The 71412-nt window shown below is 46.8% G+C and overlaps 2 protein-coding genes across 3 annotated transcripts; both read left to right on the forward strand.

Annotated features, from left to right (window-relative positions):
- The first annotated feature begins 21518 nt into the window (after positions 1 to 21518).
- On the forward strand, positions 21519 to 52337 carry CD93 (CD93 molecule). Of its 2 annotated transcripts, none has more exons than XM_066386968.1 (2): positions 21519 to 23695; positions 51511 to 52337. In XM_066386968.1, exons 1-2 carry the CDS (start codon positions 21777 to 21779, stop codon positions 51512 to 51514), a joined length of 1923 nt encoding a protein of 640 aa, XP_066243065.1. In that variant the 5' UTR covers positions 21519 to 21776; the 3' UTR covers positions 51515 to 52337. The 2 variants fall into 2 exon arrangements, with proteins under 2 accessions (XP_066243065.1, XP_066243064.1); XM_066386967.1 differs by lacking the exon at positions 51511 to 52337 and adding an exon at positions 23948 to 28390 and having other exon boundaries at positions 21520 to 23695.
- An 8063-nt stretch (positions 52338 to 60400) lies between these two features.
- On the forward strand, positions 60401 to 64338 carry THBD (thrombomodulin). The gene has a single exon (XM_066386969.1). It carries the CDS (start codon positions 60708 to 60710, stop codon positions 62451 to 62453), a length of 1746 nt encoding a protein of 581 aa, XP_066243066.1. The 5' UTR covers positions 60401 to 60707; the 3' UTR covers positions 62454 to 64338.
- The last annotated feature ends 7074 nt before the right edge of the window (positions 64339 to 71412 follow it).

The raw sequence follows: 71412 nt of genomic DNA on the forward strand, positions 1-71412 counted from the left end.
CCACCAGCTTCTCCTACCAAGTCAAAGGGACAAAAGGCCAATCATTTCCATAGAGGTCAGTGAGGTGTTGGATAAAATTCAGTGTACTTCTGATTTTTAAAATCAGGCCCTGACAATGTAGCTCAGTTGGTTAGGACATTGTCCCCTGTGCCAGGGTTGCAAGTTCAATCAATCCCCAGTTGGGGTGCATGCAGGGATCAGCCAATAAATACGTGGATGGGTGGAACAACAAATTGATGTTTCTCTCTCTCTTTCCCTCTCCTTCAAAAACAATTTTTAAAAATTAGTTAAATAGGAATAGATGTTTGCTTCCACACTATAATGGGACTATGATAAAAATGCATACTTAATAGCGAAAGGCTAGAAACATCCCAGAAAAGCCTCCGACTCGGATACCTATTGATGCAATTCGGTGCAGTTAACCAGAAGACAAATACTGAGTTCAAAGTGTAAGAGAGGAGGCAAAATTATTATGTTTTGCAGATGAGGATGCATTATATATGGAAGACAGAGAGAATTAATTAAAAAATTATTGAACATAATGAGCAGTTCATTCAGGTGCCTGGTTACAAGTTCTATTTGCGAACAACAATAACTTTATAAAAACCAAAACTAGTCAGAATGTAAAATGCAAAAAATAATCTATTTATGTCGGCAATAAAAAAGATAAAAAACAAAACAAAAAGAACCAAAGGCCCTGGCTGGTGGCTCAGTGGGTAGGAGCATCAGCATGGCATGCAGATGTCGCGGGTTTGATTCCTGGTGAGGACACACAGGAGAAGCACCCATCTGCTCCTCCTCCCCACCTTCTTTCCCTTTCCCCCTCTTGCAGCCAGCGGCTCCATCTGTTCCATCATCAGCCCAGGCACTGCAGAAAGCTTGGTTAGTCAGAGCATCAGCCTCAGGCACTGAGGATAGCTCTGTTGATTTGAGTATTGGCCTCAGATGGGGTTGCCGGGTGGAGTCTGGTTGGGGAACATGTAGAAGTCTACCTACCTCACTAACTCCCTGGGGACCTCTCACCTAAAAATATAAAAATAAAAATAAAATAAATAAATAAATAAAGTACACATTCCTGTGACAAAAACTTAAAACACCAAGGAAGAAGAAAAAATTATTTCTATGACTACATGGAATGATACTATTTTTTCTGGGATTGAAGATGTCTACAAAAACAACAAAAAACCCCAAACAGAATAATAAAGAAAAGTTCTACATTTTGAACATTTTCTCCAATCAAGCTATATGTTTATGGTTTTCTAAATAAAAATACAAAGTTTAATTTCAACTAGATAAGCTGATTTTTATCTATGGGAAGTTTCTTAAAAAGAAAGGATGAGATAAACGAATGGCCAGAAAATTTCAGATGGAGTGGATGTGGATGCACAGGATTTGGACATACTGAAACACTGTAAGCTGACGGAGGTGTGAACAGTGGGCGCTGGTCTGAGTAAACCCCGGCAGTGACGGGGACCAGGAGCAGGGTACACTGGATACCAGCACAGTGTGGTTTATGATAGAAGTGGCATTTACAATCATTAGAACATTGGATTAGGTCATTTAACAAAGGCTACTAGATAACCACTTGGAATAACATTACTAATCCAGATACAAACTGGATTTATAACTAACACCATCATTCCAGATACACTCTAGATGTAACAAAAAAAAGTAAGTAAAAAGTAAAAGTGTAAAACTACTGTAACTATGGAGACTTTTTTTTTAATGGGCATGGGATAAGAAAAGCCCTATTTGAGTAAAATACAAATTCAGAAGTCATAGAGGACATGGGTAGTAAATTTAGTTTAGATCAAAATTAAAATGTTCTAGAATTAAGAAATACCATAAATGAAATCAAAAGGCAAATGGCAATCTGAGAACAAAGAATGCAGGAGACTACACACACACACACACACACACACACACACACACACACACACACACACAGTCCTCACAAAGGGAAACCTTTACAGACACGCTTTACATTTCCTTAAGAAAAATACCAAAGTCTCAACAGGAAAATAGACACCCTCAACCCCCACACCTCCCCCAAACCACCCAGTTCACCAGGTCTGTTTATTGGGGGTGCTAGGCTAGATCACTGCATGCAGAGGGAACCAGTGCCAGAGCTGTGGGGCCAACGGGGGACACTCTCCAAGACAATCTCAGCGACAAAGTGTGGCTAAACAGGACTGCGCAGACAGAGCTGTTTACATTTGGAGAGGGAGCAGTGGAGAGATGTACTGAGCACTGCCTCCCAGGGGCGCCTCTCAGAGGAAGCCTGGAGCTCTGGATGAGGAAGGGAACTAATTGCAGTATATCCTCCTACCTAATGCTGCACTTTCAAATCACATTCTTATTATATTCATATCCGACTTTTAAAGACTTGGTCGTTTTCTGGAACGTATGGAAGAAACACATGGCCACCGCAGTGGACACAAGTTGCCCCCAGGACCCTCACTGTGAGAGGAAGTGGCACCTGAGGGAGGCCAAGGCTGGCGGGCAGCTGGGGCAAGTCTTCGGAAGCTACTGCCCCTGCCCTTGGGGAAGGGCCCTCCAGTCCCTTTGTCCTCCGAGCCACGCCAGAGTGAGTTCACAGGAAACTGAGTCATTGCTTCCTATACTCGGACCTGGGCAGGGGACACTTCTGGAAAACCTTGCGATGTGCATCAGCATCCCGGCTGGTGAGAAGGCAGTCTGCTTGGATTACAGGGTGGGTGAGCAGCTTCCAAGAAGAAGAGAGTCTGACCTGTGGTGGCGCAGTGGATAAAGTGTCAACCTGGAAACACTGAGGTTGCCGGTTCAAAACCCTGGCTTGCCTGGTCAAAGCACATATGGGAGTTGATGCTTCCTGCTCCTCCCCCTTCTCTCTCTCTCTCTATATATATATATATCTCCCCCCTCCTCTCTAAAATAAATAAATAAATTAATTTAAAAAAACTTTAAAAAAATGCTATAAAAAAAAAGAAGAAGAGAAAAGGGCAAGAATGGCCTCTCAGCACATGAAAGAGACCTGAGGAGCATGCAGGATGGCCAGTTTGCTGTGTCCAGAGCTGAAAGCCATGCACTATCAGAGTGTCATCGGCTATCAGAGCATCAGCCACCTCTCAGGACCCAAGTCCCAGAGCCCATGCTGGGGTCCGGCTTTGCCCCTTACGTGCAGCCATGCACCTGCAGCCCTCTGCTGGGGCACTGGGGCGGGTCTGCATTTCAGAGGACCATTACTGAGTCTATCCAGTTCCACCGCATGTCTGCTCCGAGGTGGGGCTCGGGTTCCCAATCTGTCAGGCTCTTCTTTGTCCTGATTGTCAGCAGTGCACTGTGTTCCTTCCTATAGGTGAGCTCTACTTCATTAGCAAGTTCGAGATAGAGTGCACGAAGGACATCACCTACTCCACCTTCCCAGAAAGTGTTCCCACCGGGTCCACCCACCTACCACTGAGGAGAAGACAGCCACACTCCTCTGAGTGGAGGCTGGCATCACTGAGAGGAAAATATAGTGCTGGTCTTGTGCTCTTGTTATTTTAGTTTGTCTTTCATCATTTATTGTTCATCTTTAAACTTTATTATATTCACTGGAGTGACATTGGTTAATAAAATTACATAGGTTTCAAGTGTACAATTCTGGTCTGTTTGTTTTGTTGTTCTTTTGTATTTTTCTGAAGTGAGAAGTGAGGAGGCAGAGAGACAGACCCCTGCATGAGCCTGACCAGGATCCACCCAGCATGCCCACTAGGGGGCGATGCTCTGTCCATCTGGGGTGTTGCTCTGTTGCAACCAGAGCCATTCAAGCACCTGAGGTGGAGACCATGGAGCCATCCTTAGCACCCGGGCCAACTTTGCTCCAGTAGAGCCCTGGCTGTGGGAGGGGGAGAGAGAGAGAGAAAGGAGAGGGGGAGGTTAGAGAAGCAGATGGGTGCCTCTCCTGTGTGCTGTGGCCAGGAATCGAACCCAGGACTTCTACATGCCGGGCCAACACTCTACCACTGAGCCGACTGGCCAGGGCCTCAAATGTACAATTCTATAATACATCATCTGTATATTGAAATGTATATTCAACACCCAAAGTCAAATCTCTTTCTGTCACCATATATCACTACCTTTTATGATCTTTAATACCTTCCCTCCAAACCCCTTCCCTCTGGTAGCCACAATACTGTTGTCTGTGTCTGTGAGTTTTGTTTGGTTGGTTGTTTATAGTTTTCAGTTGTATATGCCACATATAAGTGAAATCATATGATCCTTGACTTATTCATTCTGATGTATCTTTTTAGCATGATATTCTCAAGGTCTACCCATGTTACAGATGGCACTATCTCATGTTTTCTTATGGCTGAGTAGTATTCCATTGTATATATGTACCACATCTTCTTTATCCGATCTCCTATCCAGAAACACTTCAGTTGTTTCCATGTCTTGTCCACTGTGAATTATGCTGCAACGAACATAGAGGTACACATAACTTTACGAATAAATGTTTGTAAACATTTTAGGTAGAAACCCATAAGAGAGATTTCTGGGTCATATAGTAGCTTTAGTCTTAATCTTCTGAGGTGCCCCATACTGTTTTCCATGGTAGCTGTACCAGTTTACATTACCACCAGCAGTGAATGAGGGTTCTTTTATCTCCACAGCTTCTCCAACACTTGTTATTACCTGTCTTGTTGATAATAGCCATTCTGATGTGAAGTGGTAGCTTATTGTAGATTTAGTTTTCATTTCCCTAATAGCTAATGAAGTTGAATCGCTTTTCATATAGCTATTGGCCATTTGTATGTCTTCTTTGGAGAATTGTCTATTTAGGTTCTCTGTCCATTTTTCAATTGGATTGATTGTTTTTGTTGTTGAATTATATGAGTTCTATTATTTTGGATATTAACCCCTTATCTGAGCTGTTGTTTGTAAATATCATCTCCCATTTGGTTGGCTGCCTTTTTGTTTTGTTCTTAGTTTCTTTTGCTGAGCAGAAGCTTTTTAGGTCAACATAATCCCATTTGTTTGTTTTTGCTTTATTTCTCTTGTTTTGAAGACAAATTCAAAAAAAATCTCTTCTAAGACCAAGGTCCACAAGTTTTGTATTTATGTTTCTCCTTATGTACTTTATTGTTTCAGGTCTTATATTTAGGTCTTTGACCCATTTTGAGTTAGTTTTTGTGTGTGGTGACCAATGGAACAGAATTAAGAGCCCAGAAATAAAGCCACATGTTTATGGGCAAATAATTTTTGAACAAAGAGCCAGAAACACAAGATGGAAGAAAGAAAGCCTCTTCCATAAATTGTGCTGGGAAAACTGGAAAGCCCCATGTAAAAGAAAGAATAAAGCTAGACTGCTATTTTTGTTCTTGCTTTAAATGAGTTCCTTGGAAAAAAAAAGAAAGAAAAAAAAAAGAAAACTTCCTTCCTGGTATTTGAGTCATTTCCTGAAATCTTTGTCTGCTTGAGCTAAAGAATTTAGTACCCAAGATGGTTTGTAAGTTCTTCTCTTTGTTTCTCCAGGGGCCTTTTGTCTAGATGTAGGCCTGAGTTAGGCAGAAGTGTTTGGATAAAATCAAGTATGAAAACAATGGCTGGAGTTTGAACTAAGGAGAGACTGTGTACGATCACTGTCACCAAGGCTCCTGACATGAACAAAGAACGGTGCTGTGTGGTGATGACAGCTCACTTTCTATGGCATGAAGAATCATGTGACTCAGGAAAGCACTTTCAACCTGCCCTCCTTCTCCAGCAGCACCAAGAGAAAAGTGGAAGCTCCGAGCTCACACCGCCAGTAAAGGCCTGAGCTGGGGAGAGGTGGGTTCTTACCTCAGCGAAGTGTTTTCTTTCTTGCTCCTGAGGCTCAGCCTGGGATGGAACTGGGTGCATGTGCTCACCTCTCACTGGCATAGCAAGAGAAGGAGAGGAGCCTCCTTCGCCGCTGCCTGCTGGGAAAGAAACCACCACAGCCCCGGCTGGCTCTCTCCCAGAGGGCTGTGGGCATCCTTAGCAGTGTGGGGCATCCAACTGGGCTTTGAGTTCCCTTTCTGGGTTTTCAGGCGCTTGTGTGGCCCTTGGGTCTCCCAGGCTTCCCTCTTGTAAGAGAGGTCCACCCCTGAACTTGCTAAGAGTTATCCATGCCCACTGGTGGTGGCTGGGTGGACATGTGTGCAACTGCAAAAATATCACATAAACATAAGCAGGAGTTTGGCCCAGGGTCCCAATCCACCCCCTGCCTCGTAAATAAAGTGTTATCGGCACACAGCCAGCCCCATTTGCTTACATACTGTCGTCGCTGCTTTTGAGCTACAAAGACAGAACTAAGTAGTTGCTATAGAAAACATTTACTCTCTGGTCCTTTACAAGAATCCCTTGCAAGCCCCTATGTTGTAATAATCATTGAGTTATTTTGTCTCTGTACTGTGTTACTATTTTAACAGAAACTTCTGGAGGCAGCTCCTGTAGAGGAGTGGCTGTTGTTGTGTTGACAGTAGCACGTGAATGGTACAGGGTAGTTTTCCCGCGGGTCTTTCCAGTGGCCCTGACAGCCCCGTGTGATGGCTCCTGTGCTTCTCTGTAGCTCAGTGGCTCTGGTCCTGCCAAAGGCAGCTGGGGGCTATGGGACTAGTGCTGTTTCTAAGACCTTGGGCGGCAGCTTCACTCTACTTAGGCAATATGTGAATGCGCTTGTGCCCAAACCCCCTCCTCTCTCTTTTTTTTAATTTTGAGATTATTGTATCTCCCATGTAACCCTTTTCCACTTTCCCCAATGATAACACTTTGCAGACCTATAATGCAGGATCGCTGACGTTGATCAGTCAAGATACGGAGCATTTCCATCCCCACAAAGATATTTCCTGCTGTCCTTTTTACCCATATCCACTTGCTTCCTGTCCCTATCCCCTCCGCCCCCCTTAACTCCTGGCAACTAGTAATCTGTTTATTGTTGCTATAACTTTATCACATCAAGGTTATTATAGTCCTTGGCCAATTGGCTCAGTGGCAGAGTGTTGGCCTGGCATGTGGAAGTCCCAGGATTAATTTCCAGTCAGGGCACACAGAATAAGTGACTATCTGCTTCTGCACCCCTCCCCCTTCTTTCTTTCTTTATCTCTTCCCCTTTTGCAGTCATGGCTTGATTGGTTAGAGCAAGTTGGCCCCAGGTGCTGAGGATGGCTCCGTGGCCTCTGCCTCAGATGCTAAAATAGCTTGGTTGCTGAGCAATGGAGCACCATCCCCAGAAGGGCAGAACATCGCCCAGTAGGGGTCTTTCTGGGTGGATCCTAGTCAGGATGCATGCAGGAGTCTGTCTCTCTGTCTCACTGCCTCTTACTTAAAAAAAAAAAGACTATTATATATGTGAAAGCATGCGGCATGTAATCTTTAGGACTGACTTTTTTTTATTACTGTATTATTATTATTCACTAAGTATAATTCTCTGGAGATTGCTGGGTGTGTCATTAGTTGTCACCTTGTTGCCACTGAGTAGCACTGATGAGATTGATGGACCACAGTTTATTTTAACAATTCAGCCATTGAAGATATTTGGTTGTGACCCTTGCTGGTTGGCTCAGTGGATAGAGTGACAGCCCAGTGTATGGACATCCTGGGTTTGTTTCCTGGTCAGGGCACACTGGAGAAGCGACCCTGTGAAGTCTAAAACTCTGATGTTAACAAAAAGAGGAAACCATGACATGGAAGGACATGAATCCTTGGTGGGTCCTTGAGGATGCACACGGCCATCCTGAGAGGTGGTAAGCATGAAGACAGGAAGCTTGGTGTGGAGACAAGGGTCTGGGGAGCTGTGAGAAAAGCTCATGCTTAGCAGCCATGAATTTTCTCTCATTCACTTTCATCTGAGAAGACCTGCCAGCAGTGAACCTGCAGCCAGGGTTCCAGGGGCCAAACACCCTCCCGTGTTGATTTTAAATTAGAACACAACTCTTAAAATAGAAATACCGGCCCGGGCCAGTTGGCTCAGTGGATAGGGTGTTGGCCTGGTGTGGGGACATCCTAGATTTGATCCCTGGTCAGGGCACAGACGAGAAGCTACCATCTCTTCCTTTCTCCCTCTCGCTTCCCCTCTCTGGCCTCAGGCACTGAGGACAGTTTGGTTAATTCAAGCATTCATCTGCCCAGGACAGGGGTTGCCAGGTAAATAAATCCTGGCTGGGGCACATGCAGGAGTCTGTCTCTATCTCCTTCTTCTCACTTTAAAAAACAAACAAAAGGAAAAAGAAGTGAAAATACCTCAAACCAATCAGCAATACACTTTGTAAATGCCTATGGAGTTGGATTTCCCAGTTGACGGGCCTTCCTCCCTGCTTGCCTCTTTCTCTCCTACCTTATTTTGGGGATTTGTTACACTTACCCTGGGTTTGTGTTTGTTCATATAGTTACTGATTACCTCCTCCCTGTAACAGGCATTAGTGAGCCAACAAGGGTAAGAGAGAGATGTTTTCAGCTCTTCTGGGGTTTACAGTCACTGGAGAGAGACTCTGTATCAAATACAGATACGTGAAATTGCACATACGCTGAGCTCCAGGAAGAAGGAGGTGCAAGGTGGAGAGGCTTCCGGTGAGAGTGAGTGACGGGAGCTTGGATCTACCATGGGAAGATGGGCAAACCTTCACCAAGACCTGAGGAATTAAAAGAGCAGACCAGTTAACTAGTCTGTGTGTGTGTTCGTATGCACCTGTGTATGGGGGCGTGTGCATGTGTGCATGTATGTGTATTGGTATGTGCACACGTGTGTGCGCATGTGTATGTAGGCTAGTGTACTTAGCATTGCAAAGACCCTGTGGAGAAGATCAGGTAGCCTACAGAACCGGCATTGGAGAATGTGGAAGTGAAAATAGAAAGGAGAAAAGTACTAACTAGCCTATGTTAGAATTTTGTGTTTTACCTCAAGAGCAGTGGAAAGCCCCAGCAGTGTTTCATGTGCTGTGTGTTTGTGGGGAGAGAAAGGACCAGGCTCATAGTTTGTGGGGAGAGCACTCCCAGGCTCACCTGACTGTGCAGAGGTCCAGGGAGAGGGGGGTGGAGGGGAGGAGCAGCGAGCTGGCCAGGAAGGTAGCAAGAGAACTCCTTAGGGCTCCATGATAAATTTTCTGTAAGAGGTTTGGGGAGATGGGAAGTTAGGAAGCTCCTTGTGCTCCCTGTATAACTGGGTTTTACAGGCGGATAGTGGGGTGGGGCAGAAAACGAGTACGGTTTTGGTCTTGGTGACTTTGCGACGTCAAGGTGAGGAGGAGGCAGCTGGTCATTTGGCTTTGGAGCTGGGATCCCAGGCCCAATGAGGCGCTGTGTGACAAAGTGGTGGGAAGAGCAGCTCCGGGGCGATTTGCTGCGAATGAAGTTGTTCAGGATACACAGGACATGAGGGAGACAGGGGCCCAGGAGCGAGCTCTGAGGTGGTTCAGCCACCAGAGAAGAGAGGTGGGAGGGATCCTTGGGGATGCAGATTACAGCTTTCCCTGAGAGAGGATTCCAGAAGGAACGTCTGAGGGTCCAGTCACTGAGGACTGACATGGGTCATGTTGTCGCTCACGGTCAGAGGGGACTTCTGTGAAAGCAGTTTCAGGACATCAGTGAGGCAGAAAAGAGATAAGCGGGAAGGAGGAAACAGGCGGCAGTGCGCAAGTGCAGGGAGAGAAAGAAGCTGGCTCTGCTGGGGCATCAGCTACCGCCCATCTGAGGTGGTGCCAGCACAGGCCTCACCTGCCACCTGGCTGACTCAGCCTTCCCAGGCCCGAGGAGGGTACTGTGTCCAGCTAAATGTTTTCTATCTCTCTGTGTCTTTAAGAACCGGGTTGCTGCGTTACAGAGAGAAGAAACCAAACACTGTGAACCTCAGTTAGAGCAGGCTACCACATCCTTTCCGTGCTGTGTGCTCCACTGCCAGACTGAGCTACAGTGTTTCCCAGCAAAGGGAACCAGTGTGCTTCTGCCGACCGCACTGCCCATAACTTGGAGCTTTGGGTTGAATGGACATATATGTGTTTTATTGAATTCTGTGGAAACTGCTGGTTTTGCATGTGGTAACCTTTTAAAAAATGGTCATCTTTTTAAATCTTAAATTTTTTTCTTTAGATTCAAGGTGAGTTTTCAGCACATCAAAGTCACTTCTGCCTTTAAAACACAAGCGCTAAAAGAAGCAATGCCCACTGCTAGATCACTCAGCTGGACTGCTGGCTGCCCTGGGCCACCTGGCTTCGCCCTAAGGGGCCTCGGGAAACTGCTGCTCTACACGATGTGACACTGGCAGCTCTGATCCCGAGCAGCGAAGGGGCAGCTGCCCCGTGTAGGTCAAGAATAGTTCCCGTGTGTTGGAGCCTGGCATAGCATGTGTCTCATCCTTTCTGCTGCTGCTTTATTCCCGAGCAGAAGAGGAAGAGGATGGCAAGTGCGTGGGTGGGATGCAGGTCTCTGGCCAGCTCAGTCCTGCCTGCGCACTGGCCTCCACATGCCCCCCACTGCTGCTGCTTTCCCTGCGCCCCGCGGTGCGCGGCGGGCTGCTGGAGTACAGGCGAGCAGAGAGAAGCCAGTCTTCCGAGTGTTTCATTGTCCACCCTTCCAAGCCACCATCTGGAATATCTGCACATATAAGAGCCACCTCTCTCCTCCATGAGGGCTTTGAGGACCCAGGCTCCTTGCCTGTTATGTCCCACCTGTCTGAGCACACCAGCTTGTCTTGACTCTGTGACCAGCACTCAGATCGTTCTGAGAGTGCGATGACCGCTCTCGCCTCTCTCTCTGTTGCAGGGCAAGGAGAAATTTTCCAGGAGCACCTGGCACTTCCCCTCACACCGCACTGGCAGTCTGTGGCACACATGTCTGCCCTGGTCCAGGTGCTGGCTCACCTAAGTCCAACCCCTGGACAGAGGAGTCTGCTGGCATCCCCTAAAGCTGGTTGCCAACACAGTTGCACTTTTTTCAGGGAGAGTAAGAGAAGACATGTGTTGGAGAGTCATCAAGGATTCATAAGACGTTATAATTAGGACATTCTAAACATCCCACTTCATATAGAGGAAAATGCACACAGAAGCCCAAGTAGACCCCAGATAAATTCCAGCTGAACAACTCTCATGGCTTTAGATGGAAGGCTGGTGGGTGGGCTGCTGGGTTGATATGTAGTGAAGTCGAGGCCCCCAGGGCTATAGGAGTTAGCAAGGCGGCACCCAGGACGTTGCTGGCGTGGCCACTGACCCCCAATTCAGAAAGGGGCCAGCATTGCCACTTTGATTTTTTAAGAGAAATCAGAAATCCAGATCTTTATGTAAAATATTACACTTTTTAAATAGTGATAATAATTCAAAATTTTAAGAATACAGTGTGAGTCTAAGAGCTAGACTCAACCTAGAGCCAACAGTTCTCATTCACACAGAGAGGCCAATGTGTGGATCTTGTTAAAGGTTTTACTGTGACGTGTGCTCACTGATTAGAGGTGGCACCCAGGAGTGGCATCTCCAGCTGAGAGATACCAACTCTTAGAACCGAGGCCCAGTTATATTCTCCTAGAACTGAGGTCAGGTCAATTTCCAACTTTTATCTTCTAGAAAGAACTGGCAGAGGGTGGTGAGATGACTAGGGCCCTCAGAGGTGGACAGGGGTGTTTCCTGCAGCGGGGAGAGGCTCCCTCACGGTGCTGGAGAAAGGCAGGGGTGGACAGTGTGACTCGGAGTTTCATAGGGAAATCTGACATTGCCCAGAGCATTCAGGAAACAGAACTCTGTTCCCTTGATAATGAAAGTTAGCTACCAGTACAATAATATTAGACTAGTGAGCCCACGCGTAGGCAGGCATCCTCGTGTGATGGGTGGACAGGTTAGCAGATTCCTTTGGAGGTAGAGGTGGAGGGGTCTCTGCACAGCACGGGCCTCAGTATTTTAATCCTCATCAATTTTAACAGGATCAGCGCTAGTGCTGGGTGTAGACTGTGCCCTAGAGAACCTAGTCATGGTGGATGCCTAGTTAAAAAGGACTTTGTTGTGCCCTGGGGACAGACTGTCCTGTGCCCACCCTACCCCCACATTGTCACTGCAGTGGCAGCTGCCAACACCTGCTGTGTTGCCTGGGGCTCTCTCTGGTTGGGGGGTCTCCACCCATCCCGTTTGCCCTGCCTTCTTTTCTTGAACCCTTCCCACCAAGAAGCAGAGACACAGAAACAGAGAAACAAAGCGGCTGGTGAAAAGGTGAATTTTTGGTATTTCCAGAAATGGGACATAAAAATGCAACCTGTTTTACTTTCAAAATAACTGCATTGAACTGTGCTCAGTCTGCTATTCTTTATGGGAAGTGCAAACAAGAGCTCTCTTCACCTGTTTGCCCATGTAGCTCCCCGACCAGGCACGGGTGCAGTCTGGTAGCTGGGCTGTCTTGCTTTGACCCTTTGTGGTCTGGCTGTGTGAAGAGGGTCAGGGTGTCACACTGGCCTTTCACAGGTGGGAAATCAAGGGCACAGGAGAGGCGAGTCACTCCCTGAAGTCAGAGGTGGACCGGGCACGAAAGCAGCGTGTACAGGGCACCAACCTCTGGAACCAGGGGCTCCGACCTCTACCCGTGCACTTCAGGAAAGCGGGGAGGGCCCCACGTTCTACAGAATACCGGAGGGGAATCAGATTCTAGGGCCCCTAGGGCAGTGGTTTTCAACCCTTTTACACTTGAAGACCGATGGGAATAGGAGAATTATTTCGGAGACAGTTAAGGCAGAAATCGCCTTGAGTAAATTCCACTGAGATCATTGCGTCTATGAGGTTCATACAACATCAGGGTGGTTAACTCTTTCAGGGACTGGCACAAAATTTCTGGCTGAGCAGTTGCGGACCAGTGGCTGGAAAACACTGCCCTAGGGTGCTCAGGGAGACGCCTAACACCGATCGAGTGGACAGCACAGTGCCTGCCAGGTGCAGTTGCAGCTGCACAGCCCACAGACAAGCCCTGGGTCTGCTCCGGAGGAGACAGGCTTAGCGCTGACCCAGGGCCTCCACGTGCATGTCCATCTCCAAGGCCAGGGCTGCGTGAGTATCCCGATGGCACCCTCGGGTGGCGATGGAGTGCGGTGCTACCCCCTCTATCCTATCCTTGCCCTGGCCAGCAGGACCCGGGCCTCTGAAGGTGTCAGTGCCCTTGCAGAGCAGCTGCTGCTGGGCACCCGTACAGAGCTGGCCAGGCCCCAATGCCCACAGCACCTTGGAACAGGGTGATGGTTTGGCATAAAGATGCACCACCAATAGAGTATAGGGTGTCAAAACTTTGAGCTAGGCATGGGCCCTGCTGTGCCAGGGCAGGTGGGGAAGCTCACTGGGCACACGTGAGATCCTGGGTCACCGTGCTGACACCGAGAACATGCACATGCTACCCCACACTCTGCACACATCTGCTTGGTTCCTGGGAAAAAGACATACACTGCCATGCTGCCACTGTCTCTGCTCTGCCCAGCTCCTCTCTGGGCATCCCCAGGGCACCGCCATAGGCAGTCAGGCCTCTTCCAGTACCAGTGTGGTGCTGACAGGCACGATTCTATCTTGGCATTTTAGAGAAGGCACTGTGGCGCTGACACCTCATCTCTCTGGTGTTCTTGGCAGCTTCCCTGAGAACAAATGAGGGCAGAAAGTAGAACCACAGCCGTGAGAGCTGGGAGGTAGTAAGTGAGAGAGTACTCACACAGCAGGGGTAGCAAAGGGGTTGAAACATTGACTGTGCCACACACTTCGCTAGGTCATCTCGTCTCAGTCGTGTGCCCCTGTGCACAGGACACCACTTACGCATTAGAAAGACCCAGAGAGGAAAGGTACTGGCCCAAAGTCACAAGGCTAATAATTATCATATTTTGACCAATGACCACACCTATAGAAGGTAAAAAGTATCATTTTTCTTTGCTCTAAGTCAGAGAATTTTCAGTGAGTGTGCTACAAGAATTTTTGAAACGTGCAATACCTGACTACTTAACCAGGGGCACCGACCTCTTTTCTCTTAGGTTGTCAAATAAAATGAATGACAATAGCTAACACAACAATAGCCATCCTGTGTGAATGAATCAAAATTATACTTTTTTTTTGTTGGATCTGCAAAAAATATTGAAAGACAGAAACGCAGGGCCAAACCAAAATCACGAGGCTAGTATGTTCTAAAAAGAAAGTTTATTTTAAAAGCTCCTGGATGCATGCAGGCCAAGACCAGCAAAGGGTGTTAGCACCGAGCTGTGGGAGGAAGCGTTAAATATAGGAGTTACTGCTGGCACATGCTGGCATGGGGTTACCTGTACCTGGATATGCCCAGATTAGCATATTGGGTTTTGTGGCCTTGGTCACAGACTATCTCCCTTTCTCAACCCTCAGGTCCCTCATGATGGCCTTGTCCCAAGGACATTTCTCAGAACCCTGCCAGGGTGGGGGGAGTTGTTTAAGGGGAGGGGACGGTTGGGTGAGGGTGATGCTTATTGATGTAGTTGCCCTAGTGGGAAGTTGGGTGAGGGGAATTTGAGTTTTAAAGGGGCTCTGGATTTAAAGGAACCCTGAATCTAAACCTAACAAATATAATATATTTTTTGATGTGCTGTAGAATTTAAGTAATTAGTTCATGTGTGCCAGGAGATGAAAAAGGTTGAAAATTGCTGCTCTAAGTCACATGAGTTTGAGGGTGCCAGTTGAAGCCAGGCCAGGAGAAGGCTGCAGTTCTGACCTGGGAAGTTGGGTCTAGCTTTTCTGAGTGATCCTGGGATGGGGGTGGGGGGGAGGACCATGGCTACCGCCCAGCTTCCCCAGCCCGAAGGCTCCTGGGTGTGGACCAGGGCACAGCTGGCACCTGGTGGGTTCTCAGCAGACACGTGGGCTGTCTTTTTCTCTGGCTCTAGTTTATAATCCTCAGGACTTTTCTATGAGTCCCCAATTAACTTCAAAAAAAGTGACGTCTTCTCTAGTCAACCTACATGGCCTTTTCTCAAATGACTGTTGTGGTATTATTGTTCTTATCTTACGGAGAGTTGAATCTTGGTATGTGAGGTCAAAAAGATCATTTTTACTTCTATAAAAATATACTATCTAAAGAGGGCTAAATTGCTATGAAAACTTATTGTAACTTCTGAGACTGTTGTAAATGCCAAAGGGGTCCTGACCATCATGTGGTTAGCCATGTATCAGGATTTATAACCTTGGGTACCCGCCCCACCCCCCACCCCCCCAGCTGCGGCTGGAGGCTGGAGATGAAATGTGTGAAGATATCCTGCCCAAAGTGCTGTTCCTCTGGGTGATTAATCTCTTTCCAGTTGCTCACTGCAGCCTTCTCTCATCAAAGCCAGTTGCCAGGAGGTACACAATTTAATGTTAAAAACAACATCCAGCCAGGCAGTTTTCCTACAAATAATACACATGATCAATTATGTTAGATGACCACTTATGAGATGTGGAAAAATCAGTCATGTTCTAGAAGAGAGTTTACCCAGCCACGGGGCCTAACAAAGAAGGCAGAGGAATCTGAAAAAGGACAGCTCCAGGTCTCCCGCACATGTCACAGGGGTTTTCTCTGTTTCCTTATACTGGCAGGGACAGGACTCTTGTCTCCGCACCAGCCCCCACAGGAAGCGCTTACAACTACCGTCTCCTTGAATGTAATCCTCACAGCTGCATCATGGCATCATGACCCTCATTCTTCCCATTTGACAAACTCTCTGGAGGTGAAAGGTTGGGTCTAATCCCAAAGCCAGTGGGTTAGCCAAGCCGAGGCTTTCATTCCAATGGCTGGGGCAGAGTGTCAGGGTTTCTCGGCTTCTCAGCCTTCCGGTGTGATGGTCACTCACACCTCCTGCCAGGGAAGTTCTGAGAGCTTCCCAGGTACTGAATTAGTTAATTCTCGCAAAGCATCAGGAGATGCAAAATTGCATTGTTTCCCCTTGTTACAATCGAGGAAACAGTCCCAGAGTGTTGTGCCACACAACATGAACAGAGTGGTTAGTGGCTTGTCTAAGGTCACACAGCTAGTATTTGAACCCAGGGTAGATGTGTTCTATCTCTTTAATGTAGAACAGTTAGAAAATTGACAAGCTGCCCTCTGGGACAAGTATGTCTTAGTGTGGTTTTGCACACCTGGAATACATGTACCCCAGGTGGGTCAGTGCAACAGCTCAAACCTCTATACAACAGAATTACTTCCAGAAATAAACAGGCTATAATCATCATTAATAATTTTTTAATTTGTTCTCCAGTTTAAAAAAAATGATTAAAAAGGGCGAAACCTCAATTTTTAAAAATGTTATTCAAATTCAGGTAAATCCTCATAAATGTACATTTACTAAAAACATCATGTCTCACAATTCCCACTCTTTTCCAGTTTTAACCTTTCGACCCCGAAACTCCAAGCAGCCACTGAGAAGGGTGAAATCGAGGTGAGGCGGGTTCTGTTTCTCCTCCTCCCAGTCTGTGCTGTCATTGTTTGCTGCAAACCCACTGTGTGAGTGCAGGGGAGAGCCAGCCACCTGAGCTGTCCCACCCACAGGGGTTCGGGGGGCGGCGAGGCACATGGGCGGGGCACCTGCTGCACAGGTGGGAGTTTCTCAAACCTCCATGTGGAGTACATCGCTTATTAAAGGATGGGTAATCTGAAGTTGGCGTATATAGTATTAAAACAAGCAAGTCCACCACAGTTGTTTAAAATTTAGACCAATTTGTTTCTTTGTTTTTTTTCTGGGAGGAGAATTTTATTGTTGTGAGTGGAGCTCAGTGAAGATAAACATATAATTTTAAAAATTGTATACATACTTTATGTGTAAAAAAAAAACCCACATAAAATAAACAGTGTGACCACTGTTTTAAATTTTCGGCCGACCCTGTGGACATCATCAGCCCTCCTCTCTGGGACACCCTGACCACTGCGTCAGACCCTGGACCTCTCTGGGACACCCTGACCACTGCGTCAGACCCTGGACCTCTCTGGGACACCCTGACCACTGCGTCAGACCCTGGACCTCTCTGGGACACCCTGACCACTGCCTCAGGCCCGGGGCACACCCTCCCTGCCTGGCCCAGCTTTGAAACTTGCCCTGTGCCCACCAGAGCTGCTGCTGAGAGCGTGGTGACCAGCCAGCTTCCCTGACACCTGTTCCTCTCCAGTGGACTGTCCTCTTGTCCCTCATCCAGCTGTATGATACAAAGCCCATAATGTACCAAAATCCTCCTGTCCTCCCTTCCACGTGCTGAGGACAGAGACACAGGAGGCCTCGTACACGCATGGAGTGAATGAACAAGTGGAAGCGAGTGACTGACACACTTTGGGTGCCTGCTGTGTGTTCTAGGACAAGGGTTAGTGTGTTTTGTGTACCCTCCTTCACGGAAGGTTTTAGTTCGCAATAGAAAGAAAAAGCGAACTCAGATGCCTGAGTGACCCATAAACCAATCATTCTGCTCCAGAATAATTGAGATGTTTAACTATCCTCATCTTAGCAACCAGAAAGGTCCATCCCCAGCACAGTGTGAAGTAAAATTTTAAAACAATTTTAAAAAGCTCAGTGTACTCAGATTCCAGAATGGAATGAAAGTGGATGGCGTGGGGTCCCAGCTCAGGGTACACAGCACACTGTTAGAATCATCATTATTCTAGAATACGTAAAATGGCTTCCACTCAGGGCTCAGCAAAGAAAGCTCTCTGGTCTCCTGGCTGCTGGATTCTTGTCCTCTAACTCTCAGTTCTCAGAAGGGTTTGCTCAAATCTGCACTCTAAATAAAATGTGATAAATGATCGTTCATGGGGTGATGTTCAGAATTTTCTCAAAGTCTCCATCCAAACTATCCTAAATATTTACTCATCCAAATCCCGTTATTAAGAGTAAGCTGTTCTTCTTCCGCTGAGCTGGCAGGCATGGTGTCCAGCCCCTGGGCTCTCCTGCCACCTTCTCTGTGAGTAGACGGGACAGGGAGGAGAGTGGGAGCTGGAGAGCCAGGGCTCTCAGGCCCAGGTGAGTTAGTTAGCCTCGGCAAGCTCAGCAGGCCATGGCTGAAGGATCAAGGGACAGTGTGAACGTCAGAAAATGTGGGAGAGAAGGAGAGAGGGGGGTAGAGGCAAAGCAACTGCACCATGTTTTGATGCTTGGTGGGTCAGCAAGAAGAAAACTGCACTTGTGTGGTTTAGACTGGTTTGCATCCTTGTGCTGCCTGGCGAGGGCTTGGCAGTGGACTCAGCTCCCACTATCTTCCTAGTTTGCTTTCTCCCCAAATCTAGGGGATGAAGAAAACAAGTTCGCTGTTACTGATGCTAGAGCAAGAAAGACAGCTGGGGCCCTGTTCCCGACTTCTTATTTACAAATGACGGGACTAGAGCCCAGGCTGAGTTAAGCTGGTGAAGGGAAATGATGAGGCGGAATCCATAGCTCCCAGGGCAGGGTCGTCCCTGCACGTTTCACAGCCTCCCTCACAGTCAGTGCTCCACAAGCACTTCCCGGCTTAAAGAATGAATGAACTGTGTACATGTCCTCACTAGTTCGTGTTCTTCTTCAAGATGTCAACACTTGGCTAAGTGAAGAGTCGTCGATTTGAAAGTTCCTGTGTGGAAGATGAAGTATTGCCAGCAAAAGAAAACATCCTGAAAAAGATCTGGGGGTCAGACTGGCTAACACATTGTAAGCCACTCATTCAACATGTGTCCTGAAGCACCGAACAGGGAGCATGCTAGTTGAATCCTGCAGGATCCCAACAGTTAACTGAGGACACGAGCTCCGGCTGCAGGGACAGTAGTCTGAACCGGAAGAAAGGTTCTCTTTTGTGACTACGTGCCAGGTTACATTTCAATTCAAGGCGAACATCATCAGATTGATTTTAGAGAATGTTAAGAAGTCACCTACTTGTTACTGGGGGAGCAGATTGTGGGGGAGGGGAGAAAAGAGGGACAAATTTACAGTGATGCAAAATGATTTAACTTTGGGTAATGGGCACACAACTCAATCAACAATTCAAATACTATAGAAAAATGTACGTGAAACCCATATACTCTTATTGATCAATGTCATCTCATTAAATTTAATTTTATAAATTAAAAACAGAAGTGGCCTACTTATAAATAAACCTTTAGGAATGCAGCTTCTCCCAGGCAGAGATCAGCACTGATCTTCACTAAGCCTAAATGTATGCCCAACTACGCTGGCCTGGAGCTAAGATCACCAGCATCCCAGCTCCCCTTGAACCTAGCTACTACCCTAAGACTGGGAACAAACCCGGAGTCCTGATGAGGCAAGCCATGATGAGGGGGGCTGGAAGACTCTTAGCCCCCACAGACATCCCCTCTGATTCCTCTCCAGGCCCTGACTCCTCACCTCCTCACCTCCGCTGGACAGAGACTTTGAGGATGCCGGGGCCTCAGATCCATGAAGTCCTCCTGCAGGCCTCCCAGGCCCTCCAAGCTCACTCCATGCAGCACTAAGAATGGCCTGATCTGACCCCTTGTCACCTCTGAATCCACTGTCCCTCATCCAGGGGCCTAGCTCAGTCCCAGTCACCATCCTCTCTGCTGGGGAAATGGCAGCCAGTGCTGAGGGGCCCCCCACACTGCTCAGGTCTATTCCCTGCTCCCCATTCCATAGGAGGAGGCACTCTTTCCCACACAAAGCTTAGCACGTCAGTCCCTCTGTATTTCCCATGGATTTCAGTAGTCCTAAATCTTCACTGCTGGGACTCACGGGGCTCCACCTTCCAGACCTCCCTTCTTAGTCCTCAGGATCTGGTCTCAAGGCCCTTCCTTTACTCCCTGGGAAGGTCACAGTCCTCCCACTACAGGGCCTTGGCATGTGCTGTTCCCCTCTGTGGACATCATTCCCAATCTTAGATATTCCCCCTCTGGTTTCATTGCCAATCTTCCCCAGAGGAGCTTGAACCACCTCCCCCTGGTCTGGAATCTCCTGATACCCTGAACTTCTCTTTGTAGTACCTATCACAGTACCAACTGTTCAACGTATTCAAACACGTCCACTCAGACCTTAAGGGATGAGGCAAGACTTCCTCCCCAGAATCTCAGTGTTAGCCCAGCACAGAGTAGGGGCTTAATTAATGTTGGGTGGATGAGTGCATGGATGGGTTGGTGAGCAGAGGGATGGTGGATGGATGGATATGTGGATGGATAGATATAGGTAGATGGATACATGATGGGTGGAACCCCATAGCAACCAAGGAGCACAGAGAAGATCCTGTGCATTCTGAGATGTCTCTGGACTATTTCAAATACCTTACTAAAATAAGTAGGACTCAAGGAAAAGCTCTAAAAGATCTCCAGCTGAGGTCTGAGATGGGCACCTTACTTACGCCTTGGGGGATGGTCAAAAGCCAGTGAGTGCCTACACCCCATGAAATAAAGCCGTAACTCAAATCTCTGCAGAGCGTCGCTGTGGCAGACACTGGTCCAGCACCCACAGCCCTGTGGCAGTCCCCTGTGGTTCTTACCTGTGTGTTCCCTCTGGCCTACCGGGTCCTCACTGTCAGCCCAGAGCACCGAGGAGATGCTGCCGCCAGTGAGGAGGGGAGATGGAAGAGCCTTGTTCCAGCCCCCTCTCCTCAGCTAGGAAGCATGACAGAAGGCCATGTTGTCCCTCAGAGTGTCCCAGGGAACGGAGGCCCGGGAACCCCAGTGTTGCTGCTCTTGCATTGGCTCCCCCTTTTCCTGTCTCACTTCTTCTCCCAAATAGACTAATTGCCTCAAATCCTTATCTCAGTGACTGCTTCTGGGGAATCCCAATCAAAGACAGCCTCAATAGGCAAAATGGGTCTGTGATGTTGGGAAAGAGCCCTCGTAGTGCAGGACCTTTGGTGAGTTGCTCTGTGGGAGGAGGTCAGCAACGTGGCTCGGCTCCTTTTAGGAACAACAAAGCCATGATGGAGGCGCAGAAGTCAGGCTGGTTTCTCCTTCCGGGCCCAGAGCTCCGACCCTTTCCAGGAACCCTGGGGTGGGGGGTAGGCATCAGCCGAGTGCCAGGAGCCCAGAAAGATTTTCATTTTTCTTTCTGATGCTTTGCGTACACTGTCTTCTCCCGACACAATATTTGTACTGTGAAACCTTGAAACTGCTAAATTTCACCCAATTTGGTTTAATATCCTTGAGGAGCTTGGCATTGTATTAGACACTCAGAGACATTCCCACGGCCCAGTTCCTATTTAAAAACTGCCTATTTAAAGTTCACTATGGGGGGAATAAAAGAAAAAAGACTCCCAACACTGAAGGGAACATGAGATAGGCGAGAGAAAAATCCAGTGTGCTTCTAAAAAAGGCTGAAAATTACAACCATCCATTGGCCTCGTGTCTCAAGTCTGAGGATTCTTTTCCCCTTTCTGGTTGTTTGCAAACCAAAGTGGAATTTTATTATGGGTTAGTCAGTAAGCTTTTTCAAGTTCCTGGCCCCCAGAAGTCTCTACTCATTCGGGAGCATACCATTTAACTCCTCATACGGATGGGAGAGAGCGGGACCAAAATAAAGCAGCCAGGGTCCCAGAGCTGTGGCATCCTCCCCCAACGCGGCTGTTTTCCCGGCGCTTAGCCAGGAACCCAGCAAAGCGGCCTGGCTCCTTTTATGAACAACAACACCCGTGATGAAGGCAACAGGAGTCAGAAAACCATTCACTGCAGGAAGTCCCAGTATCCGGTGAGAAATAAGAAATACAACAGCACAGGATGCGCCTTGGGTCAGGGGGACGTGAAAAGCCCGCAGCCTTTGTGTCCTTATCGGTGCCAGAGTGTCAGCGTCTGAGCCCTCAGCTCCCCTCTGAGCCCGGCTGGGGCGGCTGTGGTCACCACCAGCGCTCCGGCCTCCTGCTGAGGGCCTCAGGGAGGCCGCAATGGCCACCTCCACCGGCCTGCTGCTGCTGCTGCTGCTCCTGAGCCAACCTCGGGCGGGGGCTGGCGCCGAGGACCAGGCCGTGGTGTGCGCGGGGACTGCCTGCTACTCTGCCCATTGGGGCAAGCTGAGTGCGGCCGACGCCCAGACCCACTGCAGCAAGAACGGGGGCAACCTGGCCACGGTGAGGACTGAGGAGGAGGCCCGGCACATCCACCGAGCCCTGGCCCAGCTCCTGCAGTCCGGGCTGCTCCAGGAGGCCTGGACAGGCAGGTTCTGGATAGGACTCCAGCGCGAGAAGGGCGACTGCTTGGACCCCAGCCGGCCTCTGAAGGGCTTCAGCTGGGTAGGCGGCGGGGACAACACCACTTATTCCAACTGGCACAAGGAGCTCAAGAAGTCTTGCCTCTTCAGGCGCTGTGTGTCCCTCATGCTGGACCTGTCCCACCGTTCCCTCTCCGGCCACCTCCCTAAGTGGTCCGAGCGCCCGTGCGGGAGCCCGGAATCTCCCGGGAGCAACATCGAGGGCTTCGTGTGCAAGTTCAGCTTCAAAGGCATGTGCCGGCCCCTGGGCCTGGGGGGCCCAGGCCAGGTCATCTACAAGACACCCTTCCAGGCCACCAGCTCCTCTCTGGACGCTGTGCCCTTTGCTTCTGTGGCTGATGTGACCTGTGGGAACGGGGATAAGAGTAGGCAGCATTTCTTTCTGTGCAAGGAGAAGGCCGCTAATGAGTTTGACTGGGACAGCTCAGGCCCCCTCTGTGTCAGCCCCGAGTACGGCTGCAGCTTCAACAACGGGGGCTGCCAGCAGGACTGCTTCGAGGGGGGTGACGGCTCCTTCCGCTGTGGCTGCCGCCCAGGGTTCCGGCTGCTGGACGACCTGGTGACCTGTACCTCCCGGAACCCTTGTAGCTCCAGCCCATGCAGAGGGGTGGCCACGTGCATCTCTAACCCCCTCGGGAAAGACTACACGTGCCAGTGCCCCCAAGGCTACCAGCTGGACTCTACTCAGCTAGACTGTGTAGACATGGATGAGTGCCAGGACTCCCCCTGCGCCCAGCAGTGTGTCAACACCCCTGGGGGCTTCCACTGCCAGTGCTGGATTGGCTATGAGCCTGGCAGCCCCGGAGAGGAGGCCTGTCAGGATGTGGACGAGTGTGCCCCTGGCCGTTCGCCCTGCGCCCAGGGCTGCACCAACACAGATGGCTCCTTCTTTTGCTTTTGCGAGGATGGCTATATCTTGGCCGAGAAGGATGGCACCCAGTGCCTGGACGTGGATGAGTGTGCAGGTCCAGAGGGCAGCCTCTGCGAGAGCCTGTGCTTCAACACTCAGGGCTCCTTCAACTGTGGCTGCTTGCCTGGCAGGGAGCTGGCCCCCGACGGGGTGTCCTGTATCATGGGCTCCATGTCCCTAGGACCATCCACTGAGCCTCCCCAAGGGAGGGACACAGAAGACAGAGCAGAGAGCTTTGTGCCTTCTACCACAACATCAAGTCCAACTGGGGGCCCTGAGGGCACCTCTAAGGGGGCACCCGCCATGAGGACACCTTTCCTCTCATCCAATGCTTCTATCGCCCTTATGCCGTCGCAGACTCTGGCCACCAGTGGGTCCCCTGGCATCTGGATGGAGCCCAGCAACCATCATCCCACTGCCACCGCTGGCCACGAGGAGACTACGCGTGGGGATTTCAGGGCTCAACAGAGGGATGACGGCACCGATGGGCAAAAGCTACTTTTGTTCTACATCCTGGGTACTGTGGTGGCCATTTTGCTCTTGCTGGCTCTGGCCCTAGGGCTGCTGGTCTACCGCAGGCAGAGAGCCAAGAAGGAGGAAAAGAAGAAACAGCCCCAGAGTGCCGCCGACAGCTACTCCTGGGTTCCAGAGCGCGCTGAAAGCAGGGCCACGGAGAATCCATACAGGTAGAGCATTGAGGCTGGCTGGGTGGGAGGAGGTGGGCCACGACCCCGCACAAACAGGCAGAGGGCAGGGGTGGGGGCGGGGACAAGGGCAGGCGCCCTCCGTGTAGAACGGTAAGCCAACCCTGCTGCCACCAGAGGCATGATGGAGCTCCCCCTCAGGGCGGTTGCCCTGCTGGCAGCTTGGCTGCACTTGGGCCTCCCCCAGGGTCTAAAGGGCGCAGCTTCAACGCTGTCATCTTCTGTTTTCCATAGTCCAACGCCTGGGACAGACTGCTGAAGGTGCGGTGGCCCCGGACACTGTCAGTCAGCTGCCACCATCCTCAGGGCTCATCCCTTGTCAGAAGGCAGGACCCACATCCTTCTGAAAAACTGGACTAGAATCTTAGCAAAACAATTGTAAACTTTCTCCTTAAAAACTTTCTGTGGCCACTTGGAATGTGCAGGTACACTCTAAATGTGTGTGATATTCCTGAATTGGAAGCCGTGGTTGTGGTGCTGTTGCAGGGATTTTGTGAATATTAACAATTCTCACTCATTCTACCTTTTCCAATTCAAACATGGCTGACTTTCTATAATGAATCTTATTATAAGCCAGGTGCTAATGGGCTTCCTTTGAACTGCTCCTCTGTTCACTGGAGTCATCTAAGAAGAAAAAGGGTCTGATAATGCTAATTAAGACTGAAATGGTTTGTTCCTCTTAGATAATGGAAACCGAGTCAATTATTGTTTAATTATACAAGAAGGTGTTTTGTTTTGTTTTGTTTTTGTCAGAGGGAACATATATCTTTATATTTACATTCCTTTGCATTTTCCTGTCCCAAGTTCTGCTGACCTGGATGTTTTTGAAATCCTCCACAATGACCAGAAATCCACTTAATTGTTTAGTTACCAAGGAGGTAGGAAATTTAAAAATCATAATTCTTGTTCTTATGTTTCTGGTAGTCTTGGGTTTATTTGTCAGTGAAGCCTGAAACTGTGGTAAAAGTTGTATGAAGTGAGTTAAAAGAGTTTTGAAAACAAATAACCCAGAGTGCTGGAGAGAGAGGCCAGGGTTTTCTCCACAAATACGTGAATGAAATTCACAGAGGTGTTCCGGTGTAAACACAGACCTGCATATTTATGAGATGAGCAGTCCTGAGGGAAAAGCCAAGGACCACCTCTCTCTAAACCTGCACACGGCCAGGACCCCACCTCACCTCGCTGCCCTGCCTGCCCCTCTGGCAGCCCTGGGTTTGAGTGCTTTGACTGTAGGTGGACAACGCCCTGGAAAGTCTCTTGTTCTGATTGTTTCTAAAGGACATGTGACTGAGATAACTGGCTGAGTTCTGGAAGCGGTCATCACAAAGCTTTTGCACAGTTCAAGGTCGAATAGCACTCCGACAACTTGACCCTGATTTGTGGCTGGAGCAGGCAAAGAGCCAGGGACAAGTCACGCAGGACAACTGTCCCGGGGCTGCTACAGGAGCTTGTGTCCCCTTCCCCTCTTTTAATTAAAAATGTGGGTGGGGGGACGGAAAGAATTGAAATTTTCTGCAAGTACAAAAGCTTCTCAAGCAACTTTAATTTATATCCTTATTTTTAAGGGCTCCCTTGCAAAGATTTTCCCATACAGTGCGGTCAGTGATGTAAGGTTCTGCCTCTGTGGTCAGAAAGCGGCTGGGCTGCTCACCTGAGTAGCATGGGGCAGCCTCCAGTGGCCCGGGGCTTTCTGCTGCCACCGTGCAGAGGGAAGAGGGAACGCGCTTCCTGCACAGACTCCAAACTGCCTCTCAGAAGGAGGACACCCTAGTGTTTCTGGTTTTGCTTTAGAAATGCAACTGTCCCAGAGGTCAGCACCCTGGGTGGGAGTAGAGTCGGGTGCAAGTAAATATTTCTTTGCCAATTTTGAAATGTAGATGCTACAGTTTATTACATTTTCAGACAGTGGGAAACTGGGGGAGGAAGGGCGTGTAAGGGACGGTAAGGGCTCTGGGGGGCTGAGAAGTGGTTTGAAACTTCTGTTTTCTACAGTTTTCACTTGGAACAAGTGGTGTTTAAGACTCAAGGAGACAAAAACTGTGCCCATTGGATGCAGGACCTTGGCTGTCTATTGTGTGGGAACCAACTGCTTGGCCATTCAGATAATTTTAAAGAACTGGCCCGATGTCTTGCTGACCAGTATCTGCACTTACGTGAAGTAAATGCTGCTTTACCTTGAGACCTTTCCAGTTGACCTTTGGGGATTAAAGAGACATTTCTACTTTGGGCTTTGCCTGAGTCCTCTGTGATCCTGTGGGCCTGGCCTGGCCTAGGTCGCCAGCAGGCCCTCTCACTTCCCAGTCTCCGCTCCTCCCATAGCCCCGCCCCACACTCTGTCTCTGTGTTTGAATCCTCCTGCGGTAGGAGTGGGCAGCCTAGACCCCTGCACTGGGGAGACCACGTGTGTCCTTGCTGTGGGATCCAACGGGGGATAAATGGGTTGATACACACGTTTCTTAGAATCTGCTGGGCAGGGTTGGCCCTCCAAAGGCCAGTAAGGGCTGCTGCTCCCCTGCCCCTTCCCGCCAGCAGCCAGGCCCCTCGGCCTGGAAGGCCTCAGGTGGATAATCTGATGAAACCACTGACCTCAGACAGGTGATGAGTCTTCCCTTTAACACTGCTGCGATTCTGTCTGAGGTATTCCAGCCCTTGTACTGGGGAGCTGGGGGCCACGGCAATGGATAAAACAGGTGCCCATCATCTGTGTGGCCTTTGGCAAACTGCCCATTTATCTACAGGGGCCCCAGGTGGCTTGGCCGTGACACAGCCAGAGAAATGGATGGGGCTGAGCATGGGGAGAGGTGGCACTGCCATGTGCAGACCCCTCCAACCATGTCCCTTGGAAGGGACAGACCAGGTGCTGTTCTGTGCCTGACCCGCCAAGCAGCAGGGCAAGTGAGGCAATGGGGAGAGGGAGAAGGTTCCACTTGGCAGCCTTCTCAGAAAACCCGCTTTTGGGACAAACTCACTTCCTCCTACCCTTCACTTCCAAAGGCAGATAATTTAAAGGAGAGGATACCTTTCTACATGTAACCCAGCAGGCCTATTTCTGACTTTTAGGGACAATCATTGCTCTTCTCTCTTCTATATTAATTGGTGAGGCCCGGGACAGGAGGACAATTCTCCCAGGGAATCTGAGGCCTGGAGATAACCAAGGGTGTACAGCTATCCAAAAACGCCAGGGAGCGGTGGGTGGGCTTGGAGCGTCCTTTGTAGGGTGGGCCACCACTGCTCAGCAGCGTGGCCTTGAGGCACAACAGCCATGGAGGGCAGCTTGATCATCACAGCAGTGACATTGTGACACTTCACATGGCGGTTTCCCAGCAGCATTAAGTGGGTGAATTCAGTGTTTTCTGAGTTGAGGACAAGAGAACTCTGGGGTGCAGTCATTGCCAGGCTTTGTAAGGCCATCTCTGGCCCTGAGTGTTATTCAGTGTTCGCCTAGCAATGCTTGGCAGAGACTCCTCCTGTCCTCTTCCTGTGTGCAGGCAAACAATTGGGGGTAAAGAGTGGAGCATGGACTATGCGCTCTGGTATAGCGGGAGGGAGGGACTGAGCAGGAAACAAATCTCTTCTCTTGAACACGCATGCGCATTGCCACTCTTTCATGTTCCCATCACGAGCACTTGTCCGGGGCCTGGACTCTTAGCAAGGGGCAACCTCTGAAGAATCTGGATTTCATCTTTAGTTACTTTTATTCTAACTTTCTTTTTCATCCATATTTTTGTGAAAACTAAAAGAAGAGGGAGAAGTCTGACAAGAAAATAAAATGTACTAAGTTCAAAGCAATGCAGTTTTTTAAAACAAATATAGGAAAATCTTTCTGCATTATTTTTCTTCTGAGCTTCTCCATTGTCTAGATCAGGAAAAGAGGGAAGCATTGCTTTCTAGCACCTGCAAACTATGTAACAGCTCCACAGGCTTCCCTCATCACGAACAATAGGTTCTGTGTGGGAATCTGAGATTAGGAGCCTGAAAACATCTGTTCCTATCTGGCTGTAAAACCTGCTGTTTAAATCTCTGTGGTCTGTGAAGTCAACCCCCGCCCTCCAAAAAAAAAAAAAAAAAAAAAAAGAAAAAGAAAAAACAATAATCAAAATTTTCTCACTCAACAATTAATTAATTATTCCATTCCAGATTTTGGGAACTAATACTGACTGAAGTGATTTAAAAAACTAATAAATTGTGTTTTGGTGTGTCCTTAGAGTTAAAGTCTATCTGTTTTAGGAAGACACTCTAACATTCCTTTCTTGAATTGTTTCTTTATCTGCAAGGTGGCAAGTGCTTTAGCAGATTTCATCCTCTGGGCTGAAGTTCTTTGTGCGTATTTGGCTTAAGCTTGAACTAGGCTGTATGCAAGATCTTGTTCTGCTATATTATTAGTGCGATTTTAAATGCCTAATCACTTCATGAATGTTAAATGAGATTGTAAGTATTTTAAAATCTGTGTATTTAAACTTGGTTCCACTAATTCTGGAATCCTGGAATTTTCATGGGGGTTTATTTGCATCCTAGGCATGAGGGCTTTGCAGGCTGGGGAGGGCACACTTGCACATGGCGCCCATCCTCACTACTTGGAGAAAAAAGCCGCGTCTGGGGTCAGCCATAAGAAGTGGCAGATTTGTCGTCTTTTATGTTCTGTATTTATGCACCTCTTCTAATAAACTCTGAAACACATTTGTTGTCACATTATTTTAATATATTACAGAACAATTCAAAATACTTGGCAGACGTTCATGTAGGATGACTAAATGTACCCATTTTCCTTTTCAAGAAGTTGCTAAAAGAAGGTACCTTGACTACCTTATTTCACATCTTCACCTACTGGAGGCAACAGTTAACCCCTGAGCCCTGGGTGGGTGCAAGGCAGTGCCCTCCTGCCTGCACTGTCCCTCAGCATTCTGCCCCCAATATAGACATAAGGAGGGACTGGGCTGCAGTGTGACCAGTGTCCTGACGCTGAGACCCAGTGCTGATTGCCTGCCTCAGATTCAGAGTCCATTCCTCTGTGCCTCCATCTTCACTGTTTAATTTCCTGCATTCTTTTCATTACAAGGGTGAAAACTGGTGCAGGATTAAACACATCTGATTAGAGTGATGCAGAAACACCATTCTCTAATTATCATAGGAGCATTATTGTTGCTTTGGTGGCAAAGCTTTTTCAGTTTATTTAACTAATTGGACAGGCTAACAGACTGCTTGTGGTTTGGCTGCATAGCTCCCCTTGTGAGTGAAAGATGATGGTCGGTACTGAGTCCACCTGCTTTTCAGACTGTGTTCTGGCAAGAACAAGGCAGGATCAAGTGCTCTGCGGCGATGCTACTGGACAGGACAATAAACACTGTTACTCAGAGTTAAAATAAGCTGATTCTTTGCCATCTAGTCACTAACAAAATACATTTAGAAATTATATCAATATGAATTGTGACTGGCCCCCAACACACACATACACACACATACACACACACACACGCATACAGACATGTACCGCAAACAAACACAAACACACAAACACAGAAAAGCACTCACAAATACACAAACATACAGATACACACCCATAAACACACACACACACACAATTAACATTCTTTTGTTTCACACTGAAAAACCTGAGGCTAGGGTTTCCTGTCTTAGAAACATTCCATAAACAAAAATGCCAAATTTTAAGGGTGATTCCTCTTGGGGACTTTTGTTATCTGCTAGCTAACAAGACTTAAATGCTAGGTAGTTTGTCAAATATGATTAATTTACAAAATTTCAACTAATACAGACTTATATCTATTGCACAATACAAAATACATTTGTAACACACAACAGTAGGTTAAAAGGCAATACTAGCCTGACCAGGCAATAGTGCAGTGGATAGAATATTGGACTGGGACAAGGAGGACACAGGTTCAAACCCCATGGTCACTGGCTTGAGCGTGGGATCATAGACATGCCCCCATGATCACTGGCTAGAGCACCAAGGTCTCTGGCTTGAGCAAAGGGTCACTTACTCTGCTGTAGCCCCCCCCACCCAAGTCAAGGCACATATGAGAGAGCATCAATGAATAACTAAGGTGCTGCAATGAAGAATTGATGTTTCTCATATCTCCCCTTTCCTGTCTCTCTGTCCCTATCTGTCCCTCTCTCTTTCTCTGTTTAAAAAAGAAAAAAGGAATACTAATATATACATTATGTACATTCCATGGCTTTAAACATGAATTGAATGTGCTGATTCAAGTGTATTCAATAATAGGAAGGAGACGGAGATAATAAACCTGAAACCAAAGAGTCTCAGCTTGCCTCTCCCTGAATTATATTTTGATATTATGAAAGAGCACAGTTTTCTCAACTTCTTTATGCCTCCTGGCTCATCCTTTGAAAAAATCAAGGGACTGATATACAGCAGAAAAAGAGGTGAAGAGAGTGAAAGGTACAGGATACTCCACGAGACTAGCAATCACTCCCTGGCAGCATGACCTAACAGGATGCCCTGTGAGGGTTGCACACAGTCTCCTAGAGACTCTGGGGCCCGGGACCAGAACGCACCTTAGCTGCTGTTCCTCACTGAACACAAGTTGTTGGGCTTTTATTTGAGGTTTGTCACTGTTGATTTGGTTGAAACTGGTGCATAGAATTCAATCTGTGGAAGAAGGGAAGGAAGGAAGAAAGGAAGGAAGGAAGGAAAGAAGGAAGGAAAGAAGGAAGGAAGGAAGGAAGGAAGGAAGGAAGGAAGGAAGGAAGGAAGGAAGGAAGGAAAGAAGGAAATGATTGTTAGTATGCTGTACATCTGAAACTAATACAGAATGATATTGTATGTAAGCTACAATTGAAAAAAAATGTTCTCCCTGAAAAAGAAAATGGGTAGAAGAAAAACAGAGAAACAGAAAATGATGAAAAGGAGAGAGGAGAAGGGAGGGAGGAAGAGAGGAAGGAAGAGAGAGACAAAAGGGCTTGGGGATGACCTAGATGCCATGGATTATCTTCTAGTTTGGGATAATTAAGGGTCATTTGCCCTTGTTGTGTCTGTCACTTCCCGGCCAATGCTTGCAGAACAGCAGAACTAGATTTTGGCTGACCTGGCTGAGGTCCAACATACTTTATATCATGCCCGTGTCACCTTTCCCTGCGAAGCAGTTTCTCTTCCACTTCACATTTTCTTGCCTGTTCACATAATTTATATCATTAAAGCCTTATGCTAGTTTCAAATATCACATGAAAATGAAACTGATGAAATAGAAGATAATCATGCCTTTTACCTTTTTTCTTCAGGGTCTTTCTTTCCCCAAAAGATTATGTCCCAAGCTAAGTGTTTCACTTCCTCTTCGAGCGCATCCCCTACCCTCCCAGCACACGATGTCCGTGTACCAGTCCCGGCGCAGGACCGCCCGCCCTGTACTGGGCGGAGGTTTACGCACTAGTCATCAGACCTGGTCGTCTCTGTCTGCGCTGTCATCTTCCACGTGATGCGACTTTACCACTTCTCCTTGTGTTTCTGTCAGGTTTGTCTTCTGTTTAAAGCTGCATTGTTAGGTAATAGATACTCATTTGACAAATTATTTCCTTTACGAATAGGAATTATAACTTTTTGGATGTTTTACCTCAAATATATATATAAATATATATATATTGTCTATTAAAGCCGATACGCCTGATTTATATGTTGCATGTAATGAATATTAACTTTTCTCAGTTTCTAATATATATTTTTAATTTTCAGGTTTCTCATGTCTATGTTTCTCTCTTATAAACAACAACACTGAATTTCACTGTTTTCCTTTTATCCAATCAAAAAGCTGTTTGTCTTTTAATGTGAGAGATTAACCTATTTACTTTACTGAGATTACTAATAAATGTGTGGTGGCTTATTTTGTCTATTTTATTTGTAACATGCTCCTGGTGTTCCTAGACTGTCTTTCTTGTGAATTACTGGTTTGACTGAGGTTTCTTGTTCTACTCTTTCCCTCTAATATTTCAAAATTTAATGCTTATCTTAATTTTCTTTTTTACCTCACTTACATAAAAATGTCTAATCCATCCTTAGCAGTATCCTTCTCCCTGAAAAGGAAGAACAAAATCTGCAGCGATCTGTTATTTCTTCTTCTCTTCTTCTCAAACTTCCCAAACCCCCATTACTCCCATCTTGACTGCGTCTGAATTTTATCTCCCAATTGCTGTGCAGTTTTACAAATCAACCCCTATTTAGATGCCATGACTTCCATATGGTTCTCTTTTTGTCTTCACCTGGTTGCCTTGGATTCATTTTCCACAGGAATGGAGCTAAAACTGAGTGTTTTCATTTGTTTCTTTGTTTTTGACTTTTTTTTTTATTTTTTTTTGTATTTTTCCGAAGCTGGAAACAGGGAGAGACAGTCAGACAGACTCCCGCATGCGCCCGACCGGGATCCACCCGGCACGCCCACCAGGGGCGACACTCTGCCCACCAGGGGGCGATGCTCTGCCCCTCCGGGCTGTCACGACCAGAGCCATTCTAGCGCCTGGGGCAGAGGCCAAGGAGCCATCCCCAGCGCCCGGGCCATCTTTGCTCCAATGGAGCCTTGGCTGCGGGAGGGGAAGAGAGAGACAGAGAGGAAGGAGAGGGGGAGGGGTGGAGAAGCAGATGGGCGCTTCTCCTGTGTGCCCTGGCCGGGAATCGAACCCGGGACCCCCGCACGCCAGGCCGATGCTCTACCACTGAGCCAACCGGCCAGGGCCCCTGTTTTTGCCTTTTTGTGGGAAGGCCGTAGAAGGGAAGGTTCTCTGCATCCTTCTATCACTGAGATGCCTTTTTTCCCAACGAAATGCCGGCTCCCCTAGACATTGGTTTACAAGGCATCAGCTACTGTCCTTCGGAACTCTGCGGGTGTGGGTCCTGGCTTTCTCAGCAGCCATTGTTAACGGGGAGATGACTGGGGTCAAATAACTTATTTTCTGCCACGAGTGATATCTTTTCTTTTTCATTCCTCCCCTGAATGCTTTCAATATTTTCTTGTTCTTCTCTGTGTTCTGAGGTTCTACTTCAGGGGCACAGATGTGGTTCTTTCCTCATCCTGCCTGCCCAAGGGTTATTCCAGAAGCGTTTACACACTTGTTGGGGTCCCCTGAAGCGCCCTGCAGGGCTTGTTAAAATGCCGCTAGATCTTAGCCCAGAATTTCTGAGACAGCAGAAATTTTGGGGACAGAGCCAAAAAATTCACCTTGCTGACAGGTTTCTGGAGGAAGTTGCTGCTGCTGGTTAGGCTTCTCCCGGGAGTCTCTGTTCTACTCAGTTGGGGCAGTGGTGGAATTCAAATAATTTAACAGCTGGTTCTCTGTCCTAATGACCGTTTTAAGTAGAAAAAAATGATACACCAAAAGGTAGTTTATTATTTCATACATTTAATACTTACATAAGAACAAGAAAAGAGGTACATAAAACTAGATTGTTATAAAAAGTTATAAAATATTAATGAAAATAACATTAAATAATACCTGACAAAAACAATAAAACTGTTATTTAAGATATTTCCATATTGCTTCTTGATTGGCGTCCTCACTTGCAACATTTATTCATTTTTATGCGAGCATCATTGGCTGTGTAATTTATCCTTACTCATCTTTTTACTGCAGAAGTAGGATCCCATTCCTTTAGAAAGTAAATTTGTGATTTCCACATTGGGAGGCTGCCCAGGTGCCCACCTTAGAGAGAACCCTGATTACAAGTGTCATTTTAACAACCATTTCACTGAATTTAACAAAAAATTAGTTATCGGTTCTGCCGCACAGGTCTGAACCAGCAGAATCCCACCACTGGTTTAAGGTAATTCTCTTCTTATTGTGAATATACCTTCCTGTTCATTTTCTTGATTTTTATTCTGGGAACAATTTTTAGATGGTTCTATATCCCATGTCTCTTGACTTTCTTTCGCATTTTCCATCTTTCTGTCTTCACACAGTAGGCTATGAAATTATATCTTCTCCCCAGACCTTCCAATGACTGACCCTTGCTTAACCTGCTTTTTTCCAAGCACTGGTCACCTTCTAACATAGTATATAATTTTTTTTCCTACATTATCATTTATTATTTATTGTCTGTATTTATATGTGTAAACTTTTATATATATATATACACACACACACACACACACATATATACTTGTATATGTAGACTTTTCCTACTTACAAGATGTGAACATAGTATTTATTTATTGAGAACTAGGTAGGATTATTATCCCCACTTTATAGATAAGGCAGCTGAGGGATCACGCAGCTTACAAGTGATGAAGTAGGGGTATGAAATCTAGTCTCATTCTTAATCATGAGGTCATTGCCTCTCATTAAATGTGAATGGGAACTGGACCTACAATTTAAAAAGTATCAATTTGCCCTGGCCGATTGGCTCAGTGGTAGAGTGTTAGCCTGATGTGTGGATGTCCTGCGTTTGGCACACAGGAGAGGCAGCCATCTGCTTCTTCACCCACCCTTCTCCTCCTGCAGCCATGGCTGGCCCCAGGTGCTGAGCATGGCTCCATGGCCTCTGCCTCAGGTGCTAAAAATAGCTCGGTTGCTGAGCAACAAAACAATGGTCCAGATGGGCAGAGCATTGCCCTTAGGGGGCTTGCTGGGTAGATACTGGTCAGGTCGCATGCAGGAGTCTGTCTCTCCACTTCCCTTCCTCTCACTTAATAAAACAAAAAAGTATCAATTAATGACAAGCTGACCTTTAATCTATTCAAAACAGGACATGTGGAGAATCAAGCAATTATGGTATTTTTCATATCTTACATCTAATTGAGCATATATACACTTGTGAACTCCTCAAACAGAGATAGACACATACATACACACAGACACATACACACACACACACACACTGGCGCTGGAACTACTCAAACGCTTTCTACCATCCTCAGAGAGATGGTAGAAGCCTGAGATCCATGACCTGAGGTCAGACTGTACCCATGACTGTACCCTCATTAAGCCCCATAGTGGCCATCACCATACTGTCCTGGTCAAAATGATGTTTGTATGCAGTCGTGGAGGAGGAGGAGGGAGTGAATGATGCATGAATCACCCTGTAGTTATGTCCTGCCATCAAAAGCTACTTCTCAACTGGAGCTCTTATGGACACTGATGGAAATATAAATGATGCAACCTCTTTAAAAACAGTTGCCTAATTTATTAAAGAGTTAAACATGCATATATGACCAGCAATTCCACTCTTAGATGTTGACGCAAGGGAAATGAGCCTTTGACCCACATAAGCCTTGGCCACAGAGATTCACAGGTTTATTTATAGAGCCTCAACCTGGAAACAACCTAGATATTTATCAGTGGGTACATGGAGAAAGATGTGGTTTATTCATACAGTGGATACTCCTCATCAAAAACCCAGACTTCTGATATGCACAATAACATGGATGGTGAACAAAGTAAGGCAGACACAAAAGAGGGCCCCCTGCTGATTCCGTTGCTGTGGAATTCTAGACGAGGTGATGGTAATCATCAGTGATAGAAAGTAGATGAGGTCACACGAGGATCGAGTGGGAACTGACCATAAAGGACTCAAGGGACCTGCATGGATAGAAATATTCTTGTCTTCATTGGGTGGTGACCACATGTGGATGCCTGCATTTGTCTAAACTCGTCAAATTGTACATATAAAATGGATACATTCTACTTCATGTAAATTATACTTTAATAAAGTTTATTTAAAATTTTTGCTTATCAATGTTGTGAATAAAATAAATATTTGCAAGTTGTGGTCTATACTTTTGTAAAACAAAGAAATATAATTGCTTTGGACTTCATTTTTTCCGAGGTAATAAAAAATGGATGACTATTATGGGTTGAGCTAAGCTTCTATTATCTGAATTTTGTCTAACTTCTCCACTCCACTTTAACAATTGGAAGACACCACTTTGTGTGATCAATCCTCTCTCTTCCTCTTTCCAAGCCAGCACAGGACTCATTGCCTTTCATTTTACTGGCCTCCATCAAAACCTTCACATACAGCATGAAGAAAATACCTCCTCCGTCCACTCCAAGCCCATTTTCCTCTTCTCTACGCTGAATACTCACTTTTTAAATTCACAGCGCTGGGTTCTTTCTTTTATCCTCCCTTCTTCAAATTATCTCACTCTATTTTCTTCTTAGAGATGGCCACAGGCAAACCCTACCCTTTGGTGTTAGGCCCAGCACTTTTAAGAGATGATCTTTTACTATAAAAACAACCTTTCATGTTATTAAAATTTATAGGTAAAAACAACCTTGGAAAAGCTATTGGACACTGCAGATGCCAAGTCTGAAGGGAAACCAATGTCAACAATAAAGTCATAGCCTTTCATTAAAAGGGCTTTTTCCATTGCATGGAGGAGACCAAAATGCCCAGAACAACTTTGATGCTCAGAGATTGGATTAGATGTTTAACGATTTGTGGCTGCAATTGAATGCTTCTTGTTAACATTAGTTACATGTTGAATGGTCTTCAGGATGAAGGATTTTTTTTTTTTTTTGAGTATAGGAAAAGATGATTCATTTGGACCTTGCTATTTCAAACTTGAGAGCCAAGTGGTCTGGCATGAACAAGAAAACAAACCAAAAATAAAGTAAAATAAAGTTTTGTTGGGGAAATGAGATTCATAAGAGATTTTTGGCTAAGCTATTTAGCCTGTTCAACATTCATCTTTGAGGAGCACCTGTCTCAATGTTTATATCTATTTGTGTAGAATAGATATGAATTATGATTCTTACATGAATGTAAATGAATCAATACTGTTCAATATCTGTTCTAGGTATTTTATTCTGGTTCTATTATTTGTTAAATACACTTGTAGTGTGTGGCAGTGAATGTGGCTGATCATAAGAAAGCCTGGCTAGCAGATGCTTCTCACTCTCAGTGGCACAGTTCAGAGTTGGGAGCCCCCGCGCTGTGCTGCCACGCTCGGCTGTCCTCCCTCCTCTGGTCCCCATCACCAGCATGTCACAGTTCAGAGCTGGGAGCCCCCGTGCTGTGCTGCCACGCTCGGCTGTCCTCCCTCCTCTGGTCCCCATCACCAGCGTGTCACAGTTCAGAGCTGGGAGCCCCCGCGCCATGCTGCCACGCTCGGCTGTCCTCCCTCCTCTGGTCCCCATCACCAGCGTGTCACCTTCATCCTCATGCTTAAACATGGCCTTCCAAGGAAGCCTTATTTTCATTTTTATTTTTTAAATTAATTTTTAACTGGCGTAAAATTTATATACAGAGAAAGTTACCAATTCCAACTCTATAATGTGATGAGTTTTGATAAGTATACTCCTCTCCCTCCCCCAACTGTGGCTTTAATTTACATGGAACATTCCTTCGGTCAGCAGGTTTCCTGTGCGCCCTTGGCCCAGTCAGCCCCACCTCCATCGACAAGGACTGCTCTGTTTTCTATCATGTGGCCAGATCTGCCTGTTCTAGAAATTCATATTGATGGGATCAGCGTTTGTGGGGTTTAAGCCTAACATTTTACTTACTAGATTTTTGGTTTTAGAATCTACTTTTTTCTATTGAGGCTTTAACCAAGTATTGTCTTTCAGTTATTAGACTTTATTTTTTGAGCATTTTTAAGTTTTACAGATGAATTGAGCTGGAAGTACAGTGAGCTCCCCTACGCCTCCTTTCCTCCTAACACACAATTTCTCCGTTATTAACATTTCACACTGGTACATTTGCTACAATCCGTGGGCCAATCTTAGAAGTCGATTATTTACATTAGGGTTCACTCTTTTTTGTTGTACATGCTAAGAATTTTGACAAATGTATACTGGCCCGTATCCACCTTTACCTTATCATTCAGAATAGTCTCCTGTGCTACATACACCTAGTCACCCTCCTTTCCTTCCTCTCCCCGAGCCCCTGGCAACCACTGATCTTTCCACTGTTTCCATAGTTTTGCCTATTCTAGAATGTCATTTATTTGGATTCATATAGTATGTTGCCTTTTCACATTAGCTTCCTTCACATAGCAACATGCATTTAAGGGTCCTCCATGTATTTTGATGGCTTGATAGATCACTTCTTTTTAACACTGATTAATAGTCCACTGTCTGTATGTTCCACAGTTCATTTATCCATTCACCTACTGAAGAACATTTTTGGTTGTTCCCAAGTTTTTGCAATTATGAACAATGCTCCTACAAACATTTGTGTGCAGATGTTTGTGTGGATACAAGTTTTCAACTCAGTAAGGCAAATAGCAAGGAGTATGACTGGTAAGATTATTCTCAGTTTGTAAGAAACTGTCAAACTGCCTTCCAAAGTGGCTGTACCATTTTGCATTCCCACCAACAATGAATGAGAATTCCTGTTGTTCTAGCGTTTGGTGTTTTCTGTGCTTGGGATTTAGCCATTCTATAGGTGTCCAGTGGTGGGATTCAGCCAGTTCCCACTGGTTGGGCAGAACCGATACCTAATTTTTTTTTTCAGTTTGATGAACCAGTTGTTAAAATGGCACTTGTAATCAGGGTTCTCTCTAAGGTGGGCGCTTGGGCAGCCGCCCAATGTGGAAATCACCAGTTTACATTTCTTACTCTTTTTTTTAACATTCATCTGTGCAACAGCGTATTCTAAGCGCCAGTAATAATGTTCATTTCATCCACAGGTGAAAAAAATTGCAAGTGAGTACTCTAATCAAGGAGCAATATGGATGCCTGACCAGGTGGTGGTATAGTGGATAGAGCGTCGGACTGGGATGCAGAGGACCCAGGTTCGAGACCCCAAGGTCACCAGCTTGAGCGCGCACTCCTCTGGTTTGAGCAGAGCTCACCAGCTTGGACCCAAGGTCGCTGGCTTGAGCAAAGGGTTACTCTGTCTGCTGTAGCCCCCCGGTCAAGGCACACATGAGAAAGCAATCAATGAACAACTAAGGTGTCGCAACAAAAAACTAATGATTGATGCTTCTCATCTCTCTGTTTCTGTCTGTTCCTATCTATCCCTCTCTCTAACTCTCTCTCTCTGTCTCTGTAAGTTAAAAAAAAAAAGAAGAAGCAATATGGAAATATCTAAAGTAACAGTTTTATTGTTTTTTTGGTCAGATATTATTTCAAAATTTTTTCATTAATATTTTTAAACTTTTTCTTATAACATCACCTAGTTTTGTGTACCTCTTTTATTGTTCTTATTTAAGTATTAAATGCATGAAATAATAAACTAGCTTTCAGTATATCTTTTTTTATATATAAAACAGTCAATAGGGCAGAGAAGTAGCTGTTAAATTATTTGACTCTCACCACTGGGTATGTGGTGGTGTCTTGTTTTAATTTGCAGTTTCCTCATGACACATGATGTGGTGCTCTTTCATATGCTTATTTGCCATCTTTTGTATACCTTTTCTGGTGAGGTATGTGTTAGATTTTTCACAGATTTTTAATGGAGCTGTTTGTTGTCTTACTGTTGGGATTTTAGTAATTCCTTTGTATATTTGGGGTTCTCATCATTTTATCAGATATTTCTTCAGCAAATATTTTCTTCCAGTTTGTGGGGGGTTTTTTCTTTCTCTCTTAACAGAGATTTTTAATTTTTTTTTTCGTACTTTTTCTGAAGCTGGAAACGGGGAGAGACAGTCAGACAGACTCCTGCATGCGCCTGACCGGGATCCACCCGGCATGCCCACCAGGGGCGACGCTCTGCCCATCACGGGGCGATGCTCTACCCCTCCGGGGCGTCGCTCTGCTGCGACCAGAGCCACTCTAGCGCCTGGGGCAGAGGCCAAGGAGCCATCCCCAGCTCCCGGGCCATCTTTGCTCCAATGGAGCCTTGGCTGCGGGAGGGGAAGAGAGAGAGACAGAGAGGAAGGAGGGGGGGTGGAGAAGCAAATGAGTGCTTCTCCTATGTGCCCTGGCCGGGAATCGAACCCGGGTCCCCTGCACGCCAGGCCGACGCTCTACCGCTGAGCCAACCGGCCAGGGCAGAGATTTTTAATTTTAAGTATATTTTACTATTGCATTTTAATTTCTCCAGTGGGTGTCAGGAGCGCAGCTGAGCTGGAGGGAGAAAGCTAAGCTGTCAGATATCAGAAGAGCTGAATAAAGCAACAGTGAGCTAGAATGAAAGAGGGGAACCTTTAATCACTTACTGAGGTGGCATAAGCAAGATCTCAAAACCAGAGAGCGCCGACTGCCCTGTTTCATTGTCCCTTGAAAGCTGTACTGGTAGAGGCTGAGCTGGATCTGCACAGAGTTGAAGGCGATCCCACTGTGGAGGGAGTCCCGAACCAAGGACTTCTGCAACTCAAGGTGGAGGACAGGTGCAGGAGGGAGGACTAGGAATGGACTGAGTCAGAGTGAGGAAAAATATCTTCAAGGTTTCTTTCCCCCAAGAAGGAGACCTCAGCAGGGGTGCCTAGGGAAGACCTCTGTCCAGGACCTCAATAAAGAGACCTAGAAACGAAGGTGCCCAGGACCAGGAGTTCAAATATGCAAAGAGCATGTCCAGCCAGGCAGGAGTCCTGGGTTCTCAAGTGCATCTATCTTTAGAAACCATAAGGTACCAGCTGTGTTCCAAACATAGTGTGGAAAGGGAGGTTCCCCCATGACACCTGTTCGGTAAAGTCTCTGCAATTACTTGTAGTCAGGCCTAAGAAATCACACCAGGAGCTGTACTCTTCATTGGGTTTTCCTGATCTCCCTTTATAGTATTATTGAGTAGTCACTCTAGAAATTATATCTCATCACACTCTGGTTAGAATTAATACTGTACCACTCAGGTAAAATATAAAGAACTTGCAACAATATAATTGCATTAGCCCTGTCTTTTGTACTAATTTTGTCATACGTTTTATACTTACAGATTTTATAGATCCCACAATACAATGTTATAGTCTTTGCTTTAAAGAGTCAGTTGTGTTTCAGGGAATTGAGTAAATAACATTTTTATACTTATGCATATATTCACCATTTCTGTGATTTTTGTTTCTTTTTGGAGACCTAGGTTTCCATATGGTGTCATTTCCTGTCACCCAAGGAGCCTTCCATTAGCATTATTGCGGTGTGTGTCTGATGCCCCTGAATTCTCTCAGTTTCTTTTATCTGAAAATGTATTTATTTCTCCTTTATTCTATGTGTGTGTGTGTGTGTGTGTGTGTGTGTGTGTTTCCGAAGTGAGAAGTGGGGCGGGGGGATGGCAGATAGTCTCCCGCATGTGCCCGACCAGGATCCACCTGGCATGCCTACCAAGTGGTGATGCTCCTCTGCAACTGGAGCCATTCTAGCACCTGAGGCAGTGGCCATGGAGCCATCCTCAGCTCCCGGGCCAACTTTGCTCCAATGGAGCCTTGGCTGCGGGAGAGGAAGAGAGAGACAGAGAGGAAGAAGAAGGGGAAAGGTGGAGAAGCAGATGGGTGCTTCTCCTGTGTGCCCTGGCAGAGAATCAAACCCGGGACTTGCACACACTGGGCCATGCTCTACCGCTGAGCCAACTGGCTAGAGCCTCTCTCTTATTCTTAATGAATATTTTAGCTATACATAATATTCTGTGTTGACAGTGGTATTTTTGTTTCCATACTTTAAAGAGGTTGTTTCATTGTCTTCTAGGCTTTATTGTTTCTGATGAGAGATCAGTTTACTTTCAATCAATTTGACTATAAAGGATCTAGTTATGGTTTTCTCTGTACTTTTCTGCTTAGAGTTTACTTAAATTCTTGGGCCAATAAATGTTTTTAACAAAATTTGGAAATTTGGGAACTATTTCATTAGCTACTTTATTGTTACATTCTCTCTTTTTCATCTAAAACTCCAATTTCTTATAATTGAAGCTTTGTTAATTCTTTCTAAATCTATTCTTTCTGTTCTTCAGACTAATTAATTTCTGTTGATCCATATTCAGGATTATCAGTTCACTAATCTATTTTCTTTACCATTTTCCATGTGCTTTTAAGTTTATAAAGTAAACTTTTTATTTAAGACATGCATTTTTTAGTTCTAGAATTTTAATTTGGATATATATAAAACACGTTCCATTTCTGTGCTGAAATTTGTTGTTCACTCATGACTATTTTTTTCCTTTAAGTCCTTAAATATGTTTATAATAGTTTCCTTAAATTACTTATCTATTGTTACACAATTTGAATCATTTCATCATCTTTTCTACTGACATTTTAAAATTATGGATTTTTTTTCAATTTCTTTCTATGCTTAGTATTTTTCTTTTATTTGTTTGTTTGTTTGTTTGTTTGTTTATTTCTCAAGTGAGAGGAGGGGAGATCGTGAGATGGACTCCCACATGTGCCCTGACAAGGATCCAAATGGCAACCCCTGTCTGGGGCTGATGCTCGAATCAACCGAGCTATCTTCAACACTTGAGCTGGGAGAGGGAAAGAGAGAGAGAAGGGGGAAGGGAGAGAGAGAGGGAAAGAGAAGCAGATGGTCACTTCTCATGTGTGCCCTGACTGGGAAGTGAACCCAGGACATTCATATGCCAGGTCGATGCTTTATCCACTGAGCCACAGCCACAGCCTATGCTTAGTATTTTTAATTATTTGATGGACTTGAATACTATGTGAAAGCTCCAATTTTATCTAGTTTATCTAATGTTATCTTCTTCTCTTCTGTGGGTATTAATTTTTGTTCTACTAGGCTATTAGATTGCTGATTAATGCATAGAACTTTTGAAGACATAGTTTTTTGCTCTATTAGGGCATATATATTTTAGTTTTCCTTTAATATTAGAGTCAATTCCTTAGTTCTGGGACACAGTCTTTACTTCTGTCTCTCCTGTGTTGGTCAGTGGCTCACATACCTGCTCGTCTCTTTCACTCCTCTGTGTGATGACTCGTACTGGGCTTCTTAGGGTCTTCCTCACACATGGATGGTGCATGAGTCAAAGACTTAAGTGGAGCTTGTATGTAGATGATTTAAGGGCTCCTCCATGTGGGGGTTTCTGTTTTCCAAGATTCCTACCTTAGTTTCCAGCTGTGCAAACCTTGAACTCCACCCTTTGACATCTCTAGCCAGCAATACTGGAGTTGTCTGCTAGAGTGTTAGTCACCCCACAGCCTATAAATTGAAAGTGTGCTTGGGGGAAAATATAAACATAGATCTCATCAAAAATGTTTTCCTCCTTTGAAGGATTAAGTCCTTCAAGTTTCTGTCTAATTTTGGTCACCCCCTAGTGCCTTCAAATAGGATTCTTCCCCCTATTTTATCCAGAATGATTATTACTTTTTTTTTTCACCAGATCCAGATCTTAAGTTTATCTTTTTGAAAGACTTTCCAGGTATCCCACCAAGTAGTAGATTTATACCCAGTTGGCTAGTACTGGACAGCATGACTATCTCTAAACAAAACATTGGAAGGGGGTGTAGATGGGGGAGGGGAGGGGTCAGCCAACCAAGAGTGTCTATCACATTGCCATTTCAATCATTCTCTTATTCAGATTTTTTACATTTTCAGACCAACCTCCCATCTTTTCCAAACAAGACAAACACATCCTCCTATATCTTATCTAAATGAATGAGGGTTAATATAGTAATTTTAAAGTTGAAGATTAGCCTATTAATTTTGTCTAACCTTGATATAGGTTCTTAAAGATGATCATATATCATAAGAGCTTTAAGTCTTGAAGGTCATAGGTCCTCACAAAAATTCTCTGGCCAAGAAGGCCCAGACAGAAATGTGAACAGCAGTACAATTGCTAACAGTAGTATAACTAGTAGTAATTATTTCTTCTGTAACTAATACTTGGCATGTGCCCACATACCTGCTTAGTTTCACTGCCCATCCTGGGTGTCTGTGAACCAGACTCAGAGATTTAGAATAACCCTAGGATCTAGATTTCATCACATAAACCTAGGAGGTAAGCTTTATCCTCATCTTGAGAATCGAAGCTAAGATTCAGGGATCTTAGCTATCATAGAAACACAGCTAAGAGTAGTAATTCTTGCTTGGGCTCATCTAATGAGCCTGGCATTGTGCTATGTGCCTTACCTCATTGTGCACTAGGCACTAAGTGTTATCTTTGTTTTACAGCTGGAGAAATTGAAGGTTAAATATATGAAAGCAAATTTGACCCCCTTTCTTACTTCTCTCTCTCCCCACTCCCATTCCCCTCTGGTAATTACCATTCTGTTGTCTGTATTTATGAGTTTATTTTGTTAGTTTGCTTGTTACTTTTTCTTTATATTTCACATGAGTGAAATGATATGTTTTTTGTCCATTTTTGGCAATAATTTTTTTTAAAAAGATACCTAAGCAATATATCCAATGTCACACAGCAAACATCAAAAACAGGATCTAAACTGAAGCCCATCTGACTCTTCAGAATCTTGCTCTTATCCAAAATGTTGAAGAAAAAAATGCATAAGGAGACAATTTTTTTCTGTTTATTTTACTAGGTACAGTGTAAATTGTGTTATTCAAGGAAATGACTTTTCTTCACCCCAAATCATAAAAATTGAAAACAGCCCTACAGTTTTAAGTGTGATATTTAAGAAATGAATAAAATGCAAAAATGGGACATTTAAGTGAAAACACTAAGTTCAATTTAGAAAATGATAGATGTTTTTAACTCTTTAATTTCCAAGCCATTTAAGATTTCATAAAATACAATCCATATACTATATTGGTCCAAGGGTTACACCTGAAATTCTCGTGGAATTATGTTATCTGGACAAAAAGATTGTTCTCCTTTGTTTTATTATTAATCATTTATTGTTTTTGGCTCTAGGGCCTTAGTCTGGTGGCCCCGATGTAACCTCAAGTCCTTAACCTTTTGTGTAGTACGAATGTTCATGTATGTCCTCACTCAAAGGGTTAACAAAAAACTCACTACTCAAAGGGAACCGATGGCTTGTGAGACAGATGTGGCTCTTTTTATGACTGCATATGGCTCGCAGACAAATCTTTAATAAAAAAAATAATAACATTAAAAATAAAAAACATTCTCATGTATTACAATCCATTCATTTCCTACTGCTCATGTTCATGGTTGTGGGTGGCTGGAGCCAATCACAGCTGTCCTCTGGGACAACACCAAATTTTTATTGGATAATGCATACCATACACAGGTCATTGTATGACTCTCATGGAATTACATTTTAAAATATGTGGCGTTCATAGCTCTCTCAGCCAAAGAGGTTCCCAACCCCTGGATTAAAGGATGAAAGAAGGATGCAGAGATTTACAGGAAAAAGTTGTTAAGACCAAACCAGAGGTCAGAGCCTGAGACAGGTAGCAGAGTTGCGCTGCTGGCTTTGACGATGGAGGAAAGGACCAGAGCGAAGAGGCTCAGGAGACCTATGAAGCTGGAAAAGGCAAGGAGGAGGGTCCTCCCCTAGAGTTCCCAGGAGGAACACAGCCCCGCCAACACCTCATTTTGGACTTGTCACCTCCAGAACTGTAAGATTTTGATGTGTATTGTTTTAAACTCCTCCTCTGGGAATTGGTTACAGAGGACAGTAATAGGAACTAATATGCTCCAGCACAGAAAATACTAAGCTACTCACTACCAATGGTAGATAGTTTCACGTCTTTAATAAATGTATAACTTTTTTTTTTTTTTTTTTTTTTTTTTTTTTTTTTTGTACTTTTCTGAAGCTGGAAACGGGGAGAGACAGTCAGACAGACTCCCGCATGCACCCGACCGGGATCCACCCGGCACGCCCACCAGGGGCGACGCTCTGCCCACCAGGGGGCGATGCTCTGCCCCTCCGAGGCGTCGCTCTGTTGCGACCAGAGCCACTCTAGCGCCTGGGCCAGAGGCCAAGGAGCCATCCCCAGCGCCTGGGCCATCTTTGCTCCAATGGAGCCTCGCTGCGGGAGGGGAAGAGAGAGACAGAGAGGAAGGAGAGGGGGAGGGGTGGAGAAGCAGACGGGCGCTTCTCCTGTGTGCCCTGGCCGGGAATTGAACCCGGGACTTCTGCACGCCAGGCCGAAGCTCCACCACTGAGCCAACCGGCCAGGGCCTAACTTTGTTCTTTAATATGGAAATAATGGAGTGAGTGCTCACTGAAGAGAGATTAGAGAAAATATGAAAAGTGATGTCTGAGCTAGAGCAATGTCTGTAGGACGGTGACCTTGACACCCATTTGCCAACCTCCTGTGAACTGGTTCATGGCATGGAAACGCTGTCTGCAGCAGACCAGACTGACCCGGTTGAGTGACCGAGGATGAAATGGGACGTGTCTAGCTCGGGAGCTGGCAAGTTCTGTGCACGAAGGAACGTCGAGCACAGGCTCACAACTTCCTGGAGCCACGGAGGGAATGTTCCAAGCATCTGCTGGGGATGAGTTTCAGTCAAGGCAACTCCGAGAGCTCTGGTTCTACTGAGGAGCCAAGTGGAAGCTTTGTGGCATTTAACTGAATGAATAGAACAGCATTTCTCTCTTTCTTTGCAATTCAAAGACTGTTGTCATTTTAATTACTCCTATCCTTCTGCAACTTCCTAAAAGGTCACTATATTTTGCTTTTTCTTTCTCCCTTCCTCATTCTGATTCTACAACCTCTCTTTTACCCACCAGAATTACACAACAGTGATAACTACATTCAGGATGAGGCGATGAGGCAAGAGTTAGAGCTGGAGGGCCCCTTTCTTACCGTTGTCCTTTACGTTTGAATAGAATTCTTCATAGTTGAACTTTTATCCTTCTGTCTCCACAGTTCTTTGAATTAGGGAAAGCTTTTAAAGGCAAGGTCTGGGTCTTCTGGGATTTTCTCATTGACTCTACCTAAGACAGAGATTGGCAAGTGACAACCCGCAGGCCCAATCTGGCCGACTGCCTATCTTTGTACAGTTCATGAGCTAAAGACAGTTTTTACATTTCATAATAGTTGGAAAAATGATTTCATGACATATGAACATTATAAAGAATTCACAGCCCCAAAATAAAGTTTTATTGGGACACAGCACTTTCATTCATTTCCAGTGTTCAACGCCTGCTTTCATCCACAGTCAGAGACCAAAGTGCCTGCGGAGTCTAAAATATTGCTGTGTCCCTTCTGTTGACCTCTGGTTTAAGGAATATGACCAACTTGAGAAAACACTACTTAATGATGATAAAATAAAATAGGGGCCAGGCCTTGAAATTTTTAAAAAGGACATCAGATAAATGGCAATTAAGGAAGCCATACTTGAACTTACTGAAGTTTGTACCAACGACGAGGTGACTGGCTAGCTGCATGTAACAGAAATCTGATTACAATGTCAGGTCCCAGTGGGGATTTATTTATCAAAGGATAATAGTCCATGGTTGGGGCTATGAAGTGTTAATGCGTTAGCATCTTGAATTCCTTCAGTCTTCCTGTGTTTATCTTAATGTATGACTCAGTTTCATGATCATGGTAACTGCTATACCCTCTGTCTTTGTGGCAAAATTCTAAAAATTCCACTTAGCTAGGTTTAAAAGTATATTTCCAACCTGACTTGTGGCATAGTGGATAGAGTGTTGACTTAGGATGCTGAAGTCCCCTATTCGAAACACTGAGGTGGCTGGCTTGAGAATGGACTTGCTGGCTTGAATGTGGGGTCTCTGGCTTGAGTGTGGGATTAGCAACACGATTCCAAGGTCACTGGCCTGAAGGCCTAGATCACTGGCTTCAGCTCAAGGTTGCTGGCTTGAGCAAGAGGTCACTGGCTCTGCTTGGGTCCCCTAGGCAAAGCACATATGAGAAGCAATCAATGAAGAAACAACTGAAGTGAAGCAACTATGAGTTGATGCTCTCAACTCTCTCCTCTTTCTCCCTCTCCCTCTCTCTCTCCCCCGTCCACTTCCTGTATCGATTTGTCTCTGTCACTCTCAAAAAAAAAAAAAAAAAAATTAGGGCCTGGTCTGTGGCTCAGTGGATAGAGTGTCAGCCTGATGTGTGGACACCCCGGGTTTGATCCCTGGTCAGGCCACAAAAGAGAAATGACCATCTGCTTTTCTCCTCCTTCCTCTCCCCCTTTGCTCCCTCTTCCCCTCCTGCAGCCAGTGGATGACTGGTTAGAGCAGGGGTCGGGAACCTATGGCTCGTGAGCCAGATGTGGCTCTTCTGATGGCTGCATCTGGCTCACAGACAAATCTTTAATTAAAAAAATAATAACGTTAAAAATATAAACATTCTCATGTATTACAATCCATTCATTTCCTACCGCTCACGTTCATGATTGCGGGTGGCTGGAGCCAATCACAGCTGTCCTCTGGGACACCACCAAATTTTTATTGGATAATGCCTGACATACACAGTCGTTGTATGGCTCTCATGGAATTACATTTTAAAATATGTGGCGTTCATGGCTCTCTCAGCCAAAAAGGTTCCTGACCCCTGGGTTAGAGCATCACCCCAGGTGCTGAGGTTAGCTGTGCTGTTGGTCTGAGCATCAGCCTCAGGCACTGAGGATAGGTCAGTTGATTTGAGCATCAGCCTCAGATGGGGCTACTAGGTGGATTCCAGTCAGGATGCATGCAAAAGTCTGTCTCACTATTGCCCCTCCTCTCACAATAAAAAAATAAAAAATAAACAAACAAAAAATAAATGAAAATTGTATTCCCATGACTTCCTCAGAATACCAGGCTGGGAAGAGCTGTGTCCCTGCAGGGTGCAGGGCCCATGGAAACACTGGCAGAGCCAGGACTTAAGTGGAAGGTTCGAGAGAAGAATAGATGGGGGTGGTTTGAATGTGAGCAGAGCCTTGGAAGCCACTCTGTTCATGCCCTACTTCCCATGAGCTGGTGGTTATTATGCTTGTGCATCAGAATCCCCCAGAGTGCTCACTCAGACCCAGGGGGCTGAGCCCAATCCCTGTAGCGTCCAATCCAGGAGGTCTGGGCCGGGCCCCGGAATCTGCTTTTCTGACACGTCCCAAGGTGATGAATGGTGTTTACAGAGAGTAGACATAATTTTGATGCTGAAGGTCTTGAAAACTCCCTTTCACATAATTAGAGAGGTCACTGAGACGCTAGTGGAGGGCAAGAGAGGGGCCTGCTCCTGTGTGAAATGCTGTCAGGGAGCCCATTCAGCTGCCACTGGCTCCTTCTCAGGCACAGCCATGATAGTGCTCCAAACTGCCCCGGTCCTGTCAAAGGCAGATTCTGGTTCAGCAGTGGGGTCAGAGATTCTGCATTCTAACAAGCTTCCTGGTGACAGTGCTGACCTGGGGCCATGCAGAGGGGCAAGGCTGCAGGGCCTGTCTTGGCTGGCAGATTCCCTCTTCATCCCCAGCCTGCATCACAGCAGGGCCACCCTGTTTCCAACCCCAGCTGCCTCCTACTCCACCAGAGGCAGTGATGTTTGCACGTTCTGGGGCAGATGTCTCCATCTTCGTCACTTCTCCCGAGCCCAGCGTGGGGGAGATGATTTGTCTGAATTACATTCTCAATTCTTCGGAAGGATGCTGGGCCAGAAATGAAAACAGGAACAAATAGTTTCTGGAATATAGAAAGCCAAACATATCTTTTTTCAATCATTATTTTCCTCAGATTCAGAGAAAGCTTAATTCCAATGAATTACAACATGTAGATTGCAAGAAAAAATATAAACCTGATGTCCAAGCTCAAAGCCACAGGAAAACAGTAGGAAGAGCACAGTCTGTGAGAATATAGCTGAAAAGCGGCTCTGTGGCAAGTTCTGACTTGACTTATTTTCAGCTGAGTGCGTTTAGCGTGCTTGCAGCAGGACCAGCTGGAGATTTATTTTGGATGATGGATAATGATGCCAGAATTCTCCCTCGCCTCTGTTGGCTCCAGGGTTCTCCAGCGGCCAGCTGGTGCTCAGCAACACAGCAGTGACCATCGATACCTCCATTGCCTATGGCCTAGGAGATAAGTCGAGTTCCATTGACCCTCTTTTCAATAGCGCTCTTTAAGGGATGCTGGAAGCCTAGGTCTTGCTAAACATCCCAAAAAGTTCCTTCCAAAGGAGAATAAACTCTAAAGAAGAGCCTTTGCCAGTACTGCTCTGAGATCCAGCTTCAGAGTTATTCCCAGGATGAAAATTATTCCCAAAGATTTGGGTGTGGGCTGAATGCCTTCCTATTCCTCAGTGGGTGGGCTGGCCCTGGAGGCAGGTGAGTGGGGTCTGGAGTTCCCCAGTGGGAGCCACTCCCTGCCCTCCTCCCACAGAGCTTGCTGAAGCCTCTGGCACCCACGGCCTGTGGGCGGAAGTAGGATTTCTGAGGGATAGACTCCAATGTTGGCGGCCCTCACCCCAGAGTAAAGCTCCCCCCCTATAGTTGCTGTCTGTGACTCCCTCACTCCCCAGAAGGCCAGTCTTCCCAAGTTCAAGATGTTTTCAGTCAGTTCATCCAAAGCTGCTAAACCATCCAGAAGGCCTGTTCTCAGCCACAGAGGTCTGCAGGGGTTAGTTGGCAACCCTGATGCTGCCAAATATTGATGAAAATAAGCCATAGACCTGGCTCAGCACTTGTGAATTGATGAAAGAACTCAGGTCATTATTGTCCAGTAATGACCTGACTAGATAGCTGTGTTTTTTAAACATTGATCATTACCATCACTACATTTTGGGTGATTTCTTACATTAGCAAGAGATAACCAATTGTACCAAACACTGCTATGCCATTCAGATTACAGCAGAGGCCAAAGGGCCTGCACAGCCTGAGACCTTTACTCTCTGGCTTTTCGCCGACCTTCTGCAGTCACAAAATTCCACCTATACCTGAGCTTTAAATGGTGCTCTTATTGTTGCACCTTCTGCAACTCACATCAAGAAGCTACAAGAGGCCCTGGCTGGCTGGCTCAGTGGTAGAGTGTCAGCCTGGCGTGCAGGAGTCCCAGGTTCGATTCCCAGTCAGGGCACACAGGAGAAGCGCCCATCTGCTTCTCCACCCCTCCTCCTCTCCTTCCTCTCTGTCTCTCTCTTCCCCTCCCGCAGCCAAGGCTCCATTGGAGCAAAGTTGGCCCAGGCACTGAGGATGTCTCCATGGCCTCTGCCTCAGGTGCTAGAATGGGTCTGGTTGTGACAGAGCAACGCCCTAGGTGGGCAGAGCATCGCCCCCTGGTGGGCATGCGGGTAGATCCCGGTTGGGCGCATGCGGGGGTCTGTCTGACTGCCTCCCCATTTCCTGCTTCAGAAAAATACAAAAAAAAAAAAGAAGAAGCTACAAGATTTAGCAACTAAATAGTAAATTGGTAATTATATTGGGGGAGAGCTGGGACAGAGCTGTACTAGATGGCCTGGTTGAATCCAGGTGATAAAACTCTGTCCACCTGTGGAATTTGTTTTTGGGGTAACACATGCACTGAGCTCAGAGGACAGAAACACAGGCCTTCCCAAGTTCACAAGAGTTGTTCTTTCATAAAGCTGATCAAAGTAATTTTATTAAAAACTTCAAAAGCAGTGAGCTAAGAGTGACTCAAAATAGGTTCTATTTTGCATAAGATTTCAAAAATTAGATGCATATTATTAACCAAATTACTTTTCTATTCTTTAGCTTTCAATTGCCAAAAAATAAATTTACCTTAAAAAAAAAACAATTAGAGCCTTTTAATTACGAAAGACATGATTGTTGTAGAAAATACAGAAAATATAAAGGAATGTAAAAATCATTTGTTATGCTTCAACCCCCAAAATAATTTTATTTATATAGCTGTATATGCCAATTATATATTATATAGTTTTTTTCTAAATCAGGTGAATCTATTTTCATAGCTTTTCATCCAATTGAGGCATAAGTTATTATTCATTAAATGTGTTTCTTATGCTGACAAAAATGTTCAGGTTTTTAATTTTAAAAAAATGTATTTAGTATTATAGTCTATATGTGTTTTCATCGCTAAATTTCTTACATTTTGACATGTAAAGTATCTATTAAAATATAATCTTATTAAATAAAATTCAAATTTTTATTTTGAATAATTCTCTTTTTCTTATTTTACTAGCTGAACGTTGCGTGCTCTACAGGCTTTCGTTAGAGCCTCCCCTCTGGTGTGCAGTGCAGCCAAGATCCTTACCCCACGGGAAACGTTCGCCAGACGAAGCGTGTTTGATGTTCTTCAAATAACATGTTAAATGACTTGCCTCCCTTGTCATGACTGTCTTCAAGGAAAGAGCATTCTTTTCAAATATGCCTTGTGTTTTCAATAAAAATATAATCTACTGTGAAGAAATAGCATGCAAAAAATAAAGGAAGAATCTAAATGGCATAAAAACACCTGGACAAAACAGTTCTAGAGGCTTCTCTCTGACTGGCTGATGCAGTTTTGTATTCTTTTAAATTAATAGTTCTTAGTTCAGGGGTTCTTTGAATTAGGATGTGGAGAGCATTGCACCCTTGTTTTCATCGACCCTCCCTGAAATTAGCATGTCCTTCCATTACTGAAGACAAGTTAGGGCCAAGCCAGTCAGCCCTGCAATCACAGACACTGCCTGCCACCCTGAAAATACTACAGATCTCTCTCAATAGTATATATTTACAATGATCACCACTTTGAAATTATGGTCTTTAAGTGACATGCTAGCAGGTGCTGTGATTTAAAATATCAATAAAAACATCTATGGATATTTGATTCATATCAAGCATTTGTTATTACACATTTCCTTCTTTTTGATGTTTTTATAACAGCATTTCAATATGGTTGGTTTTCTTTGTAATTCTGTGCATTTTATCTTAAACATTTGTTTAAAATGTTATTCTGACAAGGGATCCATGGGCTTCTTCACTTGACTACCGCAGGGTCCATGGCATAAATGCCCGCTCACCTCTTATCACGTGTGGCCCAAGCAGACACCACTACATTCAGCCAGAAAGGGACACCCCAACAGGCTGGGCCTCTGGGATTGTCCTGCTACTTTCCTCTCTGCTTCTCTTTCCTCAGAAAACACCTGTTGATAAGAGAGGCACATCAGGACACCTTCGTGAGAAGAGCAAGGTGGTGATGGCCTATGGATCTACAAGACACAAATTCTCTCTAGTCTTAATGTGGGCCACACAGGACTACCTACCATAAGCATGAATCACCTTTGGCTTATGCAAGGACCCACTAAGATGACAGATACAAAACTCTGTTTAAAGGAGTTGATATCATTTTCTGTCTCATATGATAAAACCTCCAGTGATGATGAAAGGAGGGCTCAGAAATGCCTTTGGTGGCCCCCACACTTGATTAAATGGGGGAATATAATTTCTTCTCTTCTTAATAGCTTGACTGAGATATAATCCACATAATATACAGTTCCCTCATTTAAAGTACAATTCAAATGCTTTCAGTACATTTACAGGGTTGTGCAACCATCACGGCAAGCGATTTTAGAACATTTTTTATCACCCCAAAAGGAACCTGTACCCACTAGCAGTTATGATCCAAATACCCCACACTCCCTGTCTCTAGGCAATCAGTAATCTATTTTCTGTCTGTTGAGATTTGACTATTCTGGACATTTCCTGGAAATGGGATTATATAATATGTGGTCTTTTGTTTTGCATAATGTCTTCGAAGTTTACCCATGTTGTGGCATAAATCAGTGCTTCATGTCTTTTCATTGTCAAATAACATTTCATTGTATGGATACAACACACTTTATTTATATATTCATCAGGTGACGGACATCTGGTTTTTTTCCCCAACTGTTTGGCTATTAAGAATAATGCTATTATGAACATTTGTGTACAGGTTTTTGTGTGAACATATGCCTTAATTTATCTTGGGTATGTACCTAAAAGAATTATTGGATTATATGGTAATTGTAAGTTTAAAATTCTGAGGAATTGCCAAACTGATTTCCAAAGCAGCTGTACCACTATGTATCTCTACTTACAGCATATGAGAGTTTCAATTTCTCCACATCCTTGTCAACACTTGTTATTATCTGTCTATTTGAATCTAGTTGTCCTAGTGGGAGTAAAATGACATTTCATTGTGATTTTGATTTGCATTTCTCTGATAGCTAATGATGTTGAGTATTTTTTCTTGTGCCTATTGGCCATTTGTATATCTTCTTTAGAGAAATGTCTAATCAGATTCTCGTATTTTAATTGAGTTAGTTATCTTTTTATTATTGAGTTGTAATATTTCCTTATATATTCTGGAGACTCTTAATATATGCATGATTTAAAAATATTTTCTTCCATTCTCCCATCCTATGGGTTGTCTTTTCACTTTTAGGCACAACACTTTTAACTTGAGTAATATTGGATTTATGTTTTCTTTTATTGCTTGTGCTGTTTGTGTCATGTCTAAAAAATCATTGGGTGTTCCAAGCCATGAAGATTTATAGCCTTGTTTTCTTCTAAGACTTTTCTAGTTTTAGCTCTTACATTTATATTGCTGCCATAGCTGCAGAGATTAAATTTTTATGTCTGAAGTTTACTATTATTATGGTTTATAAATATAATATTTTAGCTCATTAAATCCTTCCTAATATTTAAATTATTATAATCAACATCAAGGTTAAAACAATATTGATGTATTTATGAGTCAAGTACTAATAATGGTAATAATAAAACATTTTAATACTGCTTTTAATGGTTGTTGGTTGGTTTTTTTGTTTGTTTTTTTTTGTATTTCCCTGAAGCTGGAAACGGGGAGAGACAGTCAGACAGACTCCCGCATGCGCCGGACCGGGATCCACCCGGCACGCCCACCAGGGGCTACGCTCTGCCCACCAGGGGGCGATGCTCTGCCGCGATCAGAGCCACTCCAGCGCCACTCCAGCGCCTGGGGCAGAGGCCAAGGAGCCATCCCCAGCGCCTGGGCCATCTTTGCTCCAATGGAGCCTTGGCTGCGGGAGGGGAAGAGAGAGACAGAGAGGAAGGAGGGGGGGGGTGGAGAAGCAAATGGGCGCTTCTCCTATGCGCCCTGGCCGGGAATCGAACCTGGGTCCCCCGCATGCCAGGCCAACGCTCTACCGCTGAGCCAACCGGCCAGGGCCTGTTGGTTGATTTAAGTGAGAAGAATGGAGATAGAGAGACAGATTCCTGCATGTGACCCACCAGGATCCACCTGGCCAATGCTCTGTTTGGAGCCAATGCTCGAATCAACCTAGCTGTCCTCAGTGCCCAGGGCTGATGCTTGAACCAGTTGAGCCACTGGCTGCAAGAGGAAAAGAAAGAGTGAAGGGGGAGAGCGAGGGAAGAGAAGCAGACGGATGTCTGCACACTGGCCTGAGCCAACAGGTGACAGCCCTTAATGTTTTCTTTATAGATTCTGATTGCAGTTTTGACAATCATTATCTTGAAAACAATAATTGTAAAACTACTCTTTGAATCTAAGAATGGCTTTCTCGAGGTGACAGTACCTGGCTCTGTGTGTACACCAGCACTGTCCTATAGAAATTTCTGTGATGATCAAATGTTCTCTCTGTACTGTCCAGTCTAGTAGTCACTAGCCTACTGGGCACTTGACATGTAGCTCCGAGATAGAGAAACTAATTTACAACTTTAACTTTTTTAACTTTAATTTTAATAAGTCTAAATTGAAATAACTATAGTTAATTTGTGGACAGTGTTTTCTATCTTCACCTGTCTCATCCCCAAATGTTAGTGACAGCAACCTCCATCCAGGGGTCTGGAACTCTTATCACCAACAACGATTGGTAGCGAGTCATATATCTCAACAGTCCTGCTATCCTTAGCAGCGAGAATTGTGCATTTTGACAAGTGGATTTTCTCCTTTTATGGGAGAGGCTTGCGTTCTGAACCAGCGTGCTTCAGTGCAAGGCATAGGGCCCACATGCTTGTGAGTGAGACAGAGTGCAAAGGCAGTGAGTGGTCTGTGTCGGGGGACCTAGGAGTTAGCAAGTCTAAGAGCAGCTGTTCATATTAGAACTAGAAAATTCTTGTTCTACTTGTTAAGGGAAAAGCTGCCTTCCACACTTGAGAGTGCTCTTTGGTTAAGGTGGACCAGGGGCCAGCACATTGCCCTTGGTGCCCTCTGCAGCTGGACTCCTCTTCCTCTCTGTTTTTTTTTAAAGACTTTATTTATTCATTTTAGAGGGGGGGGGGAGAGAGAGAGAGAGAGAGAGAGAGAGAAGGGAGGAGCAGGAAGCATCAACTCCCATATGTGCCTTAACCAGGCAAGCCCAGGGTTTTGAACCGGCGACCTCAGCATTCCAGGTCGACACTTTATCCGTTGCGCCACCACAGGTCAGGCTTCCTCTCTATTTTTAACAACATTCACAGGTTTGCCTTCAATACAAATTGCCAGGTCATGGGTCCAGACTCTTCCACAGGCATCAAACAGAAACTCTCCCCCATGAAAGCCCGACTTCCTGGCTGATTCCAAGTGGCCCCAGGAGACACTCATACAGCTTTTCACCAGTGTGTGTATTTTCTAATTTCCACAACAGTCTTGTAAATTAGATGCTATATCTCCTGTTTGGGGGGAGAAAGCCAGAGTTGCTTATCCAAGTTCTAGCAAAAAGTAAAATCAGGACCCAAACACATTTTACATACTAATTCTTTCATCCCAAAGTGGGCAGAAGAATATTAGTATCACCACTTAACTAGTGTGGCTTTGGGAAGTCAGTCATTCTCTCTGTCCTTCAGTTTCCACTCCTGAAAAATGAGGAGTTAATAACAGATGCCTCTGGAGCAGCCGGGAGGGGGTCCCCCCAGGGCCCGGGCCCAGGTACGGGTCTGCTTCCCTGGAGGTCTCCATTTTTTTCCTCTTTCTCCTGAGTCCTACTTCTTTAGCTCTTTGATTTTTTTTTTTTTTACTATTGCTTATTGTTATTATTGATGAAAATACTCAGCTGACATAAATTTTGCCAATAGACGTTTACTGAGTCTCCGCTAAGGATGGGAACTGTGCTGTGTGTTGAACACAATCAGTGTCTGAACTCAATTTCTAGGGACCCAACTGCATCCTTTATTTTAGCTAAAATTTGTTGAGAGTTTACTTTGGCTCAACCGTTCTAAATGCTTTACATGTGTAACTTATTCAATCCTCAGAGTAACACTTTCAAGGGGTGACTATTACAATTCCCATCACACAGTTGAGGAAACCAAGGCACAGAGAGGCTGAGTTAACTTGCCAAATATGAAACAACTTACAAATGAAGAGCTGGGACTCAAATCCAGCCAAGTTGGCTCCAAGGCCCACACCCCTGAAATTGAGGCTCTGAGTTCACCCATCCTGTGTCTGCAGGTTAACATGAGAAAGTCACACTGAAGGGGGCACGAAAAATCATATACAACAGGTGCTCAAATAGCCCGGAGCACCATCTGTGCACACACCCTGCATGGTAGGGATACACAGATGTGTCAGAGCAGTGCTCCACCCCCAGAGAAACTAGATTGTAAGTAGAAAAGAGCGTAAGTAGGTGACAACTTATAAAGCAGGGAAGGGATGGTAAGTGCTACAGTGTTGATAGAAAGTCCTATGAACCTCACAGAGAGAACGGTTCTGGCTTGGTTACGTAGAAACCTTTCTAACGGGGCAGCATCCTCCCTGTGCCCTGAAAGAAGGGTCAGGTTTTTGTATGGAGAGGAGGCAGACAAGAATAGTCCTGGCAGAGGAAGAAACGGGAGCTCTGGAGTGAAGGTGAGACAGGATGAGGCATCTCCCCCCCAGTCAGCAGGACCCCTTCTTGCTAGGGCCTTCTGCATCTGTGAGGACGCACGGCACACCAAGTTTTAAAACCTGGGAGTAGGGAGGGATACCGGGTCCCAATTCCTTCCCAGACCTTTGAGTGTGAATTTTCTATTTTGTGACCACAGAGTAGAGGCAGCGTGAGCAAGCATCGCCAGCAAGGCAGAGTGGGGAGGGAGTGGAAGTAGCTTGGTCTCCCTCAGCAGGAGTGTGAGGATCCACGTGCTGTCAGCAGGGGTAAAAAGCCAGAAAGAAAAGAAGGCAGGAAACAATTGTCTTGTCAGTGATAAGGGCAAGGACAAGACAGAGTAACTGATGAAGCCTGTAGGAGATGATTTCAAATGGGGTGGCTCAAATATGGATACAGGGAAAGAATGGTTTGGGGTCCTTCTGGGCACCCCATTCCCAGTATGCTTTGACATCGACATTATTATAAGGGGAATGGATTAGATTGACAAAGGGTGGGATGTGAAGAGACAGGCAAAGGCCATGGGCAGAACCCCTGAGGACTGACCACCCTCATTGGACAGACGGGTGAGAGGGGCCACCCAGGCAGAAGGAGATGAGGAGGGCCAGGAGGACAGATGCTTCTGAAGACATGGGAGGGAGAGACTTGAGAATTGTGAGGACTCAGAGTACAAACAGCACAGAGGTGTCTAGAAAGATAAAGACTGAAAACAAGTCATTGGATTCAATAGTTAGGAGGCAATCAGTGTTCTTTCAGGGACTGTTCCAATAAGTCAGACCTGGGCTGGGGAAGCTTGGAGAGGGTGGTAGGCTTAGAGGCTGGCCAAGGAGAGGGATCCGGGTGTCATCCACACAGAGACGGAGGAAGTGGCTCATCTTGTGCAGGAGGTGCAGAGATGAGGGTAGTTTAAAGCATGCAAAAAAAGCCTCAGTGTGGTGGTGGGAGAGGAGCAAGGGTTCACAAGGACTGTCCCAGAATTCTGGCAGGGGTGATGTGTGCTGAGGGCTCGAGGTAAAGTCTGAAGGATGGGAAAAGACAAATGGAAGTGTCCATCTATCCTTCTGCAGGGGAACCCTCCCATGGTCCATGCCCCACTCTACATAGTTATTGCTATGGTTCTGTTGTTGTTGTTGTTGTTTTTCTATATGGAAACATCCAACACTTCATATAGGGTTGGCCCAGGTCTCTTAGACATCATTGAGTACTCATGTGTGCTCAGCTACTAAGGTTGTTCTAGACTTCTAATTCTTTTTTTCTTTCTTTTAAGAATCAATAACAGGCTTAAGGAGACCTGAATGGGACGTCCCATCAAAGACGGTTATGGTGAAGCAGCTAGAAGGCATCCGAGAAGCACACCAGCGTGGTGTACGGCAAGACCAGACACTTGAGTGCCCCACAGCTTCTTTGAGAGCAGGCAGGCTAGGGGCCACCACCCTTTGTTTAATGTTTTGCTTCATAATCTTGAAATTCTTAGCTAACTTGGAACCAGGGTGTCCTGACCCCTCTCTTGTCTCATGCCCCCAATGTCCCCACTTTCTGAGATCCTTCAGCAGTGTTCCGGTAGATTCCAGCCCGTATCTGCAGTCCATGCCCAGGGACTGGTGGCGCCCAAGGCAGCCTCCAGTAGGGGGGGCTGTGCACAGGAGTCATGGCCCCTGACTCAGCCCAGGCCATGGGAGGTCAGGCCAGCACCCACCCTGCTGCCACTGGGGACAGCCCTCCTCTTCAATCTGCTGGCCTTCCCAGTCGCACTGATCTGGGGAGCTTCAGACCCGCTCCTTCGTTTCTGAGGTGGAGCTGGGGAAGCTCTCCCAGGACCTAGCAACGTTCAGCAGGACATTTGGAGGTTTCAGGTCCCAGGCATCAGGGAGTGCAGGGAGGGACTCGTGTACCCACCGCCTGACACTTTCAAAGTGTCTGGTCCCACCCCCTTGGCCACTGCAGGTCAGTACAGTCCAGCCAGCAGGTGCTTGTCTTTTTCTCATGAGGACACAGCCACACTCTCCTGCTCTTAAAAAGTCTGGGCCTTGCAGGACCAGGGAGGCAAGACCTCCGGTAGGCAGAGGAATCCGCGGGGCTTCCCGGCGTTGAGCTGCCTGCCCCAGGACAGGGCCTTTGCGGTCCTAACACTCTTAACCCTTTCAGTTCCTTTGGAGATCTCCAACTTCTTTAGCGCTGTTTAGAGTTCAACAGCGCCGCCTCCTGGTGCTTCGTTGCGGGTGATCATAGCAGAGAGAGATGGCAAAGGGTGTTATTAAAAAAAAGTTGACCATTTTGCGCTTTTTTGGACCCACCCCTTTGCATTCTTGGTAAGTGAATAAGCGGAAAAGGTCGCTAAAGTGACAGATTTCTATCTCATCCTTCCAGGTCTCCCCACCCTGCCAGTCCACAGGGCCGCCCTTTTCAATGCCCTTTGCCACACAAGTGACATTTATATGCACTTCTGTTTCAATCTGATCTTTCAGCCAAGTAGAAAAAAATCCGGATTCGCTCGGAGCCCACAGCACCGGCCAGGGAGGGCTCCGGTGCGCCCTTGTGGGTGCGGGAGACAGACCATCCCTCTGTGAAGCTGGGAGAAAAGCACACCGAACTGGCTATGAGCTCCCAACACGCCCGCCCCCACAGGGTTCAACGGAGATTAGCCTGACACCACTTTTGCAGGGGACAGGACCTTGGAGCCCTGACAGTATCCTCGGAGACTTTCCCACAGGACGAGATGAGGTCTGGCCTTGACTGCTCACGCTCAAGGACTCGTGTGTCCCTAGCTGTGCGCGGAGGGCGTTAGGATCTTAGACTAGTTCTCCCCACGATTCCCCCTGTCGCCCAGCCACACCCTCCGTCTTCTGGGACTGAGCTGCAGCCTTGTTTTCAGAACTAGGGTGCGGTCCAGCTGTCGCTCCTCGCGGTTACGTCTTTAGGGAAGTCCACGCCCTAGGTAGAGCCTAAGAGGCCTCTCCAAGTCCTCCTCTTGGGGACCCTCCCAGAGTCCCGCAGGTCCTGGGCACTACCTCCTTCCACCCTTCAATCAAAGCTCGCCTATCTCAGTCTCCTCTTCTCAGAATTCTGCAATACAGGCTGTCCTTGCAATGGGTAATAACAGCCTGCTTATGAAGAAAAAGAAAGAGCACCAGATTAGGCTGGGTAGGCTGCGCGTGGAGCGGGAGGGAGTGTCGTTTTCTGACAAAGGTAGTGACTGCGCCCGGCAGCCCCGCCCGGGCCCGCCCCGCGCCCGCCGGGGTTTACTCATCCCCGAGAGGGGATCCCAGGCGCGAGGGCGGGCGCAAGGCGTCCGGAGAACCCAGTAATCCGAGAATGCAGCATCAGCCCTTCCCACCAGTCACTTCCTTCCTCTTCCCGAACGTCCAGGGAGGGAGGGTTGCGCTCTTATAAACCCGGCCCGGCCCGCCGGCATATCAAAGGCTGCTTCGCCCCGGCTGCGCACAGCGGCCCGACGCTCCGCGTTGGGAAAGACGCGAACGGCTGTAGCCGCTGGCGCCCCGCGCCTTTCAGAACCGGCCGGGCTCGGACCGGGTCGCGGCGCTTGCGCTCTCGGGTGTCAGCACGCGGCGTGCGGGGCAGCATGCTGCAGGTCCTGCTCCTCGGCGTGCTGGGCCCCGCGGCCCTGGGGCTCCCCGCGCTCCCGGAGCCGCAGCCCCGCGGCAGCCAGTGCGTCGAACAAGACTGCTTCGCGCTCTTTCGGGGCCCAGCGACCTTCCAAGCCGCCAGCCAGGCCTGCGAGCGCCTGCGGGGCCACCTGATGACCGTGCGCTCCTCAGTAGCGGCTGATGTCATCTCCCTGCTACTCAGCGGCGACGGCGGCGGCAGCCCTCGCCTCTGGATTGGCTTGAAGCTCCCGCAGGGCTGCGCCAACCCGGAGCACCTTGGTCCCTTGCGCGGCTTCCAGTGGGTGACAGGCGACAACCGCACCAGCTACAGCAAGTGGGCGCGGCCCCACGCGGACCCCGAGCCTCTGTGCGGTCCTCTGTGCGTCGCCGTCTCGGCGGCCGGGGCCCCCGCGCCCGGAGAGCCGGCCTGGGAGGAACAGCCGTGCGCCGCGGAGGCCGATGGCTTCCTCTGCGAGTTCCACTTCGCAGCCTCCTGCAAGCCGCTGGTTGTGGAGTCCGGTGCCACGGGGCTTGCCGGCGTCTCCATAGCCTACAGCACCCCGTTCGGGGTCCGAGGCGCGGACTTCCAGGCACTGCCAGTGGGCAGCACCGCCGCGGTGGCGCCCTTTGGAGTGGAGCTGGTGTGCGAGGAGAGGCCGGGAGAGGCCGAGGCCCGCTGGGGCCGGGAAGTGCCGGGTGCCTGGGACTGCGGCGTGGAGAACGGAGGCTGCCAGCACGCGTGCAACCGGAGCGCCGGGGCGCCGCGCTGCCTCTGCCCCGCGGACGCCTCGCCGACGGCCGACGGGCGGTCCTGCGCCGCGCCCGGGGAGCACTCGTGCCACACACTCTGCGAACACTTCTGCATCCCCGACGCGGACGTGCCCGGCAGCTACTCGTGCATGTGCGCAACGGGCTACGAGCTGGCTGACGACCAGCACCGGTGCAAGGACGTGGACGACTGTCTGCAGGTGCCCGGGCCATGCACGCAGCGCTGTGTCAACACGCAGGGCGGCTTCGAATGCCTCTGCAACCCCGGCTACGACCTAGTGAACGGCGACTGCGTGGCGTCTGTGGACCCGTGCCTCGGGACCAACTGCGAGTTCCAGTGCCAGCCCGTGGGCCAGACTGATTACCGCTGCGTCTGCGCGGACGGCTTCGCGCCCAGCCCGCAGGACCCGCACAGGTGCCAGATGTTCTGCAACCAGACCGCATGCCCGGCCGACTGCGACCCCAACCATCCACAGAACTGCCAGTGCCCCGAAGGCTACATTCTGGACGAGGGTTCCATGTGTACCGACATCGACGAGTGTGAAAATGGCAACTGCCCTGACCCACTTTCGTGCAGAAACCTCCCTGGCAGCTACGAGTGCCTTTGCGGGCCCGACTCTGCCCAGGCTGGCACCGACTGTGTGAACAGCGTGAGCAGCAACCACGGTGGAGGCGACGGCGGCGGCGACGATGAGGGCTCCGGGGAGCCCCCTGCCAGCCCCACCCCTGGCGCCACCTTGAGCCCATCGCCTGCGGGATCTGTGCATTCGGGCGTGCTCATCGGCATCTCCATCTCCAGCTTGTCTCTGGTGGTGGCGCTTTTGGCACTCCTCTGCCACCTGCGCAAGAAGCAAGACTCCATGCAGGCTGAGCTGGAGTACAAGTGTGGGGTCCCTGCCAAGGAGGTGGTGCTGCAGCACGTGCGAACCGAGCAGACGCCCCAAAAACTCTGAGGGGCCTCCCTCCCCGGCCCAGGTGTTGGCTTGGCCTTTCTCTCCTTCCTGTGCCTCAGTCCCTGCTTCTCCTGCAGCCCTAAAGCACCTTAGTTAGCATCAGAACTGGAAAAGACCCCAACCCCTTCTTTCGCTGGTTCCAGGAATGGCAGAGGAGGGGGGATTGGAAGGAGGATGCACCCCCTTTATTCATGGTGTCACCAGGCTACTGGGCAGAGATGGCAGTTTTACAATGAAGATGCAGATTGGGAAGTGCTGCGTGCCCTCTGTGGGGCAGGTGGGGTGAGCGTCGTTGATTAATGGCCTTTGGGCGGACTGTGATCCCATGGGCTAGCGAGTGTGATTGTGTCATGGATGATGACTAAGATATTTATATTTTAAGTATTAGAGGACTTTTTTCTTTTTTCCCTACCTGTATGTCTGCATACCCATCTGGGCTTTGAGTCTCCATTCCCCTCTTCCTCCTGATCTCTCTCACCTGCCCTGCCTGCATTTACCTGCCCCCACTTGTCACATGGTAGTTAAATTGTCTTGGTGATTTTTTTTTTTGAGCCTCTTGCATTTATGAAGCCGAGCCCCATTTCCTCCGCTGTTCCTCCTGATTTCCCCTTCCCAGGAACTGGACCAACCCCCCTGAGTCACCCTACCTGTGTCTGCTCTCACTTGTCTGCCTAGGCGGAACTCTTATGTGAAACAGGATCAAAAACACTAAAAACAAGAATAGTTGGGCATTTGTTTCTTCACCAGATTTGCTAGTTTATCCTGCAGTTTCATGCTTCCAGAGCAATGTCATTTTAACAAAGGTTAAGTTGTGAGAGGCATTAGTTAAATTAGTGTTTCTGGACTATCATAGAAATTCAACCCAAAGGGTTTTTATTTTTATTTTTTTTGAACAGTGAGCCTGGGTTTTATTATTGGTGTTGCTTTGATTTGCACTGAAAGGTAGCAAATGTTATTAAGCTTCTCATGCAATTTCCTTTATTATTGTTGTTGTTATTTTTAATAATGTTGAAATGTTCATATGATTGCTCGACATTGGAAAAAAAAAAAGAAAGCACCTACCAGGAGACAGTTTAAGAAAGTTTTGAGCTGCGTGATCCATGCCAGTTACCTTTTCGAGTCTCACTGTTTTTTTGTAATTTGCAGGCCAAAATAAAGCCAGTTTTACTGGTTTTTTTTTGGGGTGGGGGGATTTGGGAGTGTGGCTATGGAGCCTGGAGGATGTTCATTTCAGGGCCTCACGTTGATCAGGCCCTTGAGAATTCCTCCCACTTCAGAGGGCCTTCTAACCCAATCCACTCGGAACTTGCTCCCAGACCAGAAACGGGGGCAGTTTCCCCCCACCCCCTAGCAGTTGTTTAGGAATGCAGAAAACTGGGCTCCACCCTCTCTATTTGCTGAGAATCTGCCTTTTAACAAGATCTTCAGGAGGGTCATAGGCCTGGTATAGTGTATGGAGAACTGTCCCAGACAGCTTCCAACCTCTGGAATACACTAAGGTTTTCATAACTAACTATGGGTCAGTGATAAGTAGCAGGCCAAGTCAGGTCCTTTATTATCAAGAAACTGAGGAATTCTCATTTCATAGATTTGCTTTCTGGTATAAAAAACTAGGTACATCCCTTTAGACATTGCTAAACAGGGTTTTTGGTTCGACTAAGCTAGGAATGAAATGAATGGGAAAAAAAGTGTATCTTTTGTGACACAAAGATTTTCCTCAACTATTTTGTAAACTCAGCATATTTGTACATAGTTATTTATTTATTGAAGATAAACCAGAACACAGGCAAAACCCTTGCTTATGACATCACATGTAAAAAAATAAACAAATAACAGTGCATTCCTGAATTGTGTGTTTGTCCATCTCCCCTCCAGAGACCCCCGCTTTTCCATCACTAAACAGCATTACCGAACAATGCAAATACCACGAATTGCATTTCAAAGCTGGTCCACACCCCTCACTAGCTCCATCTACTCATGGCATCAACTATGACTTTCAATGATTTTTTTTTTCTCAGAGGAGATTGTTTTCACTGTAGAAGGATGTCATGTTATAATTGTTTGCACAAATACTTATTTTTTTCTTCTGTAACCATAACAACTTCATAAATAGAACTTGTGTCCATGCATTTTGAAACACATTATAAGATTATTTGTTGGGATAAATGAAAGGAGCAATCCTTCTTAGGGCATCTGGAGAATTGCGGCTGTGCACGTGGTTTGTTGTTATCTGCTCCCTGAGATGTGCGAACACAGCAGTCATGGGCGCATCTCAGTCTGTAGCTCAAATGCGAACAATGGTTTCCACATAACAAGGTCTCATGTCGCAATAAATCACCCTCATTTCTGTTGGTGATTAGAAACACTGTTTTTAATTTTTAAAAAATTTTTAAAATTCATTTTAGAGAGGAGAGAGAGAGAGAGAAACGGGGGGAAGAGCAGGAAGCTTCAACTTCCATATGTGCTTTGACCAGACAAGTGCAGGGTTTTGAACCAGCGACCTCAGCATTTCCAGGTCGATGCTTTATCCACTGTGCCACCACAGGTCAGGCAGAAACACTGTCTTTTAAATATAAAAATTTCTTGGGCCCTTTTCCTGGGCTGCTGATGGACTGGCTGAATTTTATGTGCCACATTCTAAAGGTTTTCATAAAACAGAAGTTAGGAGAAAATTGAATTCATCAAATATTCAAATATTTTTATACACCTGGTAATGTTGAATTTCGGTTTGAAACTGACCAGTTACTGTTGTGAAGACACAGTTGGAGCTTTCCAAATCCATCTCGGATGAAGTTGACAGCTTCGGCACGAAGGGAGTGAGAGGTGGGTGCTCCTGTGAGCAGTGCCCTCCCCAGGCACGTGCTTGAGCAACACTGCCCTTAGGAGTTGGGTGGACGAGCAGAACAGCAGCTTCAGTAGGAGGTACACGTGAAGGAAGAGCTCACTGAATGGGGCAGAGCGGGTAGGAATAAATTGTGCAGAGATTCCAGAAGAGAGAGTGGTGTCTTACAAATTTGTCTTCACTATCCAGCCTTCCATTTTCCAAAAGGGTCTGCTCCCAAGTAGCTGTCAGATCGCCTTCTGAGGACCCATTCCTTCAGGATTTCTTCCTCCAGAGGGGCGTTTTCTTTCTTTATTTCTTTTTTTTTTTTTTTTTTTTTTGTATTTTTCTGAAGTGAGAAGCAGGGAGGTAGAGAAACAGACTACTGCATGCGCCTGACTGGGATCCACCAGGCATGCCCACTAGGAGGCGATGCTCTGCCCATCTGGGGCATTGCTCTGTTGCAACCAGAGCCATTCTAGTGCCTGAGGCGGAGGCCATGGAGCCATCCTCAGCGCCCAGGCCAACTTTGCTCCAATGGAGCCTTGGCTGCAGGAAGGGAAGAGAGAGACAGAGAGGAAGGAGAGGGGGAAGGGTGGAGAAGCAGATGGGCGCTTCTCCTGTGTGCCCTGGCTGGGAATCAAACCTGGGACTTCCATATGTCGGGCTGATGTTCTACCACTGAGCCAACTGGCCAAGGCCGAGGAAGGGCATTTTCTTAAGAACATAAGAAGGCCAAAACCACTTTTATGATCCAGAAGCGAGAACTCTTACTGGGGTATCTTGGACTCCAGGACACTGGTGCAGTGGGGGCCCAGACCCTCCCTGTCTTCCTCACTTCCTGTTTCCTGGGAGATCAACAGGCCTGCTAACAGGCCTCATCTGAACTTGAGATTCTCAAAACAATTAAGAAACCACAGCCCTTCTGAGAAAGACATCAGGACCATATAAACAAGCAGTTAGCAAAAAATTATCCCCAGAATTTAAAATGAGGGCAGACCTGACCGGGCGGTGGCGCAGTGGATAGAGCGTCGGACTGGGATGCGGAGGACCCAGGTTTGAGATCCCGAGGTCGCTGGCTTGAGTGCAGCCTCATCTGGTTTGAGCAAAGCTCGCCAGCTTGAGTCCAGGGTAGCTGGCTCCAGCAAAGGGTCACTCAGTCTGCTGTAGCCACCCCCCTCCCCCATTGAGGCACATATGAGAAAGCAATCAACGAACAACTAAGGTGACACAATGAAGAATTGATACTTCTTGTCTCTCTCCCTTCCTGTCTGTCCCTATCTGTCCCCCTCTTTGACTCTCTGTCACTTTGACAAAATAAATAAATAAAATTAAAAAAAAAACAAAACAAAAAAAAAACGAGGGCAAATCTTATGGAGCAGCTTCCTCGTCATGGTGTGAGATACCCAGGACTGAGGGGTGTAGCCTTGGCTAGTGCTACATGTTAGTCCATGACGTTCCACAGCAGGCAGGACCTGGCAGAAAGGCCAGGGTGGTGCTTCTGCACAATTTAGAGTTTGATTTTATAAGTCAAATGCTCTTTATTCTTCCCTTTGGACCTGATTCATTTTTTAGATTAGTTCAGCAAATATTTATTGAGAAGGTGGGGTGCTGGCAAGGTGGCTCAGTGGTAGAGAGTTGCCCCGGCATGTGGATGTTCTGGGTTGGATTCCTGGTCAGGGCACACAGGAGAAGCAACCATCTGCTTCTCCACCTCTCCCCCTCCTCTCTCTCTCTCTTCTCTCTCTCATTGGTCCCACAGCCATAGCTCAATACACTTAAGCAAGTTGGCCCCGGGCAATGAGGATGGCTTGGTGCTTGGTGGCTTCCACCTCAGGTGCTAAAAACAGCTTGGTTGCAGAGCATGGCCCCAGATTGGCAGAGCATCACTCCATAGTGGGCTTGCCAGGTGGATCCCAGTCAGGGCACATGTGGGGGTCTGTCTCTCTGCCTCCCTTGCTCTCACTTAATTAAAAAAAAAGAAAGAGAGAGAGAGAGAGAGAAAGTGGTTTGTTTCTGGCATGATGGTGAGCATGGTGACAAGCCCCCACATTGAGAAGCTTACACTCTGGTCAGGGAGATAGACCTAAAACAAATGATCACTTCTCAATGGTATTTTACTTAAAAACAGTGCTAAGAGCTGGGGAGGAGAAGCACAGCACAACACGGTATCAGGATTTAGATTATAGAACTCGAGGAGCATCTCTGATGAGCTGACCTAACCCTAGACCTGAAGGAGGAGCAAGGGTTAGTCAAATGCAGAGTGGAGAGGAGAGCAGTCCAGGTAGAAGGTACAGCGCATGCAAATGTCCTGCGCCTAGAAGAGTCTTGGCAGAGGGCATGGAGCGTAGTGAGCAAAGAGAAAGGCGACCAAGATGAGGCTAAAGAGGGGAAATGGAGATGTAAAAGTGGAGGGGCAGTGAGGACCGTAGGTCAGTGTGAAGATGCTGACTTCCAGGTGCAAGTGCAGCACTCGAGGAGTTTTAATAAGAGCGTGTTGGTGTTTGATTTGTAAAGTGAAATTATTTGGAAAGACAGCTACACAGTTTCCCTTGTCAGTGTGAAATGATGGTGTCATATAAACCTAGGTTTGACACTTGCTGGTCACATGACCATAAGCATCATGAGACCCCTTTAATGCTGTAGAAACGGGTGCTAGCAGTGCCACCTCAGAGGTTTCCATGACGATGAGATGAGATGAGCGAGCCCAGGTTCTGGCACACAGCAGGTACCCAGTAAATGTTAGCTTGTGTGCCACTAAATGAGTGGATGCCAATAAAAAGAAGGTTATGTTGAGATCTTGAGGGTCTTAATGATAAGTTCAAGGTCATGCAGAAAGCAGAAAGTATTGTTTCAAGGCAAGATGCAGTCACTCAGAAAGAATGTGGTGAATCTTAGAGGAAGTGTCATGACGGGATCTGGGGCATCAAGCAGAGCTTAGGGAGGGATATGTTGGCACAGGGGAGAAATGCCCCCAGAGCTGTAAAATCCTGCTCGCAAGACCCATCAAAGGATGGGGTGTGGACATAGTCTCCATTGTGTTTGCAGGGAGCCCACAGAGAAGGGGAGAACACACCCCCAAACGACCTGCTTGCTCCCTTGGAACCCAAAGGAGAAAGAGAAAATTGGCCCCAGCTCAGGCAGAACCCAGAGCTGCTGGGGAACGGGCAGCCCGCACTCTCACCCTCACCCTCAGCTGCCGCGTGGGTCCCTCAAGTTTAGCAACACCAAACAGGAACCTGCCAAAGAGAAAGGAACCATCAGTTCAAAGTGATGCACAGGCCCAGCTGTGCACGGACTTTTGCAGTGGGACTTGGGGGTATATTCTAATCTTTCTCAACTGTGCACCAGCCAGGGCACTGCAAGCCGGTGGTAGGTCTGGGCACCCAGCATCCCTACCTCCAGGGGAGTCACAGGCACTTCTGTGACTCCTTCTCACGAGCAGAGCCTGCCCCCTGCTGCACACCAGAGACTGGCCCTTAGGAGCAGAGCATCTGTGTCTTTTCAGGGAAGGTGGCAAGTGCAGGGGTCTTTTGCCAGGAAAACAGATGCACAGCTGCTCCTCCTTCTCCTTCTTGTGGGCAAAAGAACCTAAGATTCAAGTGCAGACAGCTCATTGATTAGGGACTAGGATTTAGACTGGCAGGCCCGGAAAGCGCCGGCCATTAGAACCAAGCCCCTGGAAGAGCTGCCTAGACCTGAACACCAGTTACTGCACTTTATTTTATTTCTTTCTAAGAGTGATGATATAACTGACATGCAGTAAAATTCACTGCTTTCAGTGAAGAGTTGTGAACCCTGCAGCCCACACTCTCGTGGAAGCACGGCCATCATCTATACGTAGACCGTTTCCATCACACTGCAGGGCTCCCTCGGCGCCCCCCTTCTGCAGTCATCGTGGTGGTCACACCACGAGAAGAGACATCTTTCCTCCCTGAGGCCTCCTCTGCCGCACACCTCCCCCCTCTCCCACACCGAGAATCCTGTTTTCATGTTTGAACCGCAAAGATAAGCTTGTCTAAGTAAGGCCCAGAAAGCCTGACTCTCTTTATTTTTAGTAAACAGATTTTAATGAAACCCAGCTCAGTTTCATTCTCCCAGTGCTCTACTCATTCCCCCTAAGTTCTGGCCTTGACCAGCCAAAAGTCCTGGCAGCCCACCAGGAGTGTATAAATAAGCAAAGAAACAAGACAGCAAACCACCTGTCACACAATTTCAGAGAGCAGGGGGCACTTGGGGGAGGGGACCATCAGGAAGTACAACAGGTGTGTACGGAGCTGGTGAGGGACCCCGCACCACCTCCTGAGGCTCCCGGGTGATGGCTGGGTGTAGGCACAGCTAGGTCACAGAGACTCCCAAGATGTAACTTTTGGATATTCTTGTTGCTCTTGGGTTAAATGTGGGTTAATTATTATATCATCTCTTCATGAAAAACTGAGGCTACAAAGAATATATAAAAGCACATTTTCACCATGGTCATGGCTCGGTAGGGGAATCCTAAACTCCTTTGAAAACACAATCCCTGACCTTTGCAGGCATTTCTTCATAAAATAATACAGGCCACACCCACATCTTTCTTCCTTTTGTTCCTTTACGGAATATGTGCTTGGGTTCAGCCCTCTCTCTTTCTGTTTTAAGAGAGGCCTTCCTCCCTTTTCTGGTCAGCAGGTTCAGATGTGGGCAAACAACGGGCTTCCTCTCACAAGAGAAAGGAAATATTGTCTTAACATCAGAGTTTAACAGAATCAAAATTCTTTTAGCAGTGTTTTGAAAGTGTGATTGCGAAAGACAAAAGAACCCTGGGGTGCCTTGTGCCAAGTCAATCCCCTGGAAAGGGAGCAAACAGCAGAAGGGTTTCAGAGACCCAGTGAAAGACAACAGAGCCTAACCTGGGGTCCATTAGGACAATGATGCCCCTGTGGGGACACAGGCCAGACAGTTCCATGAGTCCTGCCTGAAATAAATGTTTTTAAAAATAGAGCATTTCAGCCCTGGCTTGTTGACTCAACGGTAGAGCATCTGCCTGGCCTGTGGAAGTCCCGGGTTCAATTCCCGGTCAGGGCACCCAGGAGAAGTGACCATCTGCTTCTCTACCCCTCTCCTTCCCCCTGCTCTCTCTCTCTCTCTCTCTCTCTCTCTTCTCCTACAGCCATGGCTCAAATGGTTTGAGCAAGTTGGCTCCATGCACTGAGGATGGCTCCATGACCTTGCCTCAGGTGCTAAAATAGCTCAGTTGCCGAGCAATAGAGCAGTGGCCCCAGATGAGCAGAGCATCACCCTGTAGGGGGCTTGCCAGATGGATCCTGGTCAGGGTGCATGCAGGAGTCTGTCTCTCTGCCTCCTCATCACTTACATAAATAATAATAATAATAATAATAATAATAATAGGGTATTTTATGACCAATATTATCCTCAGATGAAACCTGCTCTCGTCTGCATATTCACTCTGTGGCAGCCACTCTCTGTCCCCTTCTGGCACCTTCTATCTTCACACTGAGGCTGGCAGTGAGCTCCCCAGGGCTGCAGGATGCAAGAAAACCTGTTCAACCACGCAGTGAGGTAGAGAGGGGTTTCCCCACCGTCTCCCTGCTTCCCCCTTCTCCTTTCGCCTCCGGCTGTAATGCCATTTCATTTTCTCAAGAACAAGGGCCCACCTCCCACACACTCCGTGGGGATCTGCAGCCTCGCACACCATCACCCTTGCATTTGGGGCACACAGGTAGAGTTTGTCTCACAGTGGTGGTGGAAACCCAAAGCACCACTTTAGCGATTCTTTGCCAGGATTTGGCTCTTATCTCCGGATATTTTCTCCTAAGTGGTAGGGCTTCAGAAACCCAACAGTGACACAGAGGAAAGGAAAGTCTGAGAAGGCCCCCGCTTCTCTGTTTCATTTGTCTGAGTTTTCAGAGTGCCGACGGCAGCCATAGCAAACATGGAGCTAAGATGACGGAGCAACACAAACGCAGCAGGGAGCCGTCTGAGACCCACAGCACACTGAACAGTGTGTGGGCTCTTGAGAAATACTCCACTTTGCGAGGCTTTGAAGGGGGGTCTGAACCCCTTGGTTAGGTGAGGAGGCCATACTCTGTCTCAGTAGCTCCAAGTACAGGGCTCTGAGGTCACTGAGAAGCTGGTGAT

The sequence above is a fragment of the Saccopteryx leptura genome, chromosome 5, assembly GCF_036850995.1.
Source record: "Saccopteryx leptura isolate mSacLep1 chromosome 5, mSacLep1_pri_phased_curated, whole genome shotgun sequence".
In the NCBI taxonomy this organism is placed as follows: domain Eukaryota; kingdom Metazoa; phylum Chordata; class Mammalia; order Chiroptera; family Emballonuridae; genus Saccopteryx; species Saccopteryx leptura.

Bases quoted from the DNA above. Each gene is read 5' to 3' on its own strand.
- CD93 (XM_066386967.1), top strand. From the start codon at position 21,777: ATGGCCACCTCCACCGGCCTGCTGCTGCTGCTGCTGCTCCTGAGCCAA. The intron at 23,696-23,947 runs GTAGAGCATTGA...TGTTTTCCATAG, and splicing joins GCCACGGAGAATCCATACAG to TCCAACGCCTGGGACAGACT.
- THBD (XM_066386969.1), top strand. From the start codon at position 60,708: ATGCTGCAGGTCCTGCTCCTCGGCGTGCTGGGCCCCGCGGCCCTGGGG.